Source organism: Lathyrus oleraceus, chromosome 2 (assembly GCF_024323335.1).
Source record: "Lathyrus oleraceus cultivar Zhongwan6 chromosome 2, CAAS_Psat_ZW6_1.0, whole genome shotgun sequence".
In the NCBI taxonomy this organism is placed as follows: Eukaryota; Viridiplantae; Streptophyta; class Magnoliopsida; order Fabales; family Fabaceae; genus Lathyrus; species Lathyrus oleraceus.
This window is the reverse complement of record NC_066580.1, coordinates 152,301,001-152,373,089: the sequence shown is the minus strand read 5'-3', so window position 1 is coordinate 152,373,089 and position 72,089 is coordinate 152,301,001. Positions and strand designations below refer to the sequence as shown.

At 36.3% G+C, this 72,089-nt stretch overlaps 3 protein-coding genes and 1 pseudogene across 3 annotated transcripts; all 4 read left to right on the top strand.

Moving 5' to 3' along the window:
* The first annotated feature begins 8,494 nt into the window (after window positions 1-8,494).
* On the top strand, window positions 8,495-9,452 carry LOC127122366 (putative F-box/LRR-repeat protein 23). The gene is made up of 2 exons (XM_051052711.1): window positions 8,495-8,853; window positions 8,930-9,452. Exons 1-2 carry the CDS (start codon window positions 8,495-8,497, stop codon window positions 9,450-9,452), a joined length of 882 nt encoding a protein of 293 aa, XP_050908668.1.
* A 25,194-nt stretch (window positions 9,453-34,646) lies between these two features.
* Window positions 34,647-35,693, top strand: LOC127122365 (glutathione S-transferase T3). The gene has a single exon (XM_051052710.1). It carries the CDS (start codon window positions 34,647-34,649, stop codon window positions 35,691-35,693), a length of 1,047 nt encoding a protein of 348 aa, XP_050908667.1.
* A 238-nt stretch (window positions 35,694-35,931) lies between these two features.
* On the top strand, window positions 35,932-61,134 carry LOC127122363 (uncharacterized; annotated as a pseudogene).
* A 6,006-nt stretch (window positions 61,135-67,140) lies between these two features.
* On the top strand, window positions 67,141-68,125 carry LOC127122362 (putative F-box/LRR-repeat protein 23). The gene is made up of 2 exons (XM_051052709.1): window positions 67,141-67,499; window positions 67,576-68,125. The coding sequence occupies exons 1-2, from the start codon at window positions 67,141-67,143 to the stop codon at window positions 68,123-68,125; spliced, it is 909 nt and encodes a 302-aa protein (XP_050908666.1).
* The last annotated feature ends 3,964 nt before the right edge of the window (window positions 68,126-72,089 follow it).

The window sequence follows — 72,089 nt, the reverse complement described above, 5'->3', positions numbered from 1 at the left end:
TGGCCAAGAGAAGAAATCGGTCATCCGATATTCATTCAGCAAGATAACGCAAGAACACACCTTCATTGTGAAGATGAAGAATTTTGTCTAGCAGTCACACAAGATGGATTTGACATTCGATTAATGTGTCAACCTCCAAATTCACCTGATTTAAATGTTTTAGATCTTGGTTTTTTCAGTTCAATACAAGCCTTACAACATAGAGAGTCTCCTAATTCTATTGATGAACTTGTGAGTGGAGTTGATAAGTCTTTTCAAGAATTTGAAGTTACCAAATCAAATTATATATTTTTAACACTTCAATTGTGTATGATTGAAATTATGAAAGCAAGAGGTTCTCACAACTATAAAATTCCACATATGAAGAAAAAAATGTTGGAAGCTAGAAATCAATTGCCAACACGGTTAAAATGTGATATCCAATTGGTGCGAGATGTTATGGGATATTTAGATATTGTTACTGATGATTAACCATTTTAAAATTTCTCTATTTGTAATGGATTATTCAGAAAAAAGTAAGTAAAGGGTTATGTTCATTCCTTATAAAATTGCTTTATAATGGGATATTTTAAACCAAACAGTAAATTATTACGTACTTCTGATTCACTTGATTAACTAAAACAATGGAATAAAGACTTACAGAAATGTAACTATAGTAAATAAGGATTTTAAAAATCTCTTCAAATGAAAATAATCATTTCAAATCAAAGATAATTATAACAATATTAAATTTTAATAAAATTTTGAAAGATAAATCTTGCGTAACTTCTTCCATTCTTCTTTGCATTCTGCTTCATTTGAAGTTTCATCTTCCTCGTCTGGAAATTTGTTTAAATCTATCAATCCATTATCCGGAAGCATATTTAAATCAATGGGATATTCTTCGTCTTGTTCATCCTCGGAGTCTTGTATGATTTCTTGAAAAATTGGATCTTCATCATTTTCATTCTCGGTAACCTTATCAGAAACTATAATCTTCTACTATTTCTATCGATGGATTTTTGGGATATTCCATTGCCAATTTTTTTTAAGGATTTTTTTGTTATTATAGGAAGAAGGATTAAAAGATGCACAATATATAAAACTTGAGAATTCACGTTGAGGAGAGATATTTCTAAGTTTTAATTGAGAGTTATATTCTTAAGAGAGAGGAATTTTGAAAAAATCACAAATTAATATAGAGTTTTATGAGAGGAAGACTTTTTCTATAAAAAGTTGGACTAATGCATTGAAAAACAATATTTATAATGTCACTCTGCATTGGAATACAATGTTCACTGAATTATGAAAATTATAGAAAAAGAGATGAATTAGGGGTATTTTAGGAAAAGAAAAATTAATTCTACATAGAAATTACAAAACGACTTATATTTTTGCACAATTTTTTTCCAAAACGACATATAATTAAAAACGGAGGGAGTATGATTTCTTTTAAAATTTGTCTTAGGCCCATTTTTTTTAATAACATTTCTCTAACCCACACACATTCATTTTATATTATTTGTTTGACTTATATAAACACTAAAATATGTAAAACCAAGGGGGCTAATACTCACCCTTTACAATGAACAACACCAAAACCATCAAACATGCCTTTGGTATATTGTCTAACAACTCACTTGTATATCAGGATAAACGTTCATTGCTTCAAATAAGTGGTTACAAAATAACATTCATTTTGCAGATGATGGTGCAGTTACAAGACATAAGACGGAAATTTTATCAAAATAACCCAATTTTTCAACAAAATTCCCAAAATAATCATGTTTTTAAAAAAAAATCTCAAAGTATCCCACTTTTAGGAGAAGGCACAAATCCAATTGGCGCCTCCTCTTAAAAATAGAGTGTAGGCACCAATTGAATTGGCTAGGGCACATGGTACAGCCAATTCAATTGGCGCCCATGTGTATTTCTTCAAAGGAGGCGCCAATTGGATTTCCACCTCAGTGTATTTTGCAATTTTTTTTGTTATAAATAGAGGTGTTGTGTGAATCATTTTTCCACATCTCATTTTATCATTTGACAATCATGTTTGATGTTCGTCGCCGCTACGGAAAGGTGATTTGTGCGAGAGACAAACCTCAGATGTTGATGCTCTTCTGGAACATCACTACTTTCGATCAACTGAAGAGGGAGCTGGTTCGTTGGTTAGATGGAAAAATACCAGAAGGGGGAAAATTAGAAGTATTGAGAGACTCGACAGTATCTTTGGTTGGGTGCGAATGAAAACTGATAAGGATGTTAGGGAAATGATGTTCGGACGAGATGACATCACTTTGATTGTTGTAATCAGTTATAAATATTTTGTTTTCAGTTTGCGTATGTTGTAGTGATGTTTGTTGTGAACCTTGTTGTAACAAAAACTTAATGATATATAAAAATTGAAGGTTACAAAAATACAATGTTACAAAAAGATTATGACCCAGATGATGCTCCTCGATTGGGACAGTTGTTCTTGTTGTGTCCTGGTTGACGACAGAAACTACATAGTCTTATCATTTTATCTGTCATATCCATTTCTGTCCTGATATGTGTACTGTTTGGCCTTCCTTTTTTCTTTCTACGCATCTCGTCGTTGTGCCAAACTATGTCACCTTCGTATGGAGGCCAGTATTCCTGAATTGATAGCACCGAGAAGCTTTTATTATATACATTCATGACGGTGACGACCTTGTACACATCAGATAAATGGTTGTAAGTGTCTTGGCGAGTATATGTGCATGCTGCAATGACATAGGAGCAAGGAATGTGAAAGGCCTGGAGTTTTCCATAGTCGCACCAACTTCTATTTAGTCTGACAGCATGGGCTAAATTTGGTATCCCCTCGTTGTGGCCCATTGTTTACTGGACGCTGAAATTTTGCCTATGACGGTTAAAGACTGTTACAACGTGTGTGTTAGCTTTGATGCTCTCCTCTTTCATGACTTTCATGCAACACTCACTGAATAATTATCCAGACATTAACACCACACTCCAAACTTTCACCTCTGGTTGTGAACGTAGAAGCCAACCTATAATAGGTTGATCTGACCAAGGCGGTTATTGGCATATTTCTAATTCCTTTGAATACCTCATTCATGCATTCCAGAATGTTTGTTGTCATGTGGCCCCATCGACAACCTTTGTCAAATGCCCTTGTCCATTGCTCTATTGGTATGTTACTCAGCCATCTTCCTGCATCTTCATTAGACAGTCTAATTTTATCACAATAATATTGAAATGACGACTGAGTTAGACCATACCCAGCATTCACCACCTTCTTGCGAAGATTCTTATTTCTTATTGCACGCATGAAGTTTTGTGCAATATGTATAGTGCAATAGACATGGGTAGAAGGAGGATCATGTCATCCGTTGTCATGGTTGTTATAGGCACTCTCAATGGCAGCATGTCTATCAGAAATCAAACATAGATTGGCTTGTGGAGCCACATCTGAGATGTCGAAGAAAGAAACCCCAACCATCAGCCGTTTCACCTTCAACCAGAGCAAAGGCAATGGGAAAGACATTGTTGTTGCCGTCTTGTGCAACCACCATAAGAAAAGTACCCTTGTATTTGTCGTATAACCAAGTGCCATCAATTTGAATAATAGGTTTGCAGAATGCAAAACCTTTGGTGCATGGGTCAAACACCCAAAAGAAATGGTGAAAGATTCTATTACCTGTAACACAGGTTCTGTCTGGCGTCATTGCTGGAAATGTCTCCATAATTGCCACTGTTCCTAGGACATATGTTTTTAATGCCCATAAAAACCGTGGCAATTATTTGTATGAATCCTCCCAGTTACCGAATACCTGTTCAACAACCTTTGTCCTCACAATTCACGCTTTCTTGTGAGATGGAGTAAAATTATATCTTGTTCTCATATGGGATATAATTATACTCACCTTCATTGATGGGTCTTTGTTAACAAGCAGCAGAATGTCTTGACATATCAATGCAGCGCTTAATTTACGGTGATCTTGTTCAACGTTAGTTACAATGCAACTGTGAGGTGAGTCTATTAAATCTATCTCCCAAAAGTCGTTTTTCTTTTTGTAAGACGCAAGCAACCGAAACTTATAAAGGATGTTACGACATTCGATGACATACCTTCTCGAATTAGTGTGTTTCACTGTAAAATCAGCAGAGTTGTTCATGTGGAATTTTTTGATAGCTCGCACACATTCTTCTTTAGTGCGGAACATGTCTCCCACCTTTAAATTGCCTTCTGATCGTGGATACGGGTTATAGAAAACAATGTTGGTTGTTTCATCGTCAAGCAGATCCATGTTTGTCATATGTTGAGGCGGATTGTAGACATGACTAGGAGGTATTGGCGTTGGTTGATCATCATCTTCAATGTCATTGTTCAACATATGATCGACATGTATCTCGGTCTCCTCTTCTTCTTCGTCAACGACGTTGACTTCTGCTTCTGCTTCTGGGTCGACGTCATTTGAGCATTGTGAATCAAATTCACCAGATTCATCCTGTCTGGTTATTTGAGATTGCTGAGATGGTATACATGGTTGAAGAGTAATATACAACTCAATACAATTGCAGCCTGAATGTTTATGACTAAAAAACATGCATTCATCATCTTCATCATCCCGTACCTTAAGCGGGAAAAACTTGTATTGACTGTTCTAAAAAAATATTGGATTTTGATACGTGATCTTTGACACAATACCAGATCCTATGCAGGATTGTATTCTTTTTTTCAAATGCAAGAAATTTGCATTTCTCTTGATCGTAAGTCAAACGGTATCGGTGTTTCGAAGATAAAATCCGTATAACTCAGACTCGTATGTCTCACCACTGTAGTGAACATTGACACTATATTTCGGTGAAGAAGACATTGTAATATTTCTGATGCAGATGAAAATTTATTTCTTACTGTAGATGAATGTGTGTTGAATGTTGGATGTTGATAGTAAGACACTTAAATAGGTAAGTGATTTGTCTCATAAGCAAGCTAGTCCGAAGTGATGTGTCACAAATGTAAGCTAGTCTGAAATGATGTGTCAAACATGCAAACTACTCTGAAGTGATATGTCCAGCATGCAAGAGAGAGGAAAGCCATGTGTCACACATGCAAGCACTAGATTCAAATGAATTGACTCCTTATAATCCTTGCACATGAGCTCTAATCCATTTGGCTACACCATGTCTTGCATGCATGCAGACCTCGTAGCCAAGCATTCAGACATATGTGTGTCATGCATGTGCCTATGGAGGCGCCAATTTGAATGGCGACACCATGTACAAAATGCACATGGGCGCCAATTCATTTGGCTACCACATGTAAACACATTTTTCTATGCTCCACACTTTTGCCTATAAATAGAAAGGCAACTCTAACACTTCTTCCATACCAACACTCACTACTTCCTCTACAATATCACATATTTCATCTGCAACAACCTCTTTCATCTGCACCAACCTCTTTCATATCCAACAAGATGTCTATCCTCACAATGGGCGAATCGCACAGAGGAACAGTTGCAAACATAACAACTTATGTAAGTGTTTTATTATTTTGTTATTTGTCTAGAGTACCTTTTAATAGAGTATCTTTTAATAACATATCAACTTAGTAAAGTATTTTCTTGTTTCTTTTATAGGATGTTTCAAGGTTCCGTACTCGGGTCCACGAGTATGTCCACATGGACCCGATGATTCAACCTTATGTCGAAATCGCCGGTTTTTGACATATAAGCAAAATTATGTCTTGGTCGGTGGATAATAAATTCATTCTTGCTTTATGTGAAAGATGGCGTCCCGAGACACACACATTCTGGTTTCCAACCAGTGAGTGTACCGTGACGTTAGAAGACGTCTACATGCTTTTGGGACTGCCTATTGAAGGTAAAGTTGTAAATGGTAAAACCAATGAGAATTCAATTTGAATGGACCTCTTGGATACTGATTTGTTAGATGATAACTCAAGAGGTCAACATATACTCATTTCACGCCTTAAGTCATATTATAACAGTTTACATTTAGATGAGCATTCTACCGAAGAAGCTCGAATAATAAAAACTAGGTGTTATATTATGCTTTTAATTGATTCTTGTTTATTTCCCGAAGGTAGTGGTTCTAGTATGCATGTCATGTATTTACCTTTACTAAGACAAGTAGATAGAATAAGAAGTTATAGTTGGGGATCCGCTTGTCTGGCCTATCTTTATAGTTCTTTGTGTAAAAATTCACACAAAGACACATCTACCTTTTCTGGATGTGCTGTTTTGCTCCAAGCATGTGGTTGGTCAAGACTACCGTCCCTAGCGCCCGTCAACAACAACCCTTTCACATTCCCGTATGCACAAAAGGAGGTTATTTAAAATTCTATATATTTACTTACTTTAACGATTATCATCTCTAACTAATATTTTTACCATTTTGGTGCAGATGGTCGGCACGTGGTATGAGTTATAACAAATGTCCTAGGCATTGTATTACCCAGTATCGCAATCTCTTGGATCACCTTCGACCGACAAACGTATGGATAATAACCTCATTATTTCATTATAATTTATTAACTTCTTCTACCAAGTTTATAATCCAAGTTACTTTCACATTTCAGTTCATTTGGCGTCCCTACCTAAATTTGGATCATGACCATGAAGTCAACGAAGAAGACGCAGCCGTATAGACGACATGCACACCGATAATAAGATTAACAACTGTGGAGATGCACAACAGTGATCGTGTGAAGTTGCAGTTCGGTATGCTTCAACACATCCCAGGCCCCCCAGCAAGCATAGGAGAATGACATATGCGCAAAGTTAACGATCAATGGAACTTCAATCCATGGCAAAGCTTCGCAAGATCTGAGTGTCGCAAATGGAAGCACCGCCATGACCATGTCTTAACTGACGTAGTGATGCCAAATGAAGAAAAACCAAGTCGTACTTATATGGCTTGGTACAGATCAGTTGGTTTTGAGTTCATCGTTGAGGATATGTATCTATACGACCCACGCCAACAAACTTACACACAAGACGTCTCAACATCTAACCCCTAACAACATTGTCATCCCGACTACACACAAACCCCTATCCGTCAAACTTTCCGTTCCACAAACACACAAACATACAACCATAACATGCCATACACCCAACCACAATACCAAGAGCATACCCCGTACCACCACCAACAAATAGATCATCAACCAGAGACCCAACATCGCTTCGCATCCAACACATCACCCTACCAAAGCCGCCTTAGCCAGAACAATCAACGATCATTCAACATCAACCATCCCTCCTCCTACTATAGCCAAGAACCCCAAACCTCACAAAACTGAAACCTTCAACAACCCTATCTCTACCAAACACCCCAACAATCTTTCCAACCTTTCCTCGACGCATCATTCACACCCATGTCTCCCTTCAACCGTCCCGGTCGCCCACCAATAAGTCAAACACAACCCAACTACTCTGGCACGGGTCATGAACTCAACTATGGCGGTACACCTTCGATGCATACTCAAGACTATGCTAATTTGTCTGACTATCTCAACAAGTCATCTCCTGCAGTTGGTAGTGATGTTCCTTGCCCCTCATATGCTCAAACACTAGTGGTGAATCATCAACGCGGGTTAGGGCCACAGATTCGGGTAGCTAGGGGATGTGGGACCGGAGGTCGGTTAGGTGATCCCGGTCATCAACATTAGGCTTTTTTGCATAAACGCAAATTTATATTAATATCAATTGGTCTTATTTCGAAATTATGTATTACATAGACTGTTTAACAAAAAAATTACAAAATACATTGAGGTGCCAATTCAATTGGCATCTCCTTTCAATTGATACACATGGGCGCCAATTGAATTGGTTGCACCATGTGCCCTAGCCAATCCAATTGACGCTTACACTCTATATTTAAGAGGAGACGCCAATTGGATTGACGTCTCCTCCTAAAAGTGAGGTACTTTAGAAATTTGTTTGAAAACAGGATTATTTTGGGATTTTTTTTTGAAAAACTGTATTATTTTTGTAAAAGATTCAGATAAGTCTACCTTACCACATGAGATACATCCTTCCATTATTATGGTTGCTTCAGCTTCTCCTTGCATATATTTAAATATAAATTCTTAGATTAAAAAAATTTAATAGTTTCTTTTTCAAAAATTATTAATTTATTATATAAATAATATTAATTAATAAATTATCCTACTTATCATTATCATTTCATTAAAAATAATTTTTTTATCCTAATAAATAAAGTTGAAGAATCTAAAAACTCACTTTTAAAATAGAGATACTAAAGATTACTATGAAATTAGGGGATTCAAGCCTTAATTTTAAAAATTAACTTTACCTGGGAAGATTTAAAGCAACTGGACGATTGAAGCATTGATGAGGTGAAGTAATTTCCATTGGGTAGCCAAATGGTTCGAAGATAATTGAAAAGCTTGCGACCATTACAATTCCCGGTATTTTAACTTGAAAACAGTTCAGAATCACTATATATAAAATGTGAAGTACGCATATCGTATATCAACATTATGGCTTCTTCTTGTTTGAGTCATGTGCTTGAAATTGATAAACTCGCGATCTCACCAAAGCCAAACTGGCTTGAACTTCCTAGAGACATAACTATGAACATACTGCAGAGACTTGAAACTCTTGCTTTAGTGACAAGTGCATCTGTTGTGTGTCCTCTCTGGTGGAACATCTGCAAGGACCCTATCATCTGGACCACCATTGACATGAGAAACGTCTCTCTTTCAAACATTGACTTTGAATATTCCAGTATATTAGAGAAGATTTGCCGCTATGCTGTCAACCGAAGTTGTGGTCATCTCAAGGACATTTATATCAAAATATTTGGGACTGATGAGCTCCTTCTTCTCATAGCTAACAGGTATTAGTATCATTTATTGGTTTATTTTTGCATTTGTTTAAGCTTATCTTTGCATTATATGTTTTCATATTTTCAGTGCAAGTAAACTGAGATGCTTACAACTTGAATTATGCCATGAAATTTCAAATAAAGTATTGGAGGAAGTCGTGAATAAGCAGCCATTCTTAGAAGAGCTTGAGTTTTGGCATTGTTCTGAACTAAGGGAATATTCTTTTGGACATATCGGAGGAAGTTGTCAATTTTTAAAGTCATTCAAATTTAGCCCTTGTGTTGAGGCAGTAAGGGACATTAAGTGTGATGATGTTGCGGTTACTATTGGAAAAACAATGTCTAACCTCAGACACCTTACAATTTTGAATAATGAACTCACCAACAATGGATTACAAGCTATTCTAGATGGGTGTCCTTTTCTTGAATCTCTTGACATTCGAGGATGTCTTTATGTTGATTTGGATGGAAGTTTGGAGAAAAGATGCAATGCAGAGATCAAAGAATTACGATTTCCAGCGGAATCTATATATCCCAAATTTGATTTTCTTAATCTCATGAACTATATTTTCAGTATTGATTATTTTAGATTTTATGAAATTCCAGAATAATTTTGATTTAGTTTTGTTGAAATGCTTGTTATTTTCACATTATTTTATAGAATTATTCAAATTTCTCCTTGTTTAAAAAATTGTTATAACTGTTCTTTATTTTAAATATTACGAGTTATATTTGTATCATATTTGATTAATCTTTGTGTTATCATAATGATCGATTATCTATTCTTGAAGTGATTATTATGCAATAACTGATTTTTTTTTATCTTGAATCCAATTATTTTTTAGTGGCAATTTTTAAAACTTTAAAACAACAATATTTTAGAGATTAAATTTTGTATTAAAAAAAAGTATTAGAGTTATTGTAAAATCCTTTCAAAAGTTTAAATAGGAAAATATATTCATGTTTATAATGGGTGATAGGAAATTATATAAGAAAAAAAAATTATGATATGATTCTTTAAGAGTTAAAATAATGTGGAACAACCTAACTCTCTTTCAAAACCTACGATCCAAAATATGAATTTTATATTTTTAATTTTATATTCTTTTTACTCTCTCTCTTCTTTGTCGATTAATAATATCTTACATAAAAATTCAATTGGTGTTCACACCTCGATTTTGTTAAAACTTATGATACTGAAATGAATATTTTTGTTACAATTAGCTTAAAGTAGTTTTATTAACCAATCTTTTACTTTTCATTATTTATCATTAAAAAAATATTTTTAATATTTGAACGTTTATTAACTAGTTTTGTCACTTCATTAACCAATTTTTTATATTTAATTAATCAATTTTTTTCACTATTTTAAATTATTGTTCATGTGCACCGTTCATAGACACTTATCATGCTTCATGTACTGTTTATAACAATATTATTTTATTTTTAAAATATATTATTCACCGTATAAATGCGGTAAACAGTCTATACAGTGTAAGCATTTTGTGTAGGAAATGATGCAGGAATAACAATGCTGATTTATTATAGTTATTTTGATACTTATTCAATTGATTGATCTCATCAATTTACTCTCTATGGTTGATAATAAATGTCTTATTTTTAAGTTAGGCGCAGTTCTTAAAAAAAATGATTATATATATGAATTTTAATGATAAAATTAATGGCATTTACTAAAATATCTTTATTTATTATAATGAATGAAATTATTGAAAAAAAAATTGAAAATTAATAAATAAAAATATAATAATAAAAAATAATAAATATTATATTGATATTTTAAAGAGATATTTATTTTGATACATAAAAAAAATGTAAATAAGACATTTTATTGAGATTGAGCAATTATGTGTTGTTACACTTATAAAGAGAATTAAAACATAATTATTTGAATTAACACTTTTTGTGTTTTTCATGAAAAAGAATTCTTAAAGGGATATTAAAAAAAATATTTAATTGATTATTAATTTATGGAGAAAAGGAGAAAGTGTAAATTTAATACAATTTGCAGTAAATTTCACTTTTAAAAAAATATAAAGAATAAACTTAATATAATTTTCTTAACACCATTAAATCAGAGTTGACGGTTCCAACAATTGCTTCGGGACTAATTGGCAGTAGGGATATTTTCGGTGCGGTTTGAGCAGTTTTGACACTAAAAATTATCTGAACCGCAGGAAAAAAAAGCACGCTGTTTGGTTGATGTTTACAAATAAAACCGAACCAAGCAAAGTCAAATATATGTGATTTGGGTTGTTCGGTTGGTTCGATTTCTTAAAAGATTTTTATTGAGTCATACATACACGTATAGAGAACAACATAACTATGTGTTTAGTCATTCATACATTATCAAATAACAACAAAATTCATCATATTTAGACAAAAACTTCTCATTCAATATAAAAAAATAAGATTAGAAAAAAGTGAAATTAAAAACATAAAATAATAGCATAAACAATATCAAAAATATTATAATAAAAAAGAAAAAACGAAGGAGATGAGAGATTAGAGAAGATGAAAGAGAAAGAACATAAGAGATGAAAGATTAGAGAAAAAATGTGCAATAAAAATATAATTGGAAGAGAAATCAATAACATAAAAATGAGAAGATGAAAAATAAAGAATATAAGAGACGAGAGATTAAAGTAGAAGAGGTGAGACATACATGACAAATATGAGAACAATGTGCGATACAACTATGAGAGATTTGAGAAGGTTGAAACTAAAATCTTTAGTGTGGATAAGAGAATATTTGTATGGTTAAGGCATAATAGATTTGGGCTTGGGTTGGATGTGAGATAAGTGGTGTTTGGGTTGAAATATAATATGGTTTTGGCTGGTTTAGTTCGGTTTGCAAAATACAAACCGCAAACTAAACCGCGCGGTTTTGTTAAAAAATATACCCAAACACAAAAAAAAACAAAATTGCGATTTTTTGCGGTTTCGGTTTCGTTTAGTTTGGTTTGCATTTTTTTATTTGGTTGATTCAATTTTGAACATCCTTAATTAACCGTAAAAGACTATGAACTTTTTCCTTTATGGAAATTAATTCGCCCATCTCCTTAAAATGTGATACTACTTCGTCGAACTTGACCCAACATATAAAGTAATTAAGAACATTATCTAGTTTACCTTTTATTTATTTTTTCTCCAATTTTGTATTGTGAAGAACACATCAAATAAATATTAAATGTTAATACAAAAAAAACTCCACATAGAATTTATCACACAATGGAACTATGACAAAAATAACGTAGGTTTCTTGAATACAGTTCATGGTAGAAGTGTACATGGGTCAGTTTGGATTGGATTTGGCTAAAACCAAAACTCAACCCACATAGAATATATCAGTTGGGTAAGGTAAAATAACCACCCATGACGTCATTGGGTCGGTTTGGATAAAACCATAAATTTAGGGAATTTCTTAATGCACCTTATATGTTACTTACACCATGCAAAATATACTAAAATATGCTACGAATTCCGGAGATGCATCTCCAAACGCACCTCAAACACACAAACTTCCTTCGTTTCTGAGTCACGTCCCAATTTTATGAATAAATTTATTCCATAAATGCATTTCCGGAATCCGTTGAACAAAAAAAAGCAGAAACTTATGCCTAAGCCTCCTCAATTTCGCCGCAAAAGTCATAAAACCAAAGCCTCTAGATCAAATATCTTGACATCTTGGATAAAAATAGACATATGGTTTAGGTAGCATTCGACACTTCTATATATTTTATTTGACATCTTGCAAAAACTTATGTCTAAGTCTTCTCAATTTCGCTACAAAAGTCTATAATACATGTTTGTACAATGTTCCATTGAGTCTCCCTTTGAGTGGTTAGTAGAATTTCAGTTTAATGGACAATAAATTCATTTTAGTTTATTGCTGAGGTGTTATAATTTACATCATGCTTCATACCATATTTGAGTTTTTAATTGGATCAAAACTAATGAGCAATAAGGAGTCTAGATTCTATTATAGCGTCTTTGTCCAATTTAATGTCGGTGTGTAACAATTACACGAGGAGATATACGTATGATGATAGAAATCCATTTTCTTTGTGAAGCACAAATTTTGTTGGACACTTTTCCTTTTTCTTGCTGTTTTTTTTTTGTTCAACAGTTTGCAGAAATGAATTTCTGGAATTTTTTTGAAAATGCATTTCCGGAATAAATTTATTCATAAAATTTGGATGTGACTCAAAAACGAATGAGTGTATGTGTATTGGATGCATTTGGAGATGTATCTCCAGAATCTGAAGGGCATTTTAGTATTTTTCATATGGTTTGTAAGTAACATATAGAGTGCATTAAGAAACTCCCTAAATTTGTGGGTTGGATTGGGTTGGATAGTGGATCATCATTTTTTTTCCTTTTTTTTCTTATTCAATTATAATTATATGTTATATTGTTTTTCAAAAAATTCTTTTCGTTTGAAAAAAAATTAGCCATATTAATGTTATTCTTTTAACATCAAATATCTAAATATTCTATAAAATTTATAATAAAAATATTTGCAAAAATCAAAGTTGTATTATGGTAGTATATAGAACTAAAATTACATAAATTACTCAAAATTTAATAGTATTCACATCAAAATATGCAATGTGCAATATCATAAATAATTCAAAATCATAACTCATAAAATAAGAGCCTAAAATTGAAGAAACCAAGTATGAGGACATCAAAGTTACAATTCATCAAATTATAAAAATAAAGAGTGAAGAATATTGTTCAAATATCTTCTACAATTCAAAAAGAAACATTGAATTCAACATTAATTAATATCTTCAACCAAATTCTAATAATAAATATATAAGTATTAGTTCATATATCAAGTCACTAAGAGACCTACAAAACAAAAATATATAGTAGTTAAAGGTAAATTTTTTGGATTGAGTGGGTGGGGTCTTAGTTTACTTGAAACCCATATATTTTGAATGGTCTTTCATTTTTGAATACCATATTGACTCACTTACCCATTCAAACCCTTTTTATATCGGTTTGAGTGGGTATGACCGAATTTTGTAGATTTGCCCAACCCATGTACACCTTTATTTCATGCAACAGGTATATTCCCAACCCAAAAACTAAAAAAGAATACACATTTTCTTGTAGAAGAATGGGTAAATTTTCACCCTTACCAGTGTATAATAGATGCAAAACATCCCAATCACAAATTCTAGAATTCTTGTAAAATACGGATTATCATAATAAGTAAAATTGGATTTTTAAATTGTGTTAAAATTACTTCTTACATAGGCCTTGACATCATCTAATCTTCCATTTTTGAATTCAAGGACTTTACATCAATTTAAGAAATATTTTTGAAACAAAAGAACATATGAAACATAAGAAGTGGGCAAAATGGTGGTCACAGTAGTTCTTGAATAACAAAGATTAGATCATAACAAGATAAATTAAAAAATACCTCATCTTCTTCTTCAGACTCTGAATTAGAAGTTGATTCATATTTTGTGTCAGATGTTGTGAGAGTCATCAGTGTCAGATTTGCTTCTTTTTTATATTTACCTGATTTGTCTTTATTATAAAGTTCATTCCATGTTGTCATGAGACTCTTCTTGAGAACTAGATCCTCTAGATCCACTTCTTATACCACATAATCTCTTGTTCCTTTTTGTCAGCTATTAAAACCTCCTAATGATAAAGGTTATTTCTTTATCATCGGAGTCACCATCAGAAACTTCTTCATCAGAAGCTTCTTCTGATTTATCGACTTTTGAGGATCTAACAGCTTTACCACCAAATTTTTCAGCAACTGACTGCAAAGCCAGTGTTTTAGATTTCATCACAGGCTCATCTCCATTTAGATTTCATCATGGCACTGAAGGTTTCTTAGCAGACTTTCAAGACTCTGTGTATTTAGATCTTTAGCCTCTTGAATAGCTGTGACCTTAGGTATCTATCTAGTAGGGATACTTCTCAAATTTTTCATTACATGATCATATGTAATGTAACTTTTGCTCAGAACCTGAAGGACTGGTACAAGAACTTGAAACCTAGAAAACATGTTTTCAATTTCTTCATTACCCTTCATTCTAAACAACTCATAATGTTGTACAAGAAGGTTGGCTTTAGCCTCTTTGACTCGTTGGTTCCCTTCATAAGTAAAACACAAAGACTCAAAGATAGTCTTAGCAGTTAACTTATAAATGATCTTGATGTACTCAAAATGAGGTAGAGCTTCTATCATAATGCCTCTAACTCTATGACATTTTATGTAAATTTTCTTTTGAGCCGGTGTTAGATGCCCAAAAGTGCTTATTTGAGCTATCAAATGTGGGCATCTTTCACTCCATTTCCTTGCTAAAGTGTTCAAAACCACCTTTGTTTTGGATGAAATGCAATTCAATGATAAGCGATCTTGGTACCTTTGATTTGTGTGTTATTGTGCAGGAAGTAGGCATGAAATAATAGAAAGTGAAGACACAAGAAATTTGGCAAAGGGATCAAATAAAACAAGCATTCATCAGCTTGCTCGCTAGGCGAGGGCTGTGGCGAAGCACTCGCTAGGCGAGCGTCCAACGAAAGCCCAGCGAAAAGCCCCAGGATTTTATAGTGGCAAACATGACCACACTCGCTAGGCGAGCTTCCAGCGAGGTGTGTGGCGAACACGTACAGACTTGGTGAAAAGCGCAGCCAGCACTCACTCGCTAGGCGAGCCTTTAGCGAGCTCCCAGCGAGCATTCCAGTAGCAAAACCTCTCAACCTCGCTGGGGCGAAGGTTGAAGCGTGTCCTTCGCTAGGCGAAGGTTTTGTTCGCTAAGCGAACATGACAGTCTGGGAAAGGTTGTTTCTCTGGGCGCAGGTGCCTCGGGTGCCTCATTTAGGGGCTCGCTAGGCGAGCCATTCTGCTCACCTAGCGAGCATGACAGCCCAGTAGCAGCTCTATAAGTAGCAAGTGCCACTTTTTGGAGCCATACCTTATTTTTCCATACTTTTGTACTTTTTCTAGATTTTTTACAGCATTGTTCCAAGGATCTTTTGTGACCTAAAAACCATTTCTCTTCATCTCTTAACCATCTTTCACAAAAAGAAGGTGGATTCCCATCCAATCTCGATTATTCGACTCGGATGTTGATCAACCTTCTTCCGAAACTTGTTGACCAAGCTACCATGAAAATGAGTAGCTAAGTCCTTCATTTTGTCAAGGTTAGATGTAGATGATCATTAGCTTTGTGTGTAAATGTAAGGATCTTCATTTGTAAACTCTTTAATGGTGAATATATGGTGAAAACTTTGTTCTTATTGAAAACTCTTTGTGTTGGTTTATGATCGAGAGATGTTTACCAACTCTTAACCTAGGTTTTCATCCAATCTTGTTTGTTAGCTAGAGATAGTAATGAATGATTTTGTTCACCATAAGGTTGAACCAAAAAGTTGTCATTTTGATAGATTGTGTTAGAGATAAACAATGGATCAAAATGGGAAAACTCACAATGTGTGTTAGAGATAAACACATTGGGAGGACTTTGTGAAAGAATTTATCATCTAAAGGAGTTTATAAGTTTTGTTGATCGAACATATACATGCAAAGTGATCGTCGAACCCTAACTTTGGCAATATTTCTCAAATATTCAAACCAAAACTTTTACCGCATTTTATTACACTTTTATGCAAGATACTGTGACAAATACCAAAACCCCATTGTTACCTTAAGTAAGAATTAAAACAACTGTCGAAAGGCGGTGATATCTCACAATCCCTGTGGATACGATAACAAAAACCCGACACTTAAAATTACAATTCAACAGCCGGTGTGAGAGTTTTCCTATCATTTGACAGAACAGCTTTGTGAGGAACGGCTTCTGACAAAGTATTGAACAAGCGCATGTTTTTTCCACACGAAAGGTTTAAATGGTGCTATAGCCTATGGGTGACTCGTCACTGATAGTACTACAACATTCAAAAGACATACACGAGGAACACGCTTTTGGTGAACTCTATTATTGTAATAGAATCAGTGTCGACAGCGTAGACGGCAACGTAAAGTTATAACTCAAAAGTAAATGAAATTAAAATAAAATGTTCAACGGGAACAATTGAAAAGTAAGGAAGTTACATTGAAATAAATGTGGTGATTCACGTACATAGCACTCTTAAAAACTCTTACTTCCTCGCGCTGGGAATGAGAAGTTTTTTACAAGTGATTTTAGTAGAAGGTGAACACCCCGAGCCCCTCGTGGGATATCCTATTTATACTAAACTAAAGAAACTGCCTACAGGCCAAAGACTCCTAAAAAATAGCAGACGTCGTGCCACACGATCTGCAAACTGCTCTATACACGTTCTGCAAACTGCTCCATATTCTGGCGCTTATTCTTCTTGTAACTGCTAGTCATTTTCAATTTCAAACTTCTCCCGCCCAGGTATTTAGGTCGACCCTGTCTTCTATGTGTTTGACACAACCCAAAATTCCTTAAGTCCCAATCTTCATTTCAATTGCCAGAATGGGTTTTCAACCAAACAAAATTCTTTCGTCGGCTTCATCCTCTGATGACTTATGTTTTTCTCAACTCTTGCTTATCTTAGGCACATCTCCACCCCTTGATGGGGTATAAACCTTAAATTCATAAGGCACTTTCATTAATTACGTCTTCAACATGCCTTATAGATTTCTTGTGGTAACAAAATTCCCCCCAGAGATGCCATTTTCGAATGTCGACTTTTGTGAGATAATAGTATCTTTGAGATGTCGACATGCTCCTTACCGCTTCCACTTCTACTTAGTGGCACACCTGTTTGCCCCACGCTGATGACGTCATCTAATCATGACGAATGTTTCCCTTTTTCCTCGAGACACAAAATCACATCTCTATCACTTCACGTCTTTATGACTGAAACGTGTTTACCGTCATAATTGCCTTCTCGCCTCCACGTGTCTGCAGACGTGGAAACATGGGTATATATGTCGAAACAGAAGATCAAACGTTCACTCTTCCTTTTCTCAGGGTTTAACCCTTATAAAACCCTTGTTTCTTCTTCTTCTTTCCTTTTTTCGCCCTGTGCTTCAGTGAACGATAATCACCTGCACTCTGTTTTAGTAAAAAGAACAACCCTTCTTCTCCAAAACTTCAATTTCTTCCATGGCTAGCTCAAGTAAAAGCAAAACATTTCCCTCCGCTGCGAAGCTCGCACAACCTCTCACCATTGATGGTAAGGAGTACGTTCCTGAACCTCTATTTGCAGAAGAGAAGGCAAAAATCTGGCATTCCTAGGTATTCATCCCTTTCTCCTTGGCTGAAGAACCTTTAGCATTTTTAGGTCCACTTCCAGAAAATCGTCGTCCTGAGATAACCAAAACAAATTCCCTTTTCCCCACCAGTCATCTCTTTGAACCTTTGGTTTCTTCCCAAAACCCTTTTTCCCTTCGTTATGTTGACAGGAATTTTAGGACTGCTCCCCCCAAGAACTGCCTTAAGTTTTGCGCCTGGATGGATCGATTGGAAACAGAGAAAATCGACCATTGGAAAAGGACATGTATCTATACCCTTCTGTAGATTTCCCGTTGTCGCCCTCCCCAGTCTTGTGCCATGTTACTGGCTGCCCTCCAATTTTGGGATAGTTCGACCAATTCTTTCCATACCAAGTGTGGCATGATTACGCCGACACTCTTGGATATTGCTCCCATCACTGGCTTAAAACTGACTGGAGAAGTCTTTGACTGTGAAGTCGTAGCACCAATCTCTCTGCGGTTTGACGTTGGTGACTCTCGCAAGTTGACCTACAACAATTTTATTGATCACCATGCCACCTCTTCAGGCCCTGTGACCACTGAAGAACACGTGGCTTTCCTGACTCTTTGGCTATCTCGTTTTGTTTTCTGCTCTATATCTATGCAGATGGCCAAAAAATTTGCTCTCCTGGCAACCCAGCTGCACCAAGAGCGTGACATCGCTCTGGGCCAATTAATTTTAGCCTCTCTTTATGAATCTCTGTCTGAAGTTGTTGGTCAAATCAAACTCTTTGACCCTGAGAATTCAAAGAAGAAAAATGTTTTGGTCCATGGACCTTTTTGGTTCTTACAACTGTGGCTCAATGCCACTTTCTCTAAAGACATAGCACCCTATGGAATGAGAAGGGTTGCGTGTCCCCCAGAAGAACGACACCTCATTTGGAAGCGACTGATCCCTTTGACGCCCATCGATAAAACATTTCCTGACGCTAAGGTGTTTCGCCTCTTGTTCACCATCATGCTGACCCTCGCCGACTTTCTTCCTTCTATGGCCCCTTTCAGCAGTCGAACTGAAGGTCCTGAATGGCTCACCAAGGCTTTTCCTCCAACTGAAGATGAGCATAAAAACGAAACCTTCCTTATCTGGAGACGTCTTCTGGTCCCCCGATTTCTGTCGGCTGTAACCTCCGGCAGCAACCCTGGCCTAGTTGCTTACCAACCTAACTTGGTAGCCAGACAATTTGGCATTTGTCAGTTTATTCCCAAGTCCCTGTATTCTTCTCCCGACTTACTCACCAATATCCTTTGTGATCAACTCTGGAGTATGATCCAAGAAGATCTTGAGACCCTTTGGGAAAACTCGACCAAAGCTCCATTCCACTCCCTTTCAACCAGCCTTCTTCTGCACCAAAGAGTTTGATGATTGGTGGCAGTCGTATCTTGCTGTTTACATTGGCGCTCCTGAGGCCAAATTATCTGAACTAACTCGGGCTTTTGTATATTTGCAGGCGAAATCGACCAAGTGTAAGGCTCTCCATGCCAAACAAATTCGCGCTTTTCAGAACTATTTCCAAGTTGTGTATCGACCTGATAATATTCGTCGGACCATCTTTGAGGCCGCGTCCGAATTAAAGGAGAAGGTAACCGACAAGCTCCCAAAACTTAAAATCCCTGTTACGCGAAAAACAAATATCTTTATGCCCTTCATTTTGGAAACATTAAGTTCCCTCCTTTGCCATCTAGCCCATTGGCTTTGGCCTTTGGCAATTCGGTTCCAGAGTGGTTTTATTGTCCCGTTTCACACGTACAAAATACTTATAAGAAAAAGGCCGACATAGTGGTACCGATGAAGCATTATCTGCCCTACTACTCAGGGCCACTTTATATTGATGCTCAATATGTTAGCGTGTTCGAATCCACCCAACTTGGTAACACTTTTCTGGAAAGCTAACACCTCCTTTTAGTTGGATTTCGCCACTTACTTGCTTTTTTATGTTTCTTTACAGCGATCCCTCTAGACCATGTGGATCACGTTCCTGCCAATGAACCCACCCTTTCGACACAAGAGACTCAAGTTCGACTCTGGCTGAATTGCCGTTTTCTTTTACCTCGGTTTTTATTCTTAACCATCATTTCCCCTCTTGTAGGCTGCTCCTGAGAAGTCCTCTGATGATGATGAGCGACCTATTGCCCAAGTTTTGAAAAAACCCAGTTCTTCGGTATGCACCTATATGAAGCAATCTCACTCAACCTTGTGATTTCTCTAAGGAAAACACTACGTGGTCTCTAACTTCTTATTTATGTGCAGGGTCAACCACGTTCGACAGACCCAACTATCTCCTCTCACTCCAGGAAATCCAAAAAACACAAACGCTCTGCTGCCATAGGATCTGAGGTATTTCTTGTCGGCTTGTCTGATCTTCTGACTAGAATATCTGCTTATAACCTCTCTTCATGTCTTCAGCCGACTCGGCCATCTTCTCAGCACTCCCACAAATCCAAAGGCCATCAAGGCCATAAAAGAAAGAAGCACGATTCTCCCTCCAGGAGTGGTGAAGCCAAGAAAAAGAAACACCACAAAGTGCTCACTCTATAGGCTACTGCTTTAGATGCCGACACTATTGTGGTTGACACTTCCCTCCTTAATAAAGCTCTTGATCCAGCTGTGGGGGTTTCCCAGTCGACCAGCACCCCCGCTGCTGCTGTCTTGGGGGAAGAAAATCCAGATGTCGTTTCCCCTACACCGACACAGGTAATCACTTGTTTTACTATCTTTTCCCTTGAATCACTGGACTCTTCTTACAAATATCTTTTCCTCTTACAACAGGACGATGCTTCTAATGAGCCATCTCACATTGTCGCCGACTACACTCCCTCGTCGCCGGCTTCTTCTCCAACTCACCAAGCACCCTCTGTCGACATTGCTGGTGTGTTCATTGGCTTCCCTATCCATATTAGTGATAGTGACTCTGATTCAGTCACTAGCCCTGCAACGCACACGGATTCCAGTTCGACTAGTTCTGACTCTAGTCTTTCTTCAGCTTCCTTGCCTTTGTAGGATTCAAGGGAAACAGGGGATGTCGGTACCACGAAAAACCAACCTTCTCAGACTACTCCTTTATCAACTGCTTCTCCTTCATCTTCCCAGGGGTTGGCCATAAAGCTTTCTGCTCTAGCAGCAATTGCTAGGCTTCATAGCCTAGTTAGGTCACGTGATGCTTCTTCAGATTCTGAGCAGCATCACCATTCTGGTAAGATGGGTTCTGAGGCGATGAAAACCAAAGCTCTAATGGACAAGGTACGTTTTCACGCTTTGAATCCTGACCTCCCTCATGTGCTTATGAATGAACCTGCTGTCGGCCCAGAGATCTTGCATGTGCTTGCCCAACTCAAAGAGCTTCAACTTTCAGAATATGCTAAGTGTGCAACGGCCACTTTAGAAAAACTTTTGGTTCCCATGCTGCGTCATCTCGACAGCGTTAGGGAAAATGAGCGCCAGATCGTAACTACTGAGGCCTTTGTGAAGGAAATATGGGAGTTGGTGATGAATGCCGACGCAAAGGTCACCAAATTGCTGGGGACGATTGAGGAGAAGAAAAAAGAATTGGCCTCCAAACAAACAAGGGTTGTTGAGATACACCAACAAATTGATGACCTTCGGCATCAAATTGTTGCTTTGGACAGTGCGTTGGAGTCAATTACTGAGGAGGAGGAGTGCTTTGTCGACAAAGCCATAAAGCCTATCCAAGATACTGTGGAGCAGACCACCAGCGATGCCTTGGCGGTAGCTGAAGGACTTTCCACCGTTGAAAAGAAGCTTGAACAGCTTAAAGTCCAGGCCGACACCTTGGAACCTACGTCTCTCCACTACAACTTTGAGCTTCAATCCTTTCGCTCTAGATTCAGCCAACTTTGATCGATTATTTTTCTTATGTAATATTTGAACAATGGCTTTTTTGCCAGTTTTTTATGTCATCATTTTTATTTTTTTAGCACTGTGTATATTTAATTTTATGTGCCTTTATATCTGGTTTCAAACATAGTTTTCTCCAACCTAGTTTATTCGACAGCCATTTAGTCTGTCAAAATCTTGACCTCTTGAAGGAGAGGCCTATACTTTTTTAAGTATTTTCCATTTACTCTCAAGATTCGCCTATCTAGTGTCAACTCTTCGACTTCGTAGGCGTTATTAGAGAAAACCTGCAAAACCTTAAACGGTCCTTGCCAATTTGGGGACCATTTACCCAAAACTCTATCATTTCTATCCATAGGCAAGATCACTCTCCAAACTAACTCGTCGACAACGAACATCTTTCCTTTCACCTTCTTATTGTAGGCTTTGGCGACTTTTTCTTTTTGCCTTTGTAGTGAATCCAAGGCTAACATTCTCTCCTCATCTAAATCGACCAGTTCGTCTGCCATCATGCTCCAATAATCTTCAGAAGGTATTCCATATTGCCTTTGGGTTCTGACTGCATGAACCTGAATCTCTATTGGTAACACTGCATCGTACCCATATACCAATCGAAACGGAGTTGTTCCAGTTGCTTCTTTTGGCAACGTTCGACATGCCCACAAAGCTTGATCTAACGTCTTATGCCAATTCCTTGGCTTCTTGCCTACATGTTTCTTTATTAGGCTAATGATCACTTTATTGGCCGTTTCGACTTGGCCATTTACCTGTGCATAATAGAGGGTAGAAGTCAATAATTTGATTCCCATCTCTTTTGTAAAATCTTGCACTTTTCGACCAGTAAAGACTGACCCTTGGTCAGTTGTAATTGTTTCTGGGATACCAAATCTGCAGATGATATGACTTTGGACAAAGTTTATCACAACGTCTTAGTCTACATTTGTCAATGCTACGACTTCGACCCATTTTGTGAAATAGTCGATACCGACCAAAACATACCTATGTTGTTTCGACGAAGCTAGTTTTATTTCTCCAATCACATCCAATGCCCATCCTCGGAAGGGTCGGGGCTTCACAATTGTATGCAACTCGCTTGTAGGCATATGTTGTATGCCCCCATGCAATTGGCATTCCTGACAACTTTTAGCAAATTCAATGCAATCTTTCAACATTAAAGGCCAATAAACTCCTGAGCGCATCAAAAGCCATTTCATCTTCAGTCCCGCTTGATGCGCCCCACACGCTCCACTATGTACACTAGACACAGCCACATATGCCTCACTTTTCCTAGGCATTTTAGTAAAACTCCTTCAGTTGTCTTCTTGAATAATTCATCACTCACCAAGACGTAGCTAAGGGCCTTATATTTTACCTTTCAATTTGTCGACCCTATAGGATTACGTAAATAATTGACTAACGATTTACGCCAATCACTTTCTCCCTCGTCGTCGACGGTCAGAATTTCAAAATGATATTTATCTACAGCTCCCAACTTTATAACCGACAAATCGGATGGTGATAACAATGTCGCTCGTACCTTCTCTCTTACTTGGACCTCTTCTTCATCCTGGTCTTTTGACGCTTTGTACCCTGAGGCTTCCTGCGCCAAATCGTTTGCTCTCTGATTCTCTTTCTGTGGTATGTGCTGGAGGCTTACTTGCTTAAACCTCTTGAGTAGTCTGATGGTAACCACAAAATACATGATTAAATTTTCTTTAACACACTTGTATTCTTTTGATACCTGCTTAATCACTAACTCAGAGTCTCCCATTATTTCGACATTCCTTGCCCCCAATTCTAGCAGTAGTTCAAGTCCTGTAATCAACGACTCATATTCTGCTTCATTATTTGTGCATACTCCTTCAATTCTGTATTTGAACTCTGCTGGAATTCCATCTGAAGAAATTATGACTCCTCCTATCCCAGATCCATGCTTATGCCTTGAACCGTCGAAGTATAATCTCCATGACACTATGTCTACGTAATTTTGCGTCATTTCGACCATTAAATGGTCGACAAGAAAATCCGCCACTGCTTGCCCTTTCATCGCTTTTAAAGGCACGTATGTCAGAGAGTACTCAGTTAACGCTAAAGCCCATTTACCAATTCGACTATGCAAAATTGGTTTAGATAACATGTGCTTAATAATATCAAAGTGAGAAGATATATACACATCAACAGGCTTAATATATTGCTTTAGTTTCATACAAGAAAAATACAGGCATAGACATAGTTTTTCTATATCAATATACCTAGTTCCGGGATCATTAAGCATTCGACTAAGGTAATACACAGGTCTTTCGACACATTTTTCATCCTCTTGGACTAACATACTTCCTATAGTCGATTCTGAAGCTGCAATATACAACCTCATTGGCCTATCCCTAACAGGAGGGGTCAGTACTGGAGGCTTAGTCAAATACTCTTTCATTTTGTCGAAAGCCTCTTGGTGCTCTTCTTGCCACTTAAAGTCCTCATTCTTCAGTCGAAGGAGTGGTGAAAAGGCTTTAGTTTTGCCACTTAAATTTGATATAAATCTTCTAAGAAAATTTATTTTACCCAGCAAGGATTGCAGTTCCTTTTTGGTCGACGGAGGCTTGATGTCCATAATGGCTTTTGTTTTGCTTTGGTTTACTTCGATACTTTTTTTATGCACCACAAAGCCAAGGAAATCACCCGCCTGCACACAAAAAGCACACTTTAATGGATTCATTTTCAATCCATATTTCCTCATCCTTAAAAAGGCCTTTCGGAGATGTTCGACGTGAGTAAGTCGACCATTTGATTTTATCACAATATCATCAATGTATACTTGCATGAAATCTTCAATAAAATCATGGAACATTGAGTTCATTTCCCTCTGATATGTTGCTCCAGCATTTTTCAAGCCGAATGGCATGACAACCCACTCATATGTTCCCAAGGCTCCTGGGCATCGAAACGCCGTCTTCGGCACATCTTCTTCTGCAATAAAAATTTGGTTATATCCAGAATAACCATCTATCATACTTAAATATTCAAAGCCAGCGGCCGAATCGACCAACATTTCTGCTATGGGCATGGCATACTCATCTTTGGGAATAACAACATTTAGATCTCTGAAGTCAATACATACTCTTAAAAACCCATTTTTCTTAATTATTGGCACAATATTGATCAACCATTCGACATACCTTGCAGTTTGTATAAACTTGTTTTTTAGGAGCCTTTCTACCTCAACTTTTATCTTTGCCATGATCTCCGGTGCGAAACGCCTAGGTGTCTGCTTTACTGGCTTTCTTCTAGTTTTTATTGGCAGTTTTAGTTTGACCAAATCCCTACTTAAACCAGGCATTTCGTTATAATCCCAAGCAAAACAATCTTTAAATTCTTTAAGTAACGATATTACCTCAGATTTTAACTCTTTGTCGATGTTAGCGCTGATGTATGTTGGCCTTTTATCGCCAATTTCGCCAAGGTCGACTTCTTCTAAGGGGTCTTTTGGTTGCATCTTCTCTGGCGCCTTTGGGTATTTTTCAAACCCTAAAGGTTCATCGTCATAAATACAGTCCAAACGCTGCATGTTGACGTTTCCTTTAGCCAAAACTGGCTTATCTGGAGGCTATGGCTCAATAGCCAAACTACCTTCTTTCTTTAACACATAGGCTTCGACAACCATGTTTTCTTCAGCCTCTAAAGCCGATTTTATTTTGTTCTCGGAAACGTATGTCGAAATCCTTTTTAGAGCTTCTAGCTCAGTCATCATCAGTCACATCCGCCCAGCCTATCAGTCGGATACCTGTATAGGGTGGATCATCCAAACGTTCCACATCCCAAATGAAGCCATGAGTCTCGTGCAGAGTTAGAGAAACAAAAGCTTCACTCAGATTAGCATACACATCCTCAGCTGGAAAACAGGGAGAAATGTTGGCCAACTTTCTCTCGAATTCCTTCTTGCTGACATTGTTCACGTCAGCCATGAAGTACCCTTGGTCAGCTTCGATATTTTCGACCACTCCATCTTCTCTCCAAATCACCAATCTTTGATGTGCTGAAGATGGTACGGCTCCGACACCATGGAGCCAATCTCTTCCGAATAGCAAGTTGTAACTTGACTTGGCATCTATCACCATAAACAGTGTCGGCCTGGTTATTGAACCGACGGTGATATTCACCATGATCACGCCCATGGTTCTTTTCGTCTTGTCCCCATAGTCAGACAAAACCACGTTGTTGGATCTAATGTCGGTATCATACTTGCCAATCTTCCTCAGAATATGGTGTGGCATGATGTTAACAGTGGCGCCACAATCTACCAACACTTTGTTGATAGTCACGCCTTCCACTTTGGCCCTAATCAACAACGGTTTCAAATGATTTTTCATAGTCATCGTGGGCCTTTCGAAAACTGCTTCTTGGCTCTCAATAGAACCATCGTTTAACACAAAGTAGCATCTTGGTTGGTGTAAAGCCATTTCTTCAGCGTCGGCATCGTCTACCGACTCCTCCACCTCAGTCACACAATTATATTCTTGTGGTAGAATTGACACCACGTTGACTAAGATGTCTAGACTTGCTTCAGATTCTGAATTGATGTCATCAGTAACTTCATCAGAACATTTATCAGTTGGTCGACGAACATACTCCCTGATCCGTTCTTTTGCTGTCGTGTCGACCTTCACAACAACTTTCTTTCCAGCATTCGCCCCACTGGCCATGCCTTTTCCAGCTATTCCTGTAGCAGCCTCTCTTTCGGCCTGCTTACGCCTCTGAAAGCGTCTCCATTGATTCCTCGACATGGGGTTCTTCCCCAAGTAATTTTCAGAGACATGAGTCCTTTTTTCAGACTTGAACTCACGCCTATAATTAATTGCTAGACCTCCTCTAGCAGCAGCAACCCCTTGTGGGGTTTCTTGTTTTTCCCGAGGCTTGACCCAAGTGCCTCTAGGAACACTTGCCGACGGTACGAAGCTCCTAGGCCTCGCATGAGCACTTTCCACAGCCTTCTTTGGGACTCTTTCAATCTGGCGCTCTCTATTTTGCCCACTTCTTCTGTTTTTGCCCAATTGTAGCTTCTGGAAATTTTCAGCATCTATTTTATCGGTGACATCACCACATCTAGGGCACAAGCATACTTGTGAACCCTTATTCTTGCAGCGAAACAGGAAATCTACCAAATCTTTATCAACCCTTGGGTAGACTTCAGCTATGTCGATATCTGGGCTTTCACCAGTTTGCTCCAGCATGTCGGCCTCATCGTATTCGGTGATCTCAACCATGTTGATCTCGACTGGCTCCACGAATAGAGCTTCTTCTTGGTGGAGAGGGTCAGCATTGATCTTCATTCTACGACCAACAAATTTCATCCTGCCTTCTTGAATCGCTTTTTGAACCAGATCCCTGAAAAGGTAACAATTAGAGGTATTATGACCAAGATAATTATTATACTTACAAAATCCTCTTTTCTGTCTTTGTTCTAGTGGTGGTATTTTAGTACCAGGTGGCACCACCATTTGGCCATCTTTAACTAACAAATCAAAAATTTCCTCACACTTTGTCACATCAAAAGTATAAGTTTTCGAAGGGAATTTTGGATTGTTTTCGACAGGATTTTTTCCTTGTGCAAGAAGTAATAATCGACACTCATAGGCAGATCCTGGCTTTAACTCAGCCACGTCAATTTCTAATTCGGTCGATGAGGCATAATCAGCCTCATATATTGGATATGTCGCGTCATAGTCGACAAACGCTACTTTTTCTTTCTTAGCCTTATTTTGTCTAACCTTTTCTAACCTTAGCCGTTCGAGATGTCGAACTCTATCAGCCAATTGTGACATACTTTTCACAAAAGTTGGGTCTATTTTCTTCCTAATTGAATAATCTAACCCCCAACAGCCATCTGAATAAGTTCATGTTCTGGTACTTGCGTAAAGCACCTGGCCTTTAATGATCTGAATCTATTCAGATAATCGTCGATGCTCTCAGCAAACCTTCTCTTGATACTAGACAATTCTGCCAAACTAATTTTGGAGTGTCGTTCGTAAAAAATTTCATGGAACTTCTTTTCTAACTTGGCCCACGAATCAATCGAACTTGGGGCCAAAGAAGTGAACCATGTGAAGGCAGCCTTAGTCAGAGAGGAAGGAAATTTTTTGACTCTCAAACACTCATTATGAACTAAATCTCCTGACTTTGTTAGATATCTGGAAATATGCTCTATTGTCGACTCACCAGATTCTCCCCCAAACTTAGTGTACTTAGGCACTTTCATTCCTCTAGGTGCCTCAGTTTGGAGAATAAACTCAGCCAACGGGGAAGCATATAGTGACCTTTGCAATGTGGCACTCATACCATTCCTAGCCATAATCCTTTCGACAATAGTTGTCAAATTATTTTCTACCGCTAAGTCTTCTTGTCGATGTTGATCGACAATTTGATCAGCGTCTTGGTGTCGGTTAACCAACATCATTTGGTTACGTCCTGCTACTCCTGATTCAACGCCTTGATTTTGCTGGGGTCTAAGGATTTGTCCCTCGTGGGCGGTCTCATCTTCTGCTGCCCCTATCTCCATCTGAACAGGAACGGTTTGTCTAACCACTTGTGCCATCTGTCGAGCCGGTGCCCCCAGAAAATTACACAAGCGCGTCAATTGATTCGCCACCTGCCTATTTGTTTCAGCAGATTCCTGTATCACTGGATTAAAAACTGTACCCATTTGATTGGTTAACATATTAACCAACCCATGGTTACTATCATCCATTTGCTGCCTCAACACCGCTATTGAGTGTTCGACAGCGGCATGGTTCTATTTTGAGTATTATTCCTAACATTGCCCCTTGCGCTGATCCTTGCAGGGAGGGATTAGTATTTTGAGCGTTGTCTGAAAACAATGCCACACTTGATGTCGACTGGTATCCTGGCGTTAAGGAATACGGCATTCCATAAAGAGGATATGTGGTGCCAAAGCGAGACACATAAAGTCTGAACGTCATTATCGTTGATCCTGAACCTCCCGGTGGAGGTAAAGGAATTGATGTTCCAACCGCACCCGTAGTTGACATCGTTGAGGTTGCACTTGTCATCGGCGGCAAAGTGGCAACCTGTGAGATTACTGTTTCCGTAGTGGATAAAGTCCGTTGTGGCACTTCATCTGTATTGGAGTTTGACATTTTCAAAGTTTCTTGTGGCTTACTATATAGTTTGCCACTTCTAAGTTTCATGCAATTTCGTAACTGCACTAGCACTGTCCCACTGGACGTGCCATTTTGTTTACTGTGGAAATTGGTAAACAATCGTTGGTCCTCCCTAGGCCTTAAAACTAAGGGTTACTTGCAGGATCGACCAGTTGATCCTAAGACATGTGCTAGTGCAAGTGTGACTTATTCAATTCGACAGAACAACTTTGTGAAGAACGGCTCCTGACAAAGTATTGAACAAGCGCAGGTTTTTCCACACGAAAGGTTTAAATGATGCTATAGCCTATCGGTGACTCGTGACTGACAGTACTACAACATTCAAAAGACGTACACGACAGACACGTTTTTGGTGAACTCTATTATCGTAATAGAATCAGTGTCGACAACGTAGACGACAACGTAAAGTGATAACTCAAAAGTAAATTAATTTAAAATAAAATGTTCAACGGGAACAATTGAAAAGTAAGGAAGTTGCATTGAAATAAATGTGGTGATTCACGTACATAGCACTCTTAAAAACTCTTACTTCCTCGCGCTGGGAATGAGAAGTTTTTTACAAGTGATTTTAGTACAAGGTGAACACCCCGAGCCCCTCGTGGGATATCCTATTTATAATAAACTAAAGAAACTTCCTACAGGCCAAAGACTTCTAAAAAATAGCAGACGTCGTGCCACACGATCTGCAAAATGCTCTATACACGTCCTGCAAACTGATCCATATTCTGGGGCTTATTCTTCTTGTAACTGCTAGTCATTTTCAATTTCAAACTTCTCCCGCCCAGGTATTTAGGTCGACCCTGTCTTCTATGTGTTTGACACAACCCAAAATTCCTTAAGTCCCAATCTTCATTTTAGTCGACAAAATGGGTTTTCGACCAAACATAATTCTTCCGTCGGCTTCATCCTCTGATGACTTATGTTTTTCTCAACTCTTTCTTATCTTAGGCACATCTCCACCCCTTGATGGGGTATAAACCTTAAATTCATAAGGCACTTTCATTAATTACGTCTTCAACATGCCTTATAGATTTCTTGTGGTAACAGTACCACTGTAAAGTGTTTAACACTGATTATGCTCTTATGTCAATTGAAGGTGAGAAAAATACAAAAGAAGGGGGAGTTGAATTATGTATGTTAATTCTTTTTCTACTTTTGAAAAATAAAATTCAGAATCTGAACAAGTTCAAAATCTGAACTCAGAGTTAGCAGTAGAATGAATAACAATAAGAAGCAAGAGATAAATCGATACACAGATGTATCCTAGTTCCTCTCATAAACTGAGAGTAGTTCAGTCCCCTTGTCCAATAAGATATTTTCACTATAATCAAACTGATTACTCTTTGCTTAAACAAACTAGCAAGAGACTTCAACTGCTCAATCACACCAGAAAGAGACTTATGCTCAAGCAATCCAACAAGAGACATTTGCTCAGCACACACGCAAGAATCTTTCACTGCTCAAGCAAACTAGAAAGAGATTTCCATTGCTCAAGTAAACTACCAAGAGACTTCCTATACTCTTTAAACAAATAATTTTAGGAGAATAGTTTACAACTTTACTTGATGTAAATCAGAGGTATATAAGTGATACAACAATCACAAAGATACTTAAACACTTAAGATTTCTAAGATATACAAAGATAATAAATCTTAAGAGCTTGTGCAATAAACAGATAAAACTTTAGCTCAAAGTTTGTGCTCAATGTATTTTGATAGTTTGTTCGACAGTTTGGTAAACTTCCACTAAATCTCCAACTCCTTTTTATAAAGGTAGCAGAAAAAGAGTTGTTGGAAGGTGACTTGCACAAGAGATCTTTGAAAAAATGAAATTCCAAGAGAGATGTTGGAAGAAAATATGATTCAGATCTTCATTCATTGTGTAATAACATTACCCATTGCTTCTTTTTCACACTAGATATATACCAGACGTTGGGGCGTACTTAAGAGGTCACATCAACTTTCCTTAAGTCTTGCACTAAGAAACTCTTATTGACTTTTTCCATAAGTCTGACGTGACAAAATTGGTCTGCTATGGAGACATAGTCGGATAAAAATTTGAGCACCTTAGCTAAGGTCTTTAGAGTCTGAGCTGTCACCAAAAGAAGAGATACAACCTTCAGATTCTAATCCTTCAAAAGCTGAAATACCATGTTCATATTCATCAGATTCTGATCCTTCATAATCTTAGACTTTTAGCTTCTCTACCTATGCTTTCATCAGGGTCAGTTTTGAGTTGAATTTTAAGCTTATGTCTCTTGACACTTGAACATATGTTAGTATATCCAATTGTTCTTTAAGTACTTTGTTATCATCAAAATCCAAGATGTGAACAATTTTGTTTCAACAACATGTTTGGTTTTTGCATAAGAGTACTTTGATGTAAGTAAACTTATTCTTCCATGCTTAAGTTACACTAGTAGCAAAAATTTGATTCATTAAACTCTCTTTTCACTATGAATGCAGTTTTGCAGATGATGCGTGTTCTGCCTTAGAAGACTTTAAGTAAACCCCACAAAACAATAGTTTGGGTTCAATGTTACCGTGCATACATGACTCATTGTTTGAAAAATTGATAGCTCAAATTGGCAGCACCATCCATAGTTTCATTTTTGAGGTACAAATTCTTCTTTTGTCATTCACTAATTTAAAAGAAAATACACAGATTTTTTGATATAGTGTTTTATTCATGTGTGTTTAAGTTGAATTCTAATGTGTCGATATCGTATGAGCTCAATCAATTATATGTTGGCATTGATATCACCCTAATGAATATAATTTTGCTTTCTTGCGGGCACAATAACTTACTAAGTTCTTGGTAGAGTTATGGGAGCTTACGGAGATGCCAAATGATGAGCAAAAAGCCTTTTGTCATGTTACTAGATTAATTTCAGCATCAATTGACGAAGTGTCAATCCGAGGATGCCTTTCTGCTTATCTCATTAAGCATAAGTGAAACTTTCAATGACTTGAACTTGCATTGCAATTTTAATTGCATAGTTTAAATTTTAGTAGCTTGATTATTTATATTAATGCAGTTTGAGGTTGAAGTTCAGCAGTTAAATGTTTTGAAAGCTAGTTAGATGAAGGAATTAGTGTTTAAAAGACAAAATGAACTTGAATAAATTTACAGAGGAATCAGTTTTCATTTAATAAGCTTTAATGGGTTTGCAAGTAATATCGATATGTCTGAATTGCTTCAAGGCATGGATGATCAAATCAAAATGGCCAAAAAGCAAGCTCTAAGTAGAAGAGATATCTTAGATAGGGTGGAGAAATGGAAATTTGCAGATGTGTCAGATTAGTGTAGGTTACCATGCAGCACTTCAATTTAAAATGTTTGAAGTTGAAAAATCTGAAGAAATTCAAACCGATAATAACTTTTAAATATCGGTTTAATAACTTAAAAATAGTATACATAACATTGATTTGAACGCATATAAAAAAGTTATAATGGATAATAAAAGTAAGAATTATTTAGAACCTCATGAGATAGCGGATAATAAAAGTAAAAATTATTTATAATGGATAAATACTATAGAATGAAAGAGAACGATAGATACTTAATAGCCCTTTTTAAAGTTAATTTAAGTTGATACACAGTAAATTGTTTATCATAATGAAATCACTTACACGTAGGATCGATCCTGAGTAAGGGTAAGACGGTCCTTAGTCCATGGTCTCTAAATTAAAGGATCTCATTTTGTTTTTTTAAAAGCAAAATATTTATTTAATAATCTATTAAATAAATTATAAAATGGAAAATAGATAAAAGTTTGTCATTGGTCAAGTGGTAGGAGTTTTAGTTTTACACATGGTGGTAAAAGTTATGAATTTAATCCTCCTTGTTATATTTTTTTAGGTGTGATAATTGCAAGACTCTTGCTTATCTAAGGATATTTTCTTGTCTAAAATTTCTATCATAGCTAGCTTAGAATCTTAATTTGATAATTTTCACTTGTAAAAAAGTTTATATCAAGGTTGATCCTAATACAGTTTATACTATTTATTTAGATTTGTGAAAAGGTTTTTGATATATTCGAGTTGGATGAGGAAGTAATTATAGCTAATGTTAACATTAAGGAATATAAGAATTTGGTAAAGAAGTGAGTGCAATAATATATTTTTATTTAATAAATATAAAGTTATTTTTTTAAAAAATTTATATTTTTTATTAAGAGTCCATTTTTATTATTTGCACTGAGTCTCTAAAAAGTCAGAACAGACCCTATTTACATGCATAAATCGACAGATAAATGTGAAGGTTATGTATGAAATAAACATCAAATGTGAAACATATCTATAGGATAACGGTAGTAGATTGTTCATTTTAATCTTCATCTTTAAAATCTCTTTTTGTTGTTGTATTATATAATTTAAGTTAAAGAATATGTATATTCACTTAAACAAGTTTTTTTTAATATTCAATTATTGTAATTTCTCTAATATATTTCTTTATGTAATTGTAGGATGTAAAAGTGATTATTTAGTTTATTATTGCAATGATGAAGTCTGATGTTGAAGCCACAAACTAAGTTATTTGACAAATTCATTTTGAGATGTTTAAACATGTTTTATTTTAACATTTTAAATGTAAGAAATCACAACTTTACAATATAATATAAGTAACATCTTTTTCAAATTTATCATAAGTACGCTTCTATAGTTTGTTAAGTCATATTTTCATTATTTTATATAATACTACTTGGATCAATGAATAATAATTGATGCATATTATTAGTCTATATTTAAATTTTTATGAATATTTATAAACTATAAAACAAAGTTAAAATTGACAAATGAAATATTCCAACATGTAATATAAATCTTAGTATATCAAAAGAAAAACTAGAAATTATCCAAATATAACAACTTATCCATCCAGCACAAGAGAAGCAACCATTAGACAAACAATTATCATACTCTTTTACTTTTTTTTCCCTTTTAAAAAAATATTAAAATTTCAAACAATTTATCTCTTTAATTTGCAAATGTCGAAAGCAATTAAAATATATTAAGAAATATTTAAAATCATTAATAACTACACAAAAAGTATATACTCCTATTAGACCAACTCCAACGGTTGGTTCTTCACCTTGGAACTCCAGTCTGGCAATGAAAAGGCAGCATTTTTCAATTTTATGCTAGATGAAGTTTGACAGCATGTCAAACCTTTTAAAGGCAAGCAACTGTTGGTTGATTAAAATAATAATATAATGAAAAGTTAATTAAATAAAATAATAATAAAATTCAAAATAAATGCTAATGAAAATTAAATGTTAAATTCCTGCAACGGCTCTTTTGCAGCTGTTGCTCCCAACAGCTACTTTTTTTTATATATACTTTAGTTAATTATAAATAAACCAATATGAAAAATTGTACATACAAATTTTTTCTCACACTTCTATTTTCTCTCACAATTTTATCATTTTACTCTTCATTTGTAAAATTTTGTCTTACAATTTCATCCTTTTACTTCAAATTACAATTGTTTAGGCCAAATGGATCCTAATCATTTTCATTATCAACAAGCTTTTTTCAATTACATGCAAAATTATCAAAATCCTAATCCTCAAAATTCTCAAATTCCACCGGTGCCAACAAACCCCGCCATATTTCTTCCGTCACCAAACAATCCAAATATGTATCCTATATCTCAAATGAATTCTAATAGTATGGAATTCTCTACTCAAGTTCCACCATTTTTTACTCAAGTCCCACCATTTTCTACTCATGTTGGTACTGAAAAAGAAGAAAGGGTTGTCGTTAAGAAAAGATCTCGAGAGCAATTTACAAGGGAAGAGGATATACTACTTATCCAATCATGGCTCAATGTTTCAAAGGATCCAATTGTGGGAGTTGATCAAAAGGCTGAGAGATTTTGGTTAAGAATTGCTGCTAGTTATAACCAATATCGTGGGCAATTGCGGGAAAAGTTAGGGGGACAGTTAAAATGTCGATGGCATAGAATAAATGGCATGGTTCAAAAATTTGTTGGGTGTTACAAAATTGCTCTTAAAGGAAAGAAAAGTGGGACATCCGAGACCGATGTCATGGCAGATGCACATGCTATTTTTGCTCAGGATCAAGGTACAACATTCAATCTTGAGTATGCATGGAGATTGTTAAAAGATGAAGCTAAATGGCGCATCGTCGAAGAATCGATTGGAAGTTCTGCAAAAATAACAAAGACTTATGCTAGTGGGGCATCATCGGAGAACCCAGATACAACTTCAAGTTATGAGTTTAACTCATCATCACCAATGGAGCGTCCAATGGGACAAAAAGCAGCAAAAAGGAAGGGTAAGGCATCAGAAATTCCAAATGCAACGCAAGATGCAAAGAATAAAAGAGCAATAACAATGGACAGACTTACGCAAGCTAAGGAGGACGAGCTAGAATTAAGGGTAGTGCAAATGATGATGAAAGACACTTCTACTATGAACGATAGTCAACGAGATATTCATGAAAAATATTGTAATAAGATGAAAAAAAAATGGAATGTAGTTAGTATCACTTATGTAAAATGGTCATTAGTATCATTTTAATTTATCAACACCTATGTAAAATAGTCATTAGTACCACTTTAATTTATCAACACCTATGTAAAATGGTCATTAGTACCACTTTAATTTAAACTAGCCGTTATTCAAACTAGCAGTTATTCAAACTAGCCGTTATTCAAACTAGCCGTTATTCAAACCATTATATATACTACCACTTATGTCATTGTTCTCTCATTCTCATCTTATTCTTCTCATTTTTCTCTCATTCTTTACTCATTAAATGGATTCAGACAATTTAGATAATTACGATCAAGAATTTTGGGAGTTGGTTGAAGAAGAATTTATGGACGACAGTGATGAAGAACAACAACTTCAGAATGAACGTCGATCTGGAAGTTCCTCTAGGCCAAAGAGAAGAACAACGGTAGATCGAGGTCGTGAAGAAGGGCACAATCGATTATTCAATGACTACTTCTCGGAAAACCCAGTATACACAGATGTTCAATTCTGAAGAAGGTTCAGAATGCATAGGCATGTATTTCTTCAGATTGTAGATGCCCTTGGAAATCATGATGAATATTTCCAAATGAGGGTCGATGCAACTGGTAAAATGGATCTTTCACCATTGCAGGAATGTACATCTGTTATTCGTATGCTGGCGTATGGGTCTCCTGCTGACCTTGTAGACGAATATGTTCGAATCGGTGAAAGCACTTCAATCGAGTGCTTAGAAAGATTTGTTAAGGGTGTCAATGTTGTATTTGGCGCTGAGTATTTGAGAAAGCCTAACAACACTGATGTTGAACATCTTTTACAAATGGGGGTGTCACGTGGCTTTCCAGGTATGTTGGGTTCTGTCGCACCTCGAAAAAAATGGGGATACGACTACAAAGTGAAGCGCGATCGCACGCTCGCAATGATGGACTGAACAGAGTCGCCACCGAACTTTATTTATTCCTAAAAAGGAAAGGGGAAATATCGATAAAACCCAAGACAAAAGAAAGGATAAGATATGGTCATCGCAACCAATATCAGGGTTCGGGAGTCGATTACGCAAGGGGAATGTATTAGCACCCCTCACGTCCGTTGTACTCAACGGGAACCATTAGGTTAGTTGTGTGCGTTAGTGTTAGTTAAAATATTAGGCTTTTCGAATTATTAGGTGGGAAAGAAAGAAAGGATGAGAAAGGAAAGTTTTTGGATTTTTGACGAAGGACTAAACCTAAGTTTTTTTATTAGTGGACCTGACAAGATTTAAAAATCCTGCTCCTACGTATCTCAAAAGAGAAATCAAGGCTTACGTAGTTCTGGGTAGAAAAATGTTTGTTTGTTGGTCAATTTTAGCGAAAGCTATATTGTATTAATCGACGAAAACATTGTTTTACCCAAAACGGATGAGGAGTGGACGCATACCACACATCGAACGGATTTATAAATCTACATTCGGAAAAGCGTCACTTATCTCTACTCAACAATCGTGGTCGAAACATTGTTTTGCATCACCTTAAGACAATATATCTTTCGTTTATGAAAAAGGTTTTTTTTGATTAATCGCACGGCGGCGAGAAAAGAATTTGATTGGTTGGATGTATTTTGAGTGATGGCGAGAACTTGGATGAGCGAGATATACATCTCGAGTCCTAGTCTCAGGAGTGCGCGGTATACACCACGTTCCATTTCCATCTTTATTAGCAAAAGTGTTTAATAAAGATTAGGTATTTTAGGTTTGATTGAGAAAGGGTTTGAAGAAACCGTATTGACAATTTTAGACGATGGCGAGAGCTAAGATAGGCGAGGCATACGTCTCGAATCTTAATCTCGGGAGTGCACGGTATACACCATATTCCATTTCCACCTTTATTGAAAAAGTGTTAAATAAGAATTAGGTATTTTGAGTTTTGTTGTGAAAATGACTTAACCCTAGATCAAGTATTGATGGACGTTTAAGAGAAATTTGAATGAGTGTTTGAGAGAAAACAAAGTGGATAAATTTGGATGATGGCGAGAGCTAAGATAGGCGAGGCATACGTCTCGAATCTTAATCTCAGGAGTGCACGGTATACACCACGTTCCACTTCCATCTTATTGAAAAGGTCTTAACTATGAATTAGTATTTTTTGAGTTTTTATTAGGAAAACTGGCTTGACGTTGAATCAAGCGTTTGATGAAAGTTTGAAAGAAATGGAATAGAATAGGAGGGAGAAATGAATTGATTTGTTTATTGAGAAAATACTCGACGTTGGATCGAGTCATTATTTTTGATCTTTTGGAAATGGTTGATTTTATTCTTGTGTTAGTATCTAACTAAACAGTCAAACAATAAAGAAATAAAACAGTACAAAATTATTACACATCGGGGGAGTGGGGTACATTTTGTCAAATGGGGATTCAAAATCATGAAATAATTAAATCGGGCCCAAACAACAAATAATGCAATGTATGGGTGTAAGTGCAAGAGAACTGGCTCATTGTAAGAAAGCCCAAGAGTAAGCTATGTGAGGTTGATGGCGATGCTTAAAAAGCAATCGACTTACAAGGGTATGGAAATGAGTATTAATAACCTAAAATTAAAATAAATAGCAAGGTACTATATAGAAAAAGAAATTAAATAAAATAATAAACATAACAAATATAAACACAAAAATTGGCTATCCCCAAGTATCGAACCCCCTCCACTAAAGACAATGGAACCACCCTCTCTCCACTAGACCATTCATGATTATTTGTTATTTTAATGCTAATTCGGATAAGTAAACCAGAATGGATTAATATTAGAATTAAAAATAAAAAACTAAGATAAAATAGTCTGTTGGACTACCAAGAAAAAAACAAGAAATTAAACTCAGCCGCCTGGCTGTTGGGTTCTAGAGGCTAATGGATTGGGAATATCAAAATAATATACTAATATACACTATTAACTAAAAACACAGGAAGACTAAACGTAGAATCTTTTATAGTTTTAAATGTTGGTTTTGTTGAAAAAATAAAAAGAAAATGAATAAAAGAAAAAAAAGGTGAGAGGTACTGTAACAAAACCCAGAAGAGTTCATCGTCTTAAAACTCCCTCTTACGCCTCTCAACCACGCTTCTCTCGAAATCGCTTCTCCCAATCTCGCTCTCTCTCATTAAAACCCTCTCTCTCAATCGCACACACTAACCTCAATCGTTCCTCTCTTCGTCTCACTTTCACTCATCCTCAACCTTTCGTTCTTACTCCAGAAATCAAACACTTCAGAGAGATTCAAGCAAAAACTCACCTTCGGCGGCGGTAATGACGAGCTTGCAACTGCCTCCCTTCGCTAGCTTTCAGGTTTTCGTGGTCTCCGAATTTAGGGTTCCTTCTTCTCTCGAAATCGCGGCCGCCTCCGAATTTTTAAGGTCTCCGTTCCGTCTCTCCTTCGCCTCTATTTATCTCCACAACTTTAGGGTTTTGGATGGGTATCCAGAGATTCAAAAAAGAAACTTCCTGGAAGTGCTTTTAGGTGCTCAGAATCGGATTTCCTTCTTTGCTACTTGGACTTGGAAAAGGTAATCTGAACCTATGCTTTCTCTTTGAATTTTGTCTCAACTCTGTTTTGGGTATTTTTCTGAATTTTCTACAGCCTTGCTAATTACCTGTATTTTTACTGCAGTGAAAATTCTTGTAACCTGGAGGTTGTGGATGAGGTTGAGGCTCAACATAGGCTTGCTGGTATTGATCTTTGTCCAGGGTATTTGCTGTAAGTCGTTTCACATTTTGACTTGGATCAGGTTGCAACTTTATTCCAACTTGGTGTGTTTTTGTGCAGGTACTCGAAGGAACTTCTCCTGTCAAGGAAATTTCCACCTAATCTTAACCTGACTACATCATGTGAAACGTTTACAGGTACAGGCCTTTGCAACCTGAGTCTTTGACTATTGTGTGTTTTGGTGCATCACGATTTTCCATTGATTATCATGTAGCAGTGTTTAATGGATGCAAAAATGTTGGCAATGTTGCAGGATGGCGCTATAATGAGAGACCAGATATAACATCTCCGTTTCTTGCTGTGGAATTGACTTGCGAAAAGAGACTGAACCCTCTCGAGTTTCTTTCCATCCGGAAAGGTTTGTCAAGGATGTATCAATTCAACAATGTGATCACTAATGCTAACAAGCCATTCCATCTCTCTCTGCCACATTTCTTTCTTCGAAATTCACATTGATCTAGTGTTGTTGTTGTAGCCTGCTTGTTTGGTTTTAATGATGGCAAGTTCAATTGGAAGTAACTGAAGTGTTATGGACTGTTGTAGTTTGTTGCTTTTTGGATGCCGGTTCCGTTGCGGTTTTTCGATACATTGTTGTGGAATTTGGAGGAACCAAACTAATTCAAGAGGTTAAGGTGAGTTTTTCGATGCTGTTATGTTCTTTTCAATTTCTGTTGTGGCTTTTGTAACCGAAACATGGACTGCTGTGATGTTGCAGGTTACGTGTCAGATACTGTAACACCCCTTTTTCTACCCCAAATTATTTAGCATATATTCAGAGTAAATAAGCACGCATATAAAGAAAAGGGCGTCACATCGACGTTTTCGAAACTTAAAACTTTCAAAACCAACAATACACCTGGTCATTCAAAATAACACATTTCACTCATCATGAATATTCAAGCAATATGCGTTCGCAGCGGAAAATAAAGAATACTCATGTATTTCCTAATATGATCCATGTCCCATACCATGATCATCTCTCAATAATCACTTCAAATAAAATAAAACAATTAATGACAAAAAGCATATCAAAATAATATATGAGTTCAATACCACTAATCTACCCAGTGTTACATGACCAGAGCGTTGACTCATTACCTAATTTTAACTAAATACGGACTCTCCAACTAATCTTGAGCGAGCTACCGTCCACCTACTCCAGCAATACTACTCTGTAGTATCTGCACGATACCCATGTAAAGGTAACATTCAAACAGAAAGGGTGAGAATTCAAATCATTATGAAATAGCATAATAAGGCACAATGAATTAAAACACAATTTAAGAATTCATCACACTTGGTATAATCACGTCAATAATATTAATCAACAATCATCTCACATATTTCAAACGCACATCGCATTCACATCAATACATGCATTCAATGATCACATAACTATAGACGACTCAATACAAGACAATGTGACTCCATGCATGTGGTACCTCAATGTGAACTCAAAGTTTCATCGCTTTCCGATTCAATATCTAGAATCCAAGCCACGCTTCCGATCCGGACAAGACCAAAGCCCTACGTCTGTTTCCAATGAAGGATCACCGCTTAATACTACGCCTAATCCCAATTAAGGATTAATGTCTGCTACGTCTGTTTCCAATGAAGGATCATCGCTTAAATACTACGCCTAATCCCAATTAAGGATTAACGTCTGCTACGTCTGTTTCCAATGAAGGATCACCGCTTAACCACTTCCACAATGAAGTCGACCATACTATGAATGAATGCACACATACCAACACATATGCAATTAAGACCATCTATATACCGTCTTAACATCCCACATATCGCCATGACTCACAATTGGTACATATACACATTCATCACAACACATCAATTACGATTACATATACACATCCATAACCATCAATCATTCACAATTCAATAATGGTATACATACACATTCATACAATATATTATTCACCAATATAGGCCAATCATCAAATATGTACACATAGATCTCATTCCAAAACGAACACAACATTTAAATATCAATTTTTCACTTTTCAAACAGTGTTAACCGGTTAACGCCCTGGGTTAATCGGTTAACGCAAAACAGAATGCGCTTCTTGGCAATTTTTAACAGTGTTAACCGGTTAACGGTCTGGGTTAACCGGTTAACGCAAGACAGAATTCAATTTTCTCAATATTATAACAGTGTTAACCGGTTAACGCCCTGGGTTAACCGGTTAACGCAAAACAGAATGCTGTTCCTGCGCTAACACGAAACAGAATGCAGATTTCCCCGCATTTTTCATCGTTGGAGGACTTCCGGACCTCCGATTTTGATTCCGTAAAAAGCTACACGTTCAGAAAATTATGACTCATCCAATTATATATTCATTCACAGTTTTAACATAATTTAATCATCACAATTCAAGAGTATTTATCAAGACCTAATAATTCCAAACCATGCCAATTAAGGATTTCAACCTAAAATATGTTCCTACCCATTGACCAATCATACTAACCCATAATAATAAGGATTTCCCCCCTTACCTTGTTAATTTGATGGAAACCCTGACTCCTCTCGTTTTTCCTCTCCTCTTTCTCTATTGCTTTCAGTGCTCAAGTGAATTCTAATTCTCACTCCCTTCACTCTTACTATTTATAATAGTATTCTAGTTGGGCTTAAATCATCTAATTTAATCACTAGGTCCAATAATACCTAATATTTAAATACCTCTATTTAAATTTAAATAATTAACCACTCACTATGCAACCAAGTTAATTAATTAATTCAATTATTTAATTATTTCTCATATCCACTAGATAATGAATTAATACACCAATTAATTAATTAGCACTCCACATAATTAAATTAAAATATCATAATAATAGTATAATAAATAAATACTAAAAAAAATGGGTTGTTACAACTCTCCCCCACTTAAAAGATTTTCGTCCTTGAAAATTTACCTCAAACGAACAACTCCGGATATGATTCCCTCATCTTATCCTCGAGTTCCCACGTAACATTTCCATTGGTGACTCCGCCCCATATCACTTTTACCAAAGCAATCTCCTTACCACGAAGCTTCTTCACTTCTCGATCTTCAATCCGCATAGGTGATGTATCAACTGTCAAATTATCCCGTACTTGCACATCATCTAATGGAACAACATGCGATGGATCCGCAATGTACTTCCTCAATTGAGACACATGGAATACATCATGAAGATTAGAAAGTGATGGTGGTAATGCAATCCGATATGCCACTTCACCTATCCTCTCGGAAATCTGATAAGGACCAATGAAACGTGGCGTCAACTTACGCGACTTCAAAGCTCTACTAACACCCATTATTAGCGTAACTCGAAGAAACACATGCTCGTCTTTCTCAAACTCAAGAGCTTTCCTCCTCTTATCATGATAACTCTTTTGACGACTCTGAGAAGCCTTCATCTTCCCTTGAATCACCTTAATCTTATCTGTAGTCTCTTGAATCAACTCAGGTCCAACCACAGCACTTTCTCCCGATTCGTACCAACATAAAGGAGTTCTACATCTTCTGCCATAAAGGGCATCAAACGGTGCCATTCCAATACTCGAATGGAAACCGTTATTATATGTAAACTCGATTAAAGGCAAGAAACTATCCCAATTTCCTCCTTGTTCCAAAACACAAGACCTCAAAAGATCTTCAAGTGACTGAATAGTCCTCTCCGTTTGACCATCAGTTTGCGGATGATATGCTGACCTCAAACGCAACTTCGTACCCAAAGCACTTTGCAAACCTTCCCAAAATCTCGAAGTGAACCTAGGATCTCTATCCAAAACAATACTCGACGGTATACCATGCAAACACACAATTCTCTCGACGTACAACTTAGCAAGTCTCTCCATCGAATAATCCATTCTCATCGGAATAAAATGAGCACACTTCGTCAGTCTGTCCACAACAACCCAAATCGCCTCACAATTACTCGATGTTCTTGGTAAGCCCGAAACAAAATCCATAGAGATGCTATCCCACTTCAACTCGGGAATAGATAACGATTGCATCAAACCAGACAGCTTTTGATGTTCAATCTTTGACTTTTGACAAGTCAAACATGAATACACAAATTCCGCTACATCTTTCTTCATACCTTGCCACCAAAACATCTTCCTCAAGTCTTTATACATCTTAGTAGCACCAGGATGAATACTCAGACCACTTCTATGCCCTTCCTCAAGAATCCTCTTTCTCAAATCCATACCATTCAGAACACACACTCGATCATGACACCTCATGATACCATTCTCATCAATCCGAAAGTCACCAACTTTACCTTGGTTAATCAATGTCATAACATCGACTAACTTCAAATCTGACCTCTGACCTTCTCTAATCTCGTCAAGAATGTCACACGTAAGCTTTAACATCCCAAGCTTAACACACGAAGACGTCGCTTCACAAACCAAACTCAAATCCCTAAATTGCTCCAACAATTCAAACTCTCGCATCATCAACATAGACATATGCAATGACTTCCTACTCAATGCATCGGCTACAACATTCGCCTTCCCAGGATGATAATTCAAACCAAAATCATAATCCTTCAAGAATTCCAACCATCTCCTTTGCCTCATATTCAATTCTTTCTGATCGAACAAGTACTTCAAACTCTTGTGATCACTAAACACATCAAACCTCGATCCAAACAAGTAATGTCTCCAAAGCTTCAACACAAACACAACGGAGGCCAACTCTAAATCATGCGTCGGATAATTCTTCTCATGAACTTTGAGTTGCCTTGAAGCATAAGATACCACTTGCCCCTTTTGCATCAGAACACCTCCCAAACCCAACAAAGAAGCATTGCAATACACAACGAAGGTTTCTAACGGATCCGGTAAAATCAAAATAGGAGCTGTAGTCAATCTTCTCTTAAGCTCTTGAAAATTCGCTTCACACTGCGAAGTCCAAATGAAAGCTTGACCCTTCCTAGTCAACTGCGTCAACGGTAACGACAACTTAGAAAATCCCTCAATGAACTTCCTATAATAACCAGCCAAACCAAGGAAACTTCGAATCTCAGCAACAGACTTAGGAGCTTCCCACTGAGATACAGCTTCGATCTTCGTAGGATCCACAGAAATCCCACCGCTCGAAATCACATGTCCAAGAAAAATTACTTCACTCAACCAAAATTCACATTTAGAGAGTTTAGCAAACAACTTCCTCTCTTTCAACACCGATAACACAACCTTCAAATGCTCCGCATGATCCTCTTCGCCCTTGGAATAAATCAATATATCATCGATGAACACAACTACAAACTTATCCAGATAATCATGAAAGATTCTATTCATATACTCCATAAATACACCAGGTGCATTCGTCACCCCAAACGGCATCACGGAGTACTCGTAGTGACCGTACCTTGTCCTAAAAGCAGTCTTCTGAATATCCTCAGCCTTTACACGAATCTGATGATACCCAGACCTCAAATCAATTTTGCTAAACACACAAGCTCCAACCAGCTGATCCATCAGATCGTCAATCCTCGGAAGTGGATACTTGTTCTTAATCGTCACTTTATTCAGTTGTCTATAATCAACACATAATCTCATAGAACCTTCTTTCTTCTTGACCAATAGCACAGGTGCACCCCACGGTGACACACTAGGACGAATAAACTTCTTCTCGAGTAAGTCTTCAAGTTGACTCTTCAACTCTTTCAACTCAGAAGCGTACATTCGATAGGGAGCCATCGATACAGGACTAGTTCCAAGAACTAAATCAATCGAAAACTCGACCTCTCGTTCCGGCGGTAAATCACTTATATCTTCCGGAAATACCTCCGCAAATTCACAAACTATTGGAAGTTCTTCGATCGTCCTCTTCTCCCGAATATCCAAAGTTGCCAACAACATAAACAACTCGGCACCATCTTGCATCGATTCATCAACTTGCTTAGCAGACACACACCAATCTTCCTTAGCATCAACCTCGGGAAAACTAACCGTCTTCACGAAACAGTTGATATACACCCGGTTAACTTCTAACCAACACCATCCTCGAATCCAACCTCTCTTCGGGTTCAGGAAAATCACAACATTCTCAAAACAGGTTAACTAGCCCACTGCACTCTTGCAGGCAACAACATAATGTCCAAGTTCGATACAATTGGAACATCCAAGAGAAGCAGACGCTTCTCCCCCACTTATTTCATTCCCAACCTGCAATGGAGAATAAAACAAGCATCGACAGTGTTCTCACACACATGTCGCATACTAGGGAACAAACATAATTAAACAACCTGGCCGGACGGACCAACCAGGCTCTGATACCACTAATGTAACACCCCTTTTTCTACCCCAAATTATTTAGCATATAATCATAGTAAATAAGCACGCATATAAAGAAAAGGGCGTCACATCGACGTTTTCGAAACTTAAAACTTTCAAAACCAACAATACACCTGGTCATTCAAAATAACACATTTCACTCATCATGAATATTCAAGCAATATGCGTTCGCAGCGGAAAATAAAGAATACTCATGTATTTCATAATATGATCCATGTCCCATACCATGATCATCTCTCAATAATCACTTCAAATAAAATAAAACAATTAATGACAAAAAGCATATCAAAATAAGATATGAGTTCAATACCACTAATCTACCCAGTGTTACATGACCAGAGCATTGACTCATTACCTAATTTTAACTAAATACGGACTCTCCAGCTAATCTTGAGCGAGCTACCGTCCATCTACTCCAGCAATACTACTCTGTAGTATCTGCACGATACCCATGTAAAGGTAACATTCAAACAGAAAGGGTGAGAATTCAAATCATTATGAAATAGCATAATAAGGCACAGTGAATTAAAACACAATTTAAGAATTCATCACACTTGGTATAATCACGTCAATAATATTAATCAACAATCATCTCACATATTTCAAACGCACATCGCATTCACATCAATACATGCATTCAATGATCACATAACTATAGACGACTCAATGGAAGACAATGTGACTCCATGCATGTGGTACCTCAATGTGAACTCAAAGTTTCATCACTTTCCGATTCAATATCTAGAATCCAAGCCACGCTTCCGATCCGGACAAGACCAAAGCCCTACGTCTGTTTCCAATGAAGGATCACCGCTTAATACTACGCCTAATCCCAATTAAGGATTAACGTCTGCTACGTCTGTTTCCAATGAAGGATCACCGCTTAAATACTACGCCTAATCCCAATTAAGGATTAACGTCTGCTACGTCTGTTTCCAATGAAGGATCACCGCTTAACCACTTCCACAATGAAGTCGACCATACTATGAATGAATGCACACATACCAACACATATGCAATTAAGACCATCTATATACCGTCTTAACATCCCACATATCACCATGACTCATAATTGGTACATATACACATTCATCACAACACATCAATTACGATTACATATACACATCCATAACCATAAATCATTCACAATTCAATAATGGTATACATACACATTCATACAATATATTATTCACCAATATAGGCCAATCATCAAATATGTACACATAGATCTCATTCCAAAACGCACACAACATTTAAATATCAATTTTTCACTTTTCAAACAGTGTTAACCGGTTAACGCCCTGGGTTAATCGGTTAACGCAAAACAGAATGCGCTTCTTGGCAATTTTTAACAGTGTTAACCGGTTAACGGCCTGGGTTAACCGGTTAACGCAAGACAAAATTCAATTTTCTCAATATTATAACAGTGTTAACCGGTTAACGCCCTGGGTTAACCGGTTAACACAAAACAGAATGCTGTTCCTGCGCTAACACGAAACAGAATGCAGATTTCCCCGCATTTTTCATCGTTGGAGGACTTCCGGACCTCCGATTTCGATTCCGTAAAAAGCTACACGTTCAGAAAATTATGACTCATCCAATTATATATTCATTCACAGGTTTAACATAATTTAATCATCACAATTCAAGAGTATTTATCAAGACCTAATAATTCCAAACCATGCCAATTAAGGATTTCAACCTAAAACATGTTCCTACCCATTGACCAATCATACTAACCCATAATAATAAGGATTTCCCCCCTTACCTTGTTAATTTGATGGAAACCCTGACTCCTCTCGTTTTTCCTCTCCTCTTTCTCTATTGCTTTCAGTGCTCAAGTGAATTCTAATTCTCACTCCCTTCACTCTTACTATTTATAATAGTATTCTAGTTGGGCTTAAATCATCTAATTTAATCACTAGGTCCAATAATACCTAATATTTAAATACCTCTATTTAAATTTAAATAATTAACCACTCACTATGCAACCAAGTTAATTAATTAATTCAATTATTTAATTATTTCTCATATCCACTAGATAATGAATTAATACATCAATTATTTAATTAGCACTCCACATAATTAAATTAAAATATCATAATAATAGTATAATAAATAAATACTAAAAAAAATGGGCTGTTACAACTCTCCCCTACTTAAAAGATTTTCGTCCTCGAAAATTTACCTCAAACGAACAACTCCGGATATGATTCCCTCATCTTATCCTCGAGTTCCCACGTAATATTTCCATTGGTGACTCCGCCCCATATCACTTTTACCAAAGCAATCTCCTTACCACGAAGCTTCTTCACTTCTCGATCTTCAATCCGCATAGGTGATGTATCAACCGTCAAATTATCCCGTACTTGCACATCATCTAATGGAACAACATGCGATGGATCCGCAATGTACTTCCTCAATTGAGACACATGGAATACATCATGAAGATTAGAAAGTGATGGTGGTAATGCAATCCGATATGCCACTTCACCTATCCTCTCGGAAATCTGATAAGGACCAATGAAACGCGGCGTCAACTTACGCGACTTCAAAGCTCTACCAACACCCGTTATTGGCGTAACTCGAAGAAACACATGCTCGTCTTTCTCAAACTCAAGAGCTTTCCTCCTCTTATCATGATAACTCTTTTGACGACTCCGAGAAGCCTTCATCTTCCCTTGAATCATCTTAATCTTATCTGTAGTCTCTTGAATCAACTCGGGTCCAACCACAGCACTTTCTCCCGATTCGTACCAACATAAAGGAGTTCTACATCTTCTGCTATAAAGGACCTCAAACGGTGTCATTCCAATACTCGAATGGAAATCGTTATTATATGTAAACTCGATTGTAGCACCTCAAATTTGCACCTCCCATTTTGTACATTCATTCTCATATTAGGTCATTAACATTACATAGTCCACTGCATAGCATTGCATTGTCATTTGCCCAAGTGCAAGCCATCAGACAAGATTAGGTCAAGACTGGTCAGGAGAATCAGTCAAGCAAGCAAACATGTGCATTTCTCAAGGAAGCAAAGCCCTATGGTTGATTCAACAAGTTCATATGACCTAGGGATCATTTTGAAGTGGTTTGGACAAAGATTGGATGTTCAGAAGTCATCAGTCAAGCTGAATTTCATCTGAAACCCTAGAAAGTCAATTGTGGTCAACTGTGCATAAAATCATGGATTTGAAGGTGGGAGATGGTTTGAAAGGCTTCATTCATGTCCATACAAGTCTCATTTGACATGTCAAAGATCAACATTGAAGAATTTGAGGTCAGATGAAAAGTTTCCAAAAATAGTAAGTGACCTGTAATTTCAAACTGCCAAAAACGGAAAGGTCTTCTCCTCAAATTTACATCATCATACAAGCTTCAAATGGAATTTTGTCCAACATGAAAGTTGAAGATCTTGCTCTCACCTTTCCAAAAAGTCCAAGAACATCCATTTCTCATGTGTGGTTGGCAAGTTATGATCAAATCATTGTCAAGAATTTTTGAACTTCAAAGTGGGATAACTTTCACACCATTTGGCCAAATTGAGTGGGGTTTCTTGCTACAATCTCCATTTGACATGCTCTATCCAAATCATTCATTGCATTTCACCAAAACTCATCATATAAAAATGGCATTTTCAAGGTGATTTGAATTTGAAAAAGGGAGGGAAAAAGGTGATTTTCAAGAATAAGCATTTTTCACATTTTCAAGCTTCACATTTAGATATTACATCATATTTGGAGTGTGTTTGAATGTGGAAACGTGCACTGTAGCAAGGTTATCATATGCATAAGGTGTCATGACCAAATTAACATAAACACTTCATTTCCCTAATTTCCATTACATTTGGTTAAGTGTGATTAACAAAGTTGATTAACAACACCTATATATTACTAATCCTAACTGAATTTCGGATTAACACTTCATTCTAACAGATCTAGATCCAAAAATAGCAAATTCTCTCAACTTTTCTTCTTGATTTTTTCTGCAAATTCTCAAAGAGCCTTGCATAGTTCTTCAAGGATCCATCATTCACAAGCATTGTTGGAACTTCTGCAAGCAAGAACTCATCCATTTCATGCAGAATCAAGAACTGCACAATTGAGCATCATCAATGGCAGCTTGAATTTAGAGCAAGATCGAGCATAATTGAGCTTCGAAGCTCCTTCCATTCATCAACATAAGCACCATAGAACTTCTGTTTCGTGCTTACAAGTCCTGAAAACATCAAATCCAAAGCTGCATCAATTTGAAGGTTGGAATTCGATCTTTATAATTGTTGAAATTAAGCTATGCATTTGATAGATCCTTGATTGTGGAGCATGCTGAACTTTACACTTTTAGTTTTCATTGAGTATTAAGAGAGATATTGTGATTTGAAGTTTGATTATCAAAACTTATTATGTTCGATCCAAACAATATAGTTAGAATTAAGACAAATCATGTTTGGATTGTTGTTGTGCATGATGAGATGAACCGATTGGTGTATTCACTTTCAATTTCTGTGAGAAAAGTTCATGTTGATGATGAACACGATGAAGGAGTGTTGAACCCTAGCCAATTTCGTTTCCAGATCGTGCTAGATCCATTTGCCCGTGCTTTTGCATGTTTTTGATGTTTTTGAGCCATGAAGCCAATCACGCTGCGCCACATGTATTAGTGAAACGCAGCGTTTCACTGTATGGCGCGCCAGTTTTGAATGTAAACACGGCTCGAATCCAGGCTCCAGCAGTTTTCAATTTTGGCTTTAGTTCTTTTATTCCACATGCTTCTATGTTCATATCACTTGTTCACATGTTTTTTTATTTTTTATTTTCCTTAATAAATTCATATCTCATTCAATATTTGTCCAATTAATATGAGATTTTTTCCATGATAATCCTTGCCATGTCTAGTTTTTTTTGATGATTTTTATGAAAATTGTGCACATGTGGATTTCTATTTTGGCTAGGGTTTTCTCATACATGTCATTTTATGTACCTTGCTTGCTATTTTGCTCATGAAATAATGATGCTTAATTGGATGGAGCTGAAATTTTGTATGCATATTCTAGACACCTTGAGGAGCATTTTGATATGTGGTTTGTGATTTTTGAGTTTCTGGATTGTGAGATATGCTATGATCTTTGGAGGTGTGACAATTTGTGTCACACCATTTCATGTCCAACTTCTTGATTTTATGTGACATGCTTATTGAACATGAATTGAGTTGGATTTTTGCATGTTGATACTTATGAATGTTGAGAATGCTTGTGAATTTTCCTGGAATTTTTGAATGCATTTCCTATTTGTTTGATAATTTCTCCCCTGTTTGACCAAATGTGGACTTCTTGTGAGACATGATTTTATTTGATTTGTGAAATTCTTGTGGTTTATTGGATGGACTTGAAATTTGGCATGTGCATTCTAGACATCTTGAAATTTGACATAGCTTTAGTCTCATTCATTTATCATGTTTGGTTTCTGTTTTATGCTTGCTTGAAGTGGATGCATATTTTGGTGCCTTGTATGAGCTTGTTTGAACTTGGCTTGACTTTATGAATTTAATTGACTTGCTTCCTCTTATCCAATTGGCTTGAAATTTGGTGTGTAGATCATGTTATGAATTCTGTTTGACCATGATTTTTTTGGGGATTTATTGAAAGGTTTGTGAGTTGATTTGAATGGGATCTTTCTGTTTGGTCCTATGGAGTTCTAAATTGCATGCTTTGTACTCTTTGCCTCATGAAATGATATTGATTGATGATATGAATGTGAAACCACTTGGACTTGTTTCCTAATTGATTGATCTTGATTTTTGATAAGTTTCATGTTCTGTTTTGGTTTGTGCTCTCATATTTGAGCTTTGTTTCAGGTTAAAGCACAATTGCTTATGCTTGATGATGTGCACTCAATTGGAGTTGGTTTATTGTTTGTTTATGACTAACCTTGAGTTTGTTTTGTAGGTTTTGAAACTTAAGTTTGTGCCTTGTGGCTTGCACCTTTGTGCATTGATGCTTGTTATCTGTTTGTGCTGTGGACTTATAATTTTCTGTTTGACTTGTGTTTGTCTGGCATACTGATTATGTTGGATTGTTTTCAGGTACCTTAGTTGCTATAGTTCCTTTGTGAACTTGTTTTGCTTTGCTTGCTAGCTTGAGCACTGAGGTATAACATCCTAACTCCATGTAGTCTGGAAGACCTGGCCTGTTACTTGGCCAGGCACCTGTCTGAAGTCCTCCTTAAGAGGCAATGTTTGTGCTTGTTTATATTTGTCCCTGTACATATCAAAGACCTTTGATGAGGCAATTGGCAAATACAAGAGATGTGCAATCCATCTCCTGCTATTCAGTTGAGTCATCCCTCTGCTCACACCACTGTGTTGATGCATTGTGGATAGCAACCCAAGATCCTTGTACAATTGTACAGTTGATTCAGTGTCATAAGTGTAGAAGGGTTCCCACTTTCTGAACCCACACTTCATTGTCTGAAGCTCTCCCAGGCCAGGGATAAGAGTTGTGAAGTCTCATCTTCACTCACCTTTCATCTGCTTCACCCTAACTCTCAATGTTAGGGTTAAGAGCTAACATCACCCTGATACAGTTGGCTTGCTCTTGCAGCCTAACCTTTGTTTGAGCCCCACTTGGTGTGTATATAGTGTGTGCTATCTGTGATTGTTTGCTTTGCTATTGCCTGTGCTTTAGGATAGCTTGCTCCATGTGCAAGTTAGGTAGCAACCTTGACTTAGGGATGATTTGCATGATAACATCTAGGCTCGAGTCGTAGTCTCCCTAGTTGTGTCTCCCTTTGTTATCTGGTTAGGCTAGTCCTATGTCCCTGCGTAGGGGAACTACGTCGCCCTGATCCTCATACCAGATGAGGTACGTAGGCAGGAGATGAGCAGATCTCTCCGGGCGCCCTTTTGTTTTGTCTTTGTGTGTGTTAGGAGATGGATGTAAGACCAGCGATTGGCATTCCATATCCTCTTGTTGTGTGCTTGGAGTCCGGTATAAGTCCATCAAGTGGCATCTGGTTTCCAGTGTGTGTTGTTTTGGTTCGGAATCTGATGTAAGTCCAGCGATTGGCATTCGGATTCCATGTTTGCCTGTGTCTGTTGTGTTTGGTGTGCGTGAGCCGAGCTACGGATGCTCTGATTCTTCTTAGTCCAAGAAGATACGTATGCATGGGATGCGACATCCAAGCGAGCATGTGTTTTTCCCCGGTCCGAACTACTTCGACTCTGATGTCTATGCTTGATAGACTAAGTAGGCCCAGATGCGATATCCTGTCGAGTCAGTCTTGTTTGTTTCCTGTGTCTCTTTCAGCCAGTGTGTGTGTTTTGAGCAGTATCTTAGCAACCATTTTCCCTCCTTTTGTGCGTGGATCCCGTCGAGTACGACGGATGCGTAGGGGTGCTAATACCTTCCCTTCGCATAACCGACTCCCGATCCCATTCTCTTTGGTCGCGAGACCATGTTCTTTCCAGGTTTACTTCGAGCGTTTCCTTTCCCTCCTTTGGGATAAATAACGCACGGTGGCGGCTCTGTTGTCTTGTTTTCCCGTCGGTTTTTCGCGTAATGCGACATCGATTAAAGGCAAGAAACTATCCCAATTTCCTCCATGTTCCAAAACACAAGACCTCAAAAGATCTTCAAGTGACTGAATAGTCCTCTCCGTTTGACCATCAGTTTGCGGATGATATGCTGACCTCAAACGCAACTTCGTACCCAAAGCACTTTGCAAACCTTCCCAAAATCTCGAAGTGAACCTCGGATCTCTATCCGAAACAATACTCGACGGTATACCATGCAAACACACAATTCTCTCGACGTACAACTTAGCAAGTCTCTCCATCGAATAATCCATTCTCATCGAAATAAAATGAGCACACTTCGTCAGTCTGTCCACAACAACCCAAATCGCCTCACAATTACTCGATGTTCTTGGTAAGCCCGAAACAAAATCCATAGAGATGCTATCCCACTTCCACTCGGGAATAGATAACGATTGCATCAAACCAGACAGCTTTTGATGTTCAATCTTTGACTTTTGACAAGTCAAACATGAATACACAAATTCCGCTACATCTTTTTTCATACCTTGCCACCAAAACATCTTCCTCAAGTCTTTATACATCTTAGTAGCACCAGGATGAATACTCAGACCACTTCTATGCCCTTCCTCAAGAATCCTCTTTCTCAAATCCATACCATTCGGAACACACACTCGATCATGACACCTCATGATACCATTCTCATCAATCCGAAAGTCACCACCTTTACCTTGGTTAATCAATGTCATAACATCGACTAACTTCAAATCTGACCTCTGACCTTCTCTAATCTCGTCAAGAATGTCACACGTAAGCTTCAACATCCCAAGCTTAACACACGAAGACGTCGCTTCACAAACCAAACTCAAATCCCTAAATTGCTCCAACAATTCAAACTCTCGCATCATCAACATAGACATATGCAATGACTTCCTACTCAATGCATCGGCTACAACATTCGCCTTCCCAGGATGATAATTCAAACCAAAATCATAATCCTTCAAGAATTCCAACCATCTCCTTTGCCTCATATTCAATTCTTTCTGATCGAACAAGTACTTCAAACTCTTGTGATCACTAAACACATCAAACCTCGATCCAAACAAGTAATGTCTCCAAAGCTTCAACACAAACACAACGGCGGCCAACTCTAAATCATGCGTCGGATAATTCTTCTTATGAACTTTGAGTTGGCTTGAAGCATAAGATACCACTTGCCCTTTTTGCATCAGAACACCTCCCAAACCCAACAAAGAAGCATTGCAATACACAACGAAGGTTTCTAACGGATCCGGTAAAATCAAAATAGGAGCTGTAGTCAATCTTCTCTTAAGCTCTTGAAAATTCGCTTCACACTGCGAAGTCCAAATGAAAGCTTGACCCTTCCTAGTCAACTGCGTCAAGGGTAACGACAACTTAGAAAATCCCTCAATGAACTTCCTATAATAACCAGCCAAACCAAGGAAACTTCGAATCTCAGCAACAGACTTAGGAGCTTCCCACTGAGATACAACTTCGATCTTCGTAGGATCCACAGAAATCCCACCGCTCGAAATCACATGTCCAAGAAAAATTACTCCACTCAACCAAAATTCACATTTAGAGAGTTTAGCAAACAACTTCCTCTCTTTCAACACCGATAACACAACCTTCAAATGCTCCGCATGATCCTCTTCGCCCTTGGAATAAATCAATATATCATCGATGAACACAACTACAAACTTATCCAGATAATCATGAAAGATTCTATTCATATACTCCATAAATACACCAGGTGCATTCGTCACCCCAAACGGCATCACGGAGTACTCGTAGTGACCGTACCTTGTCCTAAAAGCAGTCTTCTGAATATCCTCAGCCTTTACACGAATCTGATGATACCCAGACCTCAAATCAATTTTGCTAAACACACAAGCTCCAACCAGCTGATCCATCAGATCGTCAATCCTCGGAAGTGGATACTTGTTCTTAATCGTCACTTTATTCAGTTGTCTATAATCAACACATAATCTCATAGAACCTTCTTTCTTCTTGACCAATAGCACAGGTGCACCCCACGGCGACACACTAGGACGAATAAACTTCTTCTCGAGTAAGTCTTCAAGTTGACTCTTCAACTCTTTCAACTCAGAAGCGGACATTCGATAGGGAGCCATCGATACAGGACTAGTTCCAAGAACTAAATCAATCGAAAACTCGACCTCTCGTTCCGGCGGTAAATCACTTATATCTTCCGGAAATACCTCCGCAAATTCACAAACTATTGGCAGTTCTTCGATCGTCCTCTTCTCCCGAATATCCAAAGTTGCCAACAACATAAACAACTCGGCACCATCTTGCACCGATTCATCAACTTGCTTAGCAGACACACACCAATCTTCCTTAGCATCAACCTCGGGAAAACTAACCGTCTTCACGAAACAGTTGATATACACCCGGTTAACTTCTAACCAACACCATCCTCGAATCCGACCTCTCTTCGGGTTCAGGAAAAGCACAACATTCTCAAAACAGGTTAACTAGCCCACTGCACTCTTGCAGGCAACAACATAATGTCCAAGTTCGATACAATTGGAACATCCAAGAGAAGCAGACGCTTCTCCCCCACTTATTTCATTCCCAACCTGCAATGGAGAATAAAACAAGCATCGACAGTGTTCTCACACACATGTCGCATACTAGGGAACAAACATAATTAAACAACCTGGCCGGACGGACCAACCAGGCTCTGATACCACTAATGTAACACCCCTTTTTCTACCCCAAATTATTTAGCATATAATCATAGTAAATAAGCACGCATATAAAGAAAAGGGCGTCACATCGACGTTTTCGAAACTTAAAACTTTCAAAACCAACAATACACCTGGTCATTCAAAATAACACATTTCACTCATCATGAATATTCAAGCAATATGCGTTCGCAGCGGAAAATAAAGAATACTCATGTATTTCATAATATGATCCATGTCCCATACCATGATCATCTCTCAATAATCACTTCAAATAAAATAAAACAATTAATGACAAAAAGCATATCAAAATAAGATATGAGTTCAATACCACTAATCTACCCAGTGTTACATGACCAGAGCATTGACTCATTACCTAATTTTAACTAAATACGGACTCTCCAGCTAATCTTGAGCGAGCTACCGTCCATCTACTCCAGCAATACTACTCTGTAGTATCTGCACGATACCCATGTAAAGGTAACATTCAAACAGAAAGGGTGAGAATTCAAATCATTATGAAATAGCATAATAAGGCACAGTGAATTAAAACACAATTTAAGAATTCATCACACTTGGTATAATCACGTCAATAATATTAATCAACAATCATCTCACATATTTCAAACGCACATCGCATTCACATCAATACATGCATTCAATGATCACATAACTATAGACGACTCAATGGAAGACAATGTGACTCCATGCATGTGGTACCTCAATGTGAACTCAAAGTTTCATCACTTTCCGATTCAATATCTAGAATCCAAGCCACGCTTCCGATCCGGACAAGACCAAAGCCCTACGTCTGTTTCCAATGAAGGATCACCGCTTAATACTACGCCTAATCCCAATTAAGGATTAACGTCTGCTACGTCTGTTTCCAATGAAGGATCACCGCTTAAATACTACGCCTAATCCCAATTAAGGATTAACGTCTGCTACGTCTGTTTCCAATGAAGGATCACCGCTTAACCACTTCCACAATGAAGTCGACCATACTATGAATGAATGCACACATACCAACACATATGCAATTAAGACCATCTATATACCGTCTTAACATCCCACATATCACCATGACTCATAATTGGTACATATACACATTCATCACAACACATCAATTACGATTACATATACACATCCATAACCATAAATCATTCACAATTCAATAATGGTATACATACACATTCATACAATATATTATTCACCAATATAGGCCAATCATCAAATATGTACACATAGATCTCATTCCAAAACGCACACAACATTTAAATATCAATTTTTCACTTTTCAAACAGTGTTAACCGGTTAACGCCCTGGGTTAATCGGTTAACGCAAAACAGAATGCGCTTCTTGGCAATTTTTAACAGTGTTAACCGGTTAACGGCCTGGGTTAACCGGTTAACGCAAGACAAAATTCAATTTTCTCAATATTATAACAGTGTTAACCGGTTAACGCCCTGGGTTAACCGGTTAACACAAACAGAATGCTGTTCCTGCGCTAACACGAAACAGAATGCAGATTTCCCCGCATTTTTCATCGTTGGAGGACTTCCGGACCTCCGATTTCGATTCCGTAAAAAGCTACACGTTCAGAAAATTATGACTCATCCAATTATATATTCATTCACAGTTTTAACATAATTTAATCATCACAATTCAAGAGTATTTATCAAGACCTAATAATTCCAAACCATGCCAATTAAGGATTTCAACCTAAAACATGTTCCTACCCATTGACCAATCATACTAACCCATAATAATAAGGATTTCCCCCCTTACCTTGTTAATTTGATGGAAACCCTGACTCCTCTCGTTTTTCCTCTCCTCTTTCTCTATTGCTTTCAGTGCTCAAGTGAATTCTAATTCTCACTCCCTTCACTCTTACTATTTATAATAGTATTCTAGTTGGGCTTAAATCATCTAATTTAATCACTAGGTCCAATAATACCTAATATTTAAATACCTCTATTTAAATTTAAATAATTAACCACTCACTATGCAACCAAGTTAATTAATTAATTCAATTATTTAATTATTTCTCATATCCACTAGATAATGAATTAATACACCAATTAATTAATTAGCACTCCACATAATTAAATTAAAATATCATAATAATAGTATAATAAATAAATACTAAAAAAAATGGGCTGTTACATATACCGTATAGTTCACCCGAGGCTGCTGCACCATTGACAATGGAGTCGTGGTTGAGTGAATCACTAATAACCAAACTTCCATTCACACAAAGACCAGAAGGATAGCAGAGTTAGTCACATAGCCAATTCCAAAATAAACCAAAGCAACTGGCTTCCTTATGAAACTAGCTGCAAATTCCTCCAATTCATTGTAAAGCCCAGTCGTGCTCCCATCCACCTGGATACTGTAAGTTTCCTGGAGAATACTTCTTCAATGTATCAATTGCAGGATAATGTCTTTAGATTGGTTCTTCTTGTTGTGACCATAACTTGGATTTCCCAATGCTTTCCAAGTTCTTTATACACTTGAGATGTTTGCAAAGCCAACTCACGTGTTGGGACCAAAACAATGACTTGACTAAAATTATTATCCTGATCAATTTTTTCGTGCAGGAATTCAAAATGCAATTGTTGTTATGCAGGATAGATTTACATCTTCGGTTGGTTCTTTGCAGGTCACGCACGCATGGAAAGAATTATCATGAAGGCTCTCACTTGCAGCTGCTGGATTGTCTTGGTTTTGCAGGACTATGGCTTGAAGGGCATGGAGACATGGTGTCATAGGCTGCAACATAGTTGGTAAGACCTACTTTCAGACCATAGTAAGGAAGTTCTTGCGCATAAGCCTCTCTTCTCTGAAACTTGACTTGAAAACTCTTGAAGTAAGCTTTGCTTGAATATTTATTTTGACACTTCGCTTCCTTTATCGATTTGGTAGGTTGGTTATACTTTTGTAACACGTTTCCACTGCAGGTTTGAGGTCTGTTAAATAACCGGATTGCAGATTGGTTCAGGTTGGAGAGGCTATTGGCTTGGCACCTTCAATCACTTTGGTTGTTTGTTGTGCAGCATCTGCCACTGTCTGAGCAGCAGTGAAAACAGGTTGGGTATCAACACCAGAACTTTGAAGTGCTTCTTGAGCCTTCCTGGAAGCCTCAGAAAAACTGGTGAAGCAATTTTCAGAGCCTCTTCACCAGCCTGCTGCACAATTGGCAATTCCGTATCGAGGCCAGGCTTCAAAACATTCCCAATAGCTCCAGCAACACGATGTGTTGTGTCCAAAAAACCAGAACCTACCACCTGAACCTGATCAATAGTCTGCTCCACTTGTGTGATAGAAGAAACAATTTGGTTCGTGGAGATTGTAACAGCAGCTCTGACTTCATTCATGCTTTGTTAGGCTTCTTGGTCATGAGCACATGAAAGATGATGTTGGAACAAAGGGCTTGCAACATGACATTGAAATCGGAAGCAACTTGTCTTATGGAATTGGATTGATGCTTAAATTAGTGTAGGATTTTGGGTTGTCATTGACTATGTTGGATTGGATTGGAATTGGGATTAGATGTGAATTATGGTTATATTTTGGTTGTGATTTTTTTGATGAAATTTGGGAATTGGTTGTAATGTATAAGTTAGTTGTAGGTTGAAGGTTAGGAAATTTGGGAAAAATGAGATTGAATGGACAAAGAGCTCCATGAATTTGAATGGTTTATGTAATATGTGTGAAATTGTTTGTAACTTTGGAATTGAGCGGTGGTTTTGAACATGTGAACTGAAATGGTTTATGTAATAGGATCCCACATGTAATTGTGACTTGGGATTATGTAATGAATGTTCATTGAATTGTATCGAATGGAATTGGATATATTGAATGAAAGTTTGAAAGTTTGAATGAATGGTAAGGTTATGGTTATAGTTTGAACTTGATTGAAGTGATTGTAAAGAATAAGAATGGGGAGACCTTGGTTTATGAAATGGGTGTTTTGGTTATAAAATGGATTTGGATTTTTTTAGAAATAATCCAAGACTAATCTAAATGTCAATTAAAAAATCAAAACAAACAATAAAAACCAATTAAAATCAAATTAATCTATAATTTGTTAAAACTACTTTGATGTCAAATTCTAACATTTATTTGGAAATTAAAAATCAATTAGAATTTGAATCATTAGTAAAAACACAATTAAGATTAATTTGAAATTCGGAATTTAGGCTTAATTTAAAATTAAAATCAAATTGAAAATAAAAAGTCAAATAATTAGAACCCATTTTATAATAAAAAAAACACCATGACCAAAAAGCCTAGATAATGACCAATGTTTATCAAAAAATATGGATTTGGGAATGGACGGTTGCCTTTGGTCATGAATGTATGCAAATGAACTTTAGGCCAAGTGCCAAATGAAAAATAATAAATAAAAAAATGGACAAATTCAGGACCAAAATCGGGGTATGACAGGTTCCATCGATTGTATGCATTGGGTATGGAAAAATTATCCTGTTGCATGGAAAGGACAATTTTGTCGAGGTGATCATGGTAAGCCCACAATCATGCTTGAAGCAGTGGCATCACAAGACTTATGGATTTGACATGTTTTTTTTGGTATTGCAGGTTCAAACAATGACATTAATGTGCTAAACCAATCCAGCGTGTTTAACGATATTTTGGAAGGACGTGCTCCCAATGTGCAATATACAATCAATGGGACACCATATAATATGGGGTATTATTTAGCAGATGGTATATATCCCGAGTGGACTACATTTGTCAAGACTATTTCAATGCCACAGGGAGAAAAGAAAAAATTATTTGCTCAACATCAAGAATCGGCTAGAAAAGATGTGGAGCGAGCATTTGGAGTGCTTCAATCTCGATTTGCAATTATACGTGGCCCAGCGCGTGCTTGGCACATGGACACTCTCAAGCATACCATATATGCCTGCATCATATTGCACAACATGATAGTGGAAGACGAACGACATACGTATGGAGGTAATTTTGATTACTCTTATGATAATGTGGATATCAATAACTCAACAACTGAAACATTTAGCGGTCCTCATTCGAATCTTGCAACAAGACTACAAAGAAGAGCAAGTATTCAAGAAAAACAAGTTCATCGTAAACTTCAAGGAGATCTAGTCGAATATATTTGGGAACGTTTTGGACATGAAGATGATGAAATTTAAGTTTGATTAATTATGTGATGTTATTTATTTTTATTGTTTTTAATTATATATCATGTATTTGAGATTAATTTTAATTATCATTTTAAATTATAAGTTTAATTTAAATTTTCTTTATTTTATATCAAATTTAATTTAAAACACTAAAATTATTATTTTAATTAATATAAAATTTAATATGAATAAAATATTAATATATAAAATAAAGTTGTGAGATCCAATCTGAGTTCTTCAGAGTTACACCATTGGAGTGAAAAAGTAGTTGAGTTGCTTCAAGCTGACGTGGCTTAATAGGTCCCACAAAAAACCCAAAAATGAGTTCACGGTTGGAGATGCTCTTAGGACTCGTACAATTTTATTTAAGAGTTAATACGTATAATCAAATTAAAGGATAGAAAAATACTTTTATTAATTTGTATTACATTCAAATAAATTATCCCAGTCAACAAAATATAATAATATTGATTTTATAATAATTAAATTACACATATCTCAATACAAATTTATTACTAGTACTACTCCATATCACACCCATATAGGCTAGCCGATTTGAAGCATTGAGGAAGTGAAGTAATTTCCAAAGCTACCATTATTTAGTAGGTAGCCAAATGGTTTTATAACCGTTAATGAAGTTAATTTAAAAGCATATGACCATATATAAAAGTGGATGCATTATCGTATATTAACGTTATGGCTTCTTCATGTTTGAGTCCATACAATAAGAAAATGTGTTCATTCAATATACTTTTTCGGTAGGGACGGAGTCGGAAATATTGAGTCAAAAATATTAACAGGTGGGGCTAATAAACTTAATTAAATTATTATATGATTAATTTATTTTTAATGTTATAAAAAATATATATTTTTATGATATGATCAAATTTTTATTTAACATTTAATATTTTATATTGTTAGATATTTAAATTTTCACAAAATTATTATTAAAACAGAGAAAAAGAATATATATGGACAATTTAAAATATCAATCAATTAATAACTTATATTCCGTCAAATCACACTTAATTTTAAAATTACATTGATGGCATGACATATTAATAAATTTTTATTGAATAATAATGTAAAACTATTTTATAATTTTAATGCACCATCTTTAATCTCTATTAAAAAATATTTTTATTGCTCATGATTTTTGTACACAAAACAAAAACTAATTTTAAAAATAAATATATCATTATTTTTTGTTAAATTATTGATTTATAATATCAAAAAATAAATATATCAATAAATACAAAATATTTTTACCAATATTTTTTTAATAAAATATAAATTTAGTAGAAGAAATATCTTAAATTATACTTAAAACAAATATTAAAGTATTAAAATATTATTGATTAAATAATATAAAAAATGTTAATATAATTAATTTTTAAAAGTAAGTGGGGGCAGCAGCCCCCATTGCACTATATATGCCTACGTCCTTGGGTATCAGAGCTCTTACGAACTCTGACGCGCATTGTTGTTTCATCATGGTTCGAGGCAATGAAAACGTGAATCTCCTTCCTCTTCCTCCATCGATTCTTGATCCTTCACAAACTCCGAGAAATGTTTACTATGTGCACTCCTCCGATGGACCGTTGTCTGCAACGGTTAAACTTGTTCTAAACCATTCTAACTATCATGCTTGGGCTCGTTCAATGCATCGTGCACTAGGCAGCAAGAACAAGTTTGATTTTGATGATGGATCAATTTCAATTCCCATTGATCTGATTCGAATTTCAAAGCTTGGAGTCGTTGTTGGTGGTGTAAGCCCTAGAGGCCAATGCTTTTGGTACCTGTATCGAATTATTTATTAATAATAAAAGGTTTGTTCTTTATTATGTTTGTTTAATAAAGTCCCTAGAATAGCTAGTCCGTTTTAATGTATCAAATGTGACTTAATCATGAGATCCCATTAAACATAAGGACATTATTCTTAAAGTATTTGTAGTCGAGCTTTGTAGTAAAGTGAGAGAACATTAAAGCATTAAGAATATTATGTATATAGACCGATGATCACATCTCATGGATCATGGATAAGGAGTTATTGAGTCTTAAACATATGTATGAATATTAAGAGTAATATTTATACGGGATTGACCCGCTATGAGAGTACTATATAGAATATTATGCAAAGTGTCATAAGTTATTCTCATGGTGATAGTGGTGTATACCACCCTTCGACCTGAAACCACTATGGACCCTAGATATAGAGTCGAGTGCCTTATTGTTGATCAAACATTGTCCGTAACTGGATGACCATAAAGACAGTTGATGGGTACTCCACGAAGCATGTTGAGGGACTTGAGTGACCTAGATGGAATTTGCCCATCCTGCGTAACATGATAAATATCTAAGGACCCAATGTTGAACTGGACAAGGATGACACGGTCCATGCCTTGTGTTCAATATAAACATAGGGGCAAAAGGGTAATTGTACACACAAGTAGTATCACAAAAGGATTAGTCAGATCACATGATATTTTCGTGTCTTGGGTAGCAGTGATATGTTGCTAGATACCGCTCACTGTTTATTATGTTAAATATGTGATTTAATATAATTTTCAATACCGCGAAAACCTACAGGGTCACACACAAAAGGATGAATTGATGAGAGATAGAGTAAATAAGGAACACCGTAAGGTACGGTTAACTTAAGTGAATTGTAGGACATCGTAAGATACAATGCACTTAAGTAGAATACGAAATATGGTAAGGTACCACACACTTAAGTGATTTTAGTATATCATAAGATATGGGCCACATACACTTAAGTGGACTTTTTAGCTTACAACCCACACAAGTGGTTCTATAAATAACACCCTTGTATAGAAGCATTTGTGCAGTTGAAATTTCGTTTCTCTCTCTCTCTCTCTCTCTCTCTCTCTCTCTCTCTCTCTCCCTCTCTCTCTATCTCTCATAACCTTCATTCATAGCAGCTAGCACTGAGATTGAAGGAATTTGTTCATTTAGACTGAGTAGAGGCGTTGTCACCATTCAACATTCGTGATCACTCCTTAGATCTGTATCAAAAGTTTAAATCGCCACAAGAGGTAGCGATTATATCACTGGTCATGCCCATTCGTAAGGACCATTAAAGGAGAAAAAAATTTATTTCCGTTGCGTTTTGGATCGTTATTCTCCTTCAGTGGTATCAGAGCCACTTACGAAACCATGGATCTGATAGCTGTTTATTTTTTGTATTTTCTCTATTAATACGATTAAAAGACAGAATGAATCAAAGAATAAACGAGTAATTAAATTTGGCATCATGTGTGTACGATTTGAATGATTGATGTTGACTATGCTTCGGAATCCGACGTTAGTATGATGAAGCAGAGATACATCGATCGTCCATAGGTTACACAATTGAGATCGATCAAGTTATATATATGATATAAGTAATCCTGATGCAAAATACGTTATATATGATATATTGTTTCTGTTTCGTTCATTCAAACACTTAATGGTTGTTTTCCTTTGAGCGATCAATGGTCATTTGCTTCTTGATCCGGCATCAGTATGGTGAAGCAATGACGTGTTGATCAATCATACTGAATTAACAACCGAGGTGTGTTTGACGGTTTGAAATTAGTGCATTAGGGTTCATGACGGTACAAGGGTTGTGCTGTCAAAGAGTTATGCGATTAGGGTTGTGACTGCACAAGAGTTGTGTTTTAAAGTATCAAGTGTTGATGCGAAAAACGATGTCGATTTCAAATGAATTGTTCATTAAAATTTTGCGTCGGGGCGTTGCCCCTAGCATCCCCGCAAGGGGCGCTGACGGGGCAGCGGAACCCCCGGCTAACTCTGCGTAGTGTGATTGGTCGCCGGAATTTAATTTGGTTTATTTAATTAACAAAATTTAATTAATAATAATAATAATGTGTTTATTATTGTCTTGTGGTGATCGGTTACAACCTTATTTTTTCTTTATTTTGTTTTGGAATTTTAAAATACGACCTACGTGTCGTGCCTCTCTTTTAATCTCTTAATGTAACTTCTTTTCTCATCTCACTTCCTTGTATGTAAAACGAGTTTCTTTTATGTAATGTAATATTATGAAGAAAGAGAATAATTCAATATCAAATGAGGACAACCTTGAAGATCTTGCTTGAAGAAGCTTAAATCGTTATTAGGATAGCTTAGGTTCTCTCATTGGCTTGAGAGAACAATTGCGCTAGGGTTATAACTGTTTCATTTTGTATGTATGTTGATGCATTTGAGAGACGATTTATATGATAAATAAGCCAGTGAGATCATAATTATTGTAAATTCCCTCAAATTAAATATTAAGTTTATGCATTCCAAGTTTTAGCACTCATCAAGACTAGTATCGAATAATGTAGGTTTCACCTACACGAGGTGCATGTTCTATATTAGTAAGGTGCGATGGAATAATTGTAATATTCAATTGCTAAAACAATGAGTCAAACTTAACTAAACAAATTATAACAAGATTATATATGTTTATAAACAATAGTTGGAAATGATCCATATGATGGATTTGAATGAGGAGTTATTCACCCAACTAAAATATTCGAAGTTATATTAGATACAATTGGAAGGAGTTCCTACATAAATAACCTAGTTTTATGTAATCCACCTACACGAACTTAAAACAAAGTGAAATGTGGATCTCGACCCACTAGAAAATCTTCCAACGAGATTTTCCGAATCAAATTGTGAATGTCATTTGTTTTGAGTAAAATAGTGAGAGCATATTTAATTAAAGGTCTAATTAAATATTTATTGATACTTATATTTTCATTATTTTCATGTATATTACCATGACAACAAACACCTCTAACAATATTTTACGATCATTCCTTGATAAGGAAAAATTAAAGATTACACGTCAACAAAAAAATTGACGTCGTTAGTGAAATTTTGACGGAAATGACTAACGTGATCAGAGGCGGATCCAAACATTATCTAATGGTGTGGCTAAACATAAAGAAACTATGGGCTAAATTGTATTGAAATAATAAATAATACTATTTAATGTAATACATTTAAATTGAAAATCGTCTACCATCCATTTCTTGAAAATGAGCTAAAATAACATCATTGTTAAATATTAGATATATCATTTTTCATCAGATATAACATTGACATAAAATTAAAGGATTGAAGCACATCTATTAAAAGCATAGTTTCACCATTTTTTAAACGATGGATGTATCAGAAATTCAAACCGTGTGTATTCTACCATGGAGTAGTTCTTCTGTGGTGCAAATATTTTAGATGAATGAAAACTTCCTCGATGAGTCCATGAATGTGACATATTTTATATATGGAAAAATTTGGTGTGGCTAAAACCACACTCTGCCTCAACCTGGATCAATCCATGAATGTGACACGTTTTTAAAAGTTAAGAGATTTAAATGGTCGCTTTTAAAATTGCTTGAAGATGACGGAGATATAAATATTGAAGGAACCGAAGCAATCCATATGAGATTGAAGTTTTTTTTGTTAAAGGTAGTACTAATTTGTTCCTTTTTAAGTGTTTCGTTTTTGAAAAATATTTGTTCATTTTTAATTGTCACTTACAAAATTTAAGGTATTATTAATTGCATTTTGTCAAAACTACCGTTAGATAATTATTACAGAGAGAAAAAAAATGAATATAATAAATAGTTAAGGATATTATAGGTAAAATAAAAATTATTGTTGAAAAAGTAACTATTAATTTCATTGGTATGTGTAAAAAATAAAAAAATAACACTTAAAGATATTTTTGGTCCATGAGCAACAAAAACTGATATTTTTGGTATGTCAGTATTTTGTCAATAAAAACACATCCCTCAATACAAATTTACTCAATCACACCCATCTAGGCTTGCCGATTGAAGCATTGATTAGGTGAAGTAATTTCCATTGGGTAGCCAAATGGTTTGAAGTTAATTCAAAAGCTTGCGACCATTCCTATTCCCGACATTTTAACTTGAAAACAGTTCAAAATCACTATAAATAAATACGAAGTAGTTAGTATTATAGTAGTTCAACGTTATGGCTTCTTCTTGTTTGAGTCATGTGCTTGAAATTGAGAAACTCGAGATCTCACCAAAGCCAAACTGGCTTGAACTTCCTAGAGACATAACTATGAACATACTGCAGAGACTTGAAACTCTTGCTTTAGTGACAAGTGCATCTGTTGTGTGTCCTGTCTGGTGGAACATCTGCAAGGACCCTCTCATCTGGACCACCATTGACCTGAGAAGCGTCTCTCTTTCAAACATTGACTTTAAATATTCCAGTACATTAGAGAAGATTTGTCGCTATGCTGTCAACCGAAGTTGTGGTCATCTCAAGGACATTTATATCAAAATATTTGGAACTGATGAGCTCCTTCTTCTCATAGCTAACAGGTATTAGTATCATTTATTGGTTTATTTTTGCATTTGTTTAAGCTTATCTTTGCATTATATGTTTTCATATTTTCAGTGCAAGTAAACTGAGATGCATACAACTTGAATTATGCCATGAAATTTCAAATAAAGTATTGGAGGAAGTTGTGAATAAGCAGCCATTCTTAGAAGAGCTTGAGTTTTGGCATTGTTTTGAACTAAGGGAAGATTCTTTTGGGCATATAGGAGGAAGTTGTCAATTTTTAAAGTCACTCAAATTTAGTCCGTGTGTTGAGGCAGTAAGCCACAATAACTGTGATGATGCAGCAGTTACTCTTGGAAAAACAATGTCTAACCTCAGACACCTTACAATTTTGAATAATGAACTCACCAATGGATTACAAGCTATTTTAGATGGATGTCCTTTTCTTGAATCTCTTGACATTCGAGGATGTCTTTATGTTGATTTGGATGGAAGTTTGGGGAAAAGATGCAATGCCCAGATCAAGGAATTACGATTTCCAGCTGAATCTATATATAACAAATTTGATTGTGTTAATTTCATGAACTATTTGCAGTATAATATTATGACAAGGATAGACTTCGATGCTATTGATTATTCTAGGTTTAATGAAATTCCAGAATAATTTTGATTTAATGGTTTTGAAATACTTGTTATTTTCTCTAGCCATGTAGTTTTCGTCTTGTTGATTTATGTTCTTAACATATAGTATGAATTTTCGTTCTCATTTTATTTCTTTCCCTTCTCATTTTATTTCTTTCTTGTTAATCATAATAATTTCTTAGTTTCACAATGTTTTTATTTCTTTCCCTTCTCATTTCATTTCTTTCTTGTTAATCATAATAATTTCTTAGTTTCACAATGTTTATATTATATATTGTATCTTAACGAATTCATTTTATATAAGGAAGACACATATTTCAATAAAAATCATATCAAAAATTTCTTTTGAAATTTTCTTTCGTCTTTGATTAATCTTCCTATTATCATGAGGTTATTTTATGATTGATTATCTATTCTTGAAGTGATTATTGTGCAAAACTGAGTTTTTTTATCTTGAATCTAATTAATTTTTTTAGTGGAAATTTTAAAACTTTAAAACAACAATATTTAAGAGATTAAATTTTATATTAAAAAATAGTATTAAAGTTATTGTAAAATCCTTTCAAAAGTTTAAATAGGAAACATATATTCATGTTTATAATGGGCGATAGGAAATTATATAAGAAAAAAAATTTATGATAGGATTCTTTAAGAGTTAAAATAATGTGGAAGAACATTAACTCTCTTTCAAAACCTACGATCCAAAATATGAATTTTATATTTTTAATTTTATATTCTTCTTACTCTCTCTCTCTTCTTTGTCGATTAACAATCTCTAACATAAAAATTCAATTGGTGTTCACACCTCACCTTGATTTTGTTAAAACTTATGATATTTAAATGAATATTTTTGTGATAATTAGGTTAAAGTAGTTTTATTAGCCAATCTTTTACTTTTCATTATTTATCACTAAAAAAAATATTTTTAATATTTAAACGTTTATTAACTAACTTTGTCACTTCATTTACCAATTTTTTATATTTAATTAACCAATTTTTTTCACTATTTTAAATTATTGTTCATGTGCACTGTTCATAGACATTGTTCATGTTTCATGCACTGTTTATAACAATATTATTTTATTTTTAAAATATATTTTTCACCGTATAAATACGGAAAACAGTATATACAGAGTAAGTATTTGCATGGTTAAAGCATAATAGATTTGAGTTTGAGTTGGATGTGAGATAAGTGGTGTTTGGGTTGAAATATAATATGGTTTTGGCTGGTTTAGTTCGGTTTGCAAAATAAAAACCGCAAACTAAACTATACCGCACGGTTTTGTTAAAAAAAATACCCAAACACATAAAAACAAAATTGCGATTTTTTGTGGTTTCGGTTTCGTTTAGTTTGGTTTGCAATTTTTTATTTGGTTGATTCAATTTTGGACATCCCTAATTGACAGTGAAAGACTATGAACTCTTTCCTTTACGGAAATTAATTCGCCTATCTCCTTAAAATGTGATACTACTTCGTCGAACTTGACCCAACATATAAAGTAATTAAGAACATTATCTAGTTTACCTTTTATTTAATTTTTCTCCAATTTTGTATTGTGAAGAACACATCAAATAAATATTAAATGTTAATACAAAAAAAACTCCACACATAATTTATCACACAATGGAACTATGACAAAAATAACATAGGTTTCTTGAATACAGTTCATGGTAGAGGTGTACATGGGTCAGTTTGGATTGGATTTGACTAAAATCAAAACTCAACCCACATGGGTTAGTTGGGTAAGGTAAAATAACCACCCACGACGTCATTGGGTCGGTTTGGATAAAACCATCAATTTAGGGAATTTCTTAATGCACCTTATATGTTACTTACACACCATGCAAAAAATACTAAAATATGCTACAAATTCCGGAGATGCATCTTCAAACGCACCTCAAACACACAAACTTCCTTCGTTTCTGAGTCACGTCCCAATTTTATGAATAAATTTATTCTATAAATGCATTTCCGGAACCCGCTGAACAAAAAAAAACAGAAACTTATGTCTAAGCCTCCTCAATTTCGCCGCAAAAGTCACAAAACCAAAACCTCTAGATTAGATTTCTTGACATCCTGGATAAAAATAGACATACGGTTCAGGTAGCATTCGACACTTCTATATATTTTATTTGACATCTTGCAAAAACTTATGTCTAAGCCTTCTTAATTTCGCTACAAAAGTCGATAATACATGTTTGTACAATGTTCCATTGAGTCTCCCTTTGAGTGGTTAGTAGAATTTCAGTTTAATGGACAATAAATTCATTTTAGTTTAATGCTGAGGTGTTATAATTTACATCATGCTTCATACCATATTTGAGCTTTTAATTGGATCAAAACTAATGAGCAATAAGGAGTCTAGATTCTATTATAGCGTCTTTGTCCAATTTAATGTCGGCGTGTAACAATTACACGAGGAGATATACGTATGATGATAGAAATCCATTTTCTTTGTGAAACGCAAATTTTGTTGGACATTTTTCCTTTTTCTTGTTGTTTTTTTTTGCTCAACAGCTTGCAGAAATGCATTTCTGGAAATTTTTTGAAAATGCATTTCCGGAAAAAATTTATTCATAAAATTTGGATGTGACTCAAAAACGAATGAGTGTATGTGTATTGGGTGCATCTGGAGATGTATCTCCAGAATCTGAAGGGAATTTTAGTATTTTCATATGGTTTGTAAGTAACATATAGAGTGCATTAAGAAACTCCCTAAATTTGTGGGTTGGATTGGGTTGGATAGTGGATCATCACTTTTTTTTGCTTTTTTTTCTTATGCAATTATAAATTATATGTTATATTGTTTTTCAAAAAATGCTCTTCGTTTGAAAAAAAATAGCCATATTAGTGTTATTCTTTTAACATCAAATATCTAAATATTTTGTAAAATTTATAATAAAAATATTTGCAAAAATCAAAGTTGTATTATGGTAGTATATAAAACTAGAATTACATAAATTACTCAAAATTTAATAGTATTCACATCAAAATGTGCAATGTGCAATATCATAAATTGTTGGTGATTTTAGTATCATCAATGTATTTTAGTAGTAATGTGATTTACTATAGGGCGATGCAATTATGCGTTAAAGCTTGGAAACAAGTTAGGGGTAGTACGGAGTGCACGCTCGTCGAGCCAACGTATAATTGAATGCGAATAATTGAAACGGGGTTCCAAGGGGCGAAGCCCCTGGCGGGGTGCGGGGCAGCGCCCCGTTCGAAATTTTCTTTTGAACAGTTGAACCCTTTCCCAACCGACGTAACCGTTTCTGAACAGTTGCGTCTTTTCGGTTTCTGTTATTGATCTCCTATATAAGGAGTCATTTGGCCTCAGTTTAAAAGTGAACGAAACCAAACTTTCTCTCTACATTCCTGAACATTTCTCTTTTCCAGAAACAAATTGTTCTTCAAGAATTATCCCCACAAAGATTTCGTGAACCGAGGCAAGAATAGGATCGAAATACTTTGTTCGGAAAGTGTACGAACACGATTCTTCGAAGTTATCCAGGATTATCATACCCGATTCTCTAACAAACGAACAAAGTATTTTCTGATAATCATGGCTGGAGGAAGCACCGTCAAGGAGATGACTACAAACTTCGGAAAATTGGACAAGTTTCAAGGACAAGACTTCAGGCGTTGGCAGAAGAAGATGCATTTCATGTTGACAACGTTGAAGGTGGTGCACGTCCTGTCTACACCGATTCCAGAACTTCTGGAGGAAGACACGGTTGAAAATCTGAGACGCAGATCAAAATGGGAGAACGACGACTACATATGCAGAGGGCACATTCTTAACGGTATGTCTGATCCCTTATTTGATATTTATCAAAACATAGAATCTGTAAAGGAATTGTGGGATTGTCTCGAATCCAAGTACATGGCAGAGGACTCATCCAGTAAAAAGTTCCTGGTAACCGATGTCAACAATTACAAAATGGTTGAATCGAGGTTTATCATGGAACAATTCAATGAACTCCTC

Coding starts and splice junctions, on each gene's coding strand:
- LOC127122366 (XM_051052711.1), top strand. CDS start 8,495: ATGGCTTCTTCTTGTTTGAGTCATGTGCTTGAAATTGATAAACTCGCG. Junction 8,854..8,929: donor CTTCTTCTCATAGCTAACAG/GTATTAGTATCA, acceptor TCATATTTTCAG/TGCAAGTAAACTGAGATGCT.
- LOC127122365 (XM_051052710.1), top strand. CDS start 34,647: ATGGATCCTAATCATTTTCATTATCAACAAGCTTTTTTCAATTACATG.
- LOC127122362 (XM_051052709.1), top strand. CDS start 67,141: ATGGCTTCTTCTTGTTTGAGTCATGTGCTTGAAATTGAGAAACTCGAG. Junction 67,500..67,575: donor CTTCTTCTCATAGCTAACAG/GTATTAGTATCA, acceptor TCATATTTTCAG/TGCAAGTAAACTGAGATGCA.